The 69,853-nt window shown below is 45.3% G+C and overlaps 1 protein-coding gene and 1 non-coding gene across 2 annotated transcripts; both read left to right on the top strand.

Annotated features, from left to right (window-relative positions):
- The first annotated feature begins 9,144 nt into the window (after window positions 1-9,144).
- Window positions 9,145-49,268, top strand: LOC132396569 (coiled-coil domain-containing protein 80-like). Its single transcript, XM_059974227.1, has 7 exons — window positions 9,145-11,285; window positions 16,227-16,383; window positions 20,530-20,663; window positions 22,097-22,248; window positions 30,048-30,151; window positions 37,770-37,850; window positions 44,993-49,268. Exons 1-7 carry the CDS (start codon window positions 9,390-9,392, stop codon window positions 45,247-45,249), a joined length of 2,781 nt encoding a protein of 926 aa, XP_059830210.1. The 5' UTR covers window positions 9,145-9,389; the 3' UTR covers window positions 45,250-49,268.
- Window positions 49,269-66,528: 17,260 nt separating this feature from the next.
- trnak-uuu (transfer RNA lysine (anticodon UUU)) lies at window positions 66,529-66,601 on the top strand. The gene has a single exon. It is a non-coding gene; the product is annotated as a tRNA-Lys (tRNA).
- The last annotated feature ends 3,252 nt before the right edge of the window (window positions 66,602-69,853 follow it).

The following is a 69,853-nucleotide window of genomic DNA, read 5'->3' as shown; positions in this document are numbered from 1 at the left end:
TTATTTAAAGCCCCTGTTTAAATAGCCTATCTTAGGGTCCATGCCTTGAGAATGATTTGTCTTGTGGTATCATCACCAATGGTATTCCGATGTATAATCTCTCATTTCTGTCTCGACATCCGTTCCCCCGCACCTAGGTCCAGTCGTTGCCAGTGTACACTATGACAGTGTGCCGTTCCCCCAGACCTGGGTCCAGTCGTTGCCAGTGCTCACTGTGACAGCATGCCGGTCCTCCAGACCTGGGTCCAGTCGTCGCCAGTGCTCACTGTGACAGCGTGCCGTTCCTCCAGACCTGGGTCCAGTCGTCGCCAGTGCTCACTGTGACAGCGCGCCGTTCCTCCAGACCTGGGTCCAGTCGTTGCCAGTGCTCACTGTGACAGCGCGCCGTTCCTCCAGACCTGGGTCCAGTCGTCGCCAGTGCTCACTGTGACAGCGCGCCGTTCCTCCAGACCTGGGTCCAGTCGTTGCCAGTGCTCACTGTGACAGCATAGCGTGCCGTTCCTCCAGACCTGGGTCCAGTCGTTGCCAGTGCTCACTGTGACAGCATAGCGCGCCGTTCCTCCAGACCTGGGTCCAGTCGTCGCCAGTGCTCACTGTGACAGCGCGCCGTTCCTCCAGACCTGGGTCCAGTCGTTGCCAGTGCTCACTGTGACAGCATAGCGTGCCGTTCCGCCAGACCCGGGTCCAGTCGTTGCCAGTGCTCACTGTGACAGCATAGCGTGCCGTTCCTCCAGACCTGGGTCCAGTCGTTGCCAGTGCTCACTGTGACAATGTGCCGTTCCTCCAGACCTGGGTCCAGTCGTTGCCAGTGTACACTATGACAGTGTGCCGGTCCTCCAGACCTGGGTCCAGTCGTTGCCAGTGCTCACTGTGACAGCGCGCCGTTCCTCCAGACCTGGGTCCAGTCGTTGCCAGTGCTCACTGTGACAGCGTGCCGTTCCTCCAGACCTGGGTCCAGTCGTTGCCAGTGCTCACTGTGACAGCGCGCCGTTCCTCCAGACCTGGGTCCAGTCGTTGCCAGTGCTCACTGTGACAGCGTGCCGTTCCTCCAGACCTGGGTCCAGTCGTTGCCAGTGCTCACTGTGACAGCGCGCCGTTCCTCCAGACCTGGGTCCAGTCGTTGCCAGTGCTCACTGTGACAGCGTGCCGTTCCTCCAGACCTGGGTCCAGTCGTTGCCAGTGCTCACTGTGACAGCGTGCCGTTCCTCCAGACCTGGGTCCAGTCGTTGCCAGTGCTCACTGTGACAGCGTGCCGTTCCTCCAGACCTGGGTCCAGTCGTTGCCAGTGCTCACTGTGACAATGTGCCGTTCCTCCAGACCTGGGTCCAGTCGTTGCCAGTGTACACTATGACAGTGTGCCGGTCCTCCAGACCTGGGTCCAGTCGTTGCCAGTGTACACCGTGACAGTGTGCCGGTCCTCCAGACCTGGGTCCAGTCATTCTCCGTGCTCACTGTGACACTCCACTACCACATCTTGTGTGTGTGTGTGTGTGTGTGTGTGTTGAACTTTTCCCCCTCTCACCTTTAATGCCTGTCTGCTGGTATTAGAAATCTTCACTTCGGGATAAACAATGCTGATTGTCTACACTGTCTAGCCTCTCACAATCTTATAAACCTCTATCAGATCCCACTTCTGCTTCTGACGCTCCAGAGAAAGCCACCCAAGTTTGTTCACGTTCTCATGATAACACACGCCCTCTAATCCAGGCATCGTCCTGGTGAACCTCTTCTGCACCCTCTCCAAAGCCTTGACATCCTTTCTAAAATGGACTGATGGAACTGTGTCCAATACTCCACACACTAGAGTTTTATAAAGTTGTAACATTATTTCCTGACTTTCAAACTCAATGCCCCAACTAGTAAAGGCAAGCATGCTATTAGCTGCCTTAACTACCCTATGTTGCCACTTTCAAGGAGCAATGAACTTGGACCCCAAGATCCCTCTGCTCATCATCAACACTGTTAAAGGTCTTTCTGTTAATTGTATACTGTCCCTTTGTATTTGATCTCCCAAAGTTTGACCTCATCTTTTCTCTCGGAAAAGCAGTTCCTCCCCATCTCCATCCTAAATCTACTCCCTGAATCTTGAAGCTATATCCCCTAGATCTAGTCTCACCTACCAGTGGAAACAGCTTTCTTGCCTCTATCTTATCTATCCCTTTCATAATTTCATACGTTTCTGTAAGATCCCCTCTCATTCTTCTGAATTCCAGCGAGTACAGTCCCAGGAGGCTCAATCTCTCTTCATAGTCTAACCCCCCTCATCTCTGGAATCAACCTGGTGATCCTCCTCTGTACCGCCTCCAAAGCCAGTATATCCTTCCTCAAGTGAGGAGACCAGAACTGCACACAGTACTCCAGGTGCGGCCTCACCAGTACCCTGTACAGTTACAGCATGACCTCCCTGCTCTTGAATTCAATCTGCGTAGCAATGAAGGCCAACATTCCATTTGCCTTCTTGATAGCCTGTGGCACCTGCAAACCAACCTTTTGTAGTTCATGGACAAGCACTCCCAAGTCCCTCTGCACAGCAGCACGCTGCAATTTTTTACCATTTAAATAATAATCTGCTCTTTCATTTTTCCTTCCAAAGTAGATGACCTTATATTTAGCAACATTGTACTCCAACTGCCAGATTCTTGCCCACTCATCTAACCTATCTATATCTCTCTGCAGACTCTCCATATCTTCTGCACAATTTGCTTTTCCACTCAAGTTAGTGTCATCAGCAAACTTAGATACACTACTCTTGGTCCCCTCTTCCAGATTGTTAATGTATATTGCGAACAGTTGCAGGCCCAGCACCGGCCCCTGTGGCACACCGCTCTCCACTGATTGCCAACCAGAGTAACACCCATGTATCCCAACTCTCTGCTTTCTATCGGTTAACCAATCCTCTATCCATGCTAATACGTTACCCCAACTCTATGCATCCTTATCTTATGGATAAGTCTTTTATGCAGCACCTTATCAAATGTCTTCTGATAATCCAAGTAAATAATGCCTGTCTGTTCTCCTCTATTCACTGCACTCCTATGCAGTCTCCATTTTTCAATCAACCATGTGCCAATCCAAGATTTTCTTAAATGTCCCCAATGTATCTGCGCCTACCACCGCCCCAAAGATGGATTTTTTTTCACTCTCTACACAAAAAAAAATTTGACATCTCCTATACTTTCCTCCAATCACCTTAAAATGATACCCCCTTGTATTAGCCATTTCTGCCCTGAGAAGAGGTTGCTGGCTGACCACACAATCTATGCCTCTTATCATCTTATACACCTCTATCAAGTCACCTCTCATCCTCCTTCACTCTAAAGAATAAAGCCCGAGCTCACGCAACCTATCCTCATTAGACATGCTCTCTAATCCTCTCCACCCTCCCGAAGGCTTTCATGTCCCTCCTATACGCTTCCAAGTCTGGAGGGTGTGGGACATGGTGGTTGATGCCCTGGGATCCAAAGCCACATGAGGAAGAGTAATTTACATCTCATACAGCTGCTGGAGAGGCAGGAGGAGCTGCGATAGGAAACAATAGAATGGGGAAGAGCTTCTGCAGATGCTGGATATTCAGAGCAACACACAAAATGCTGGAGGAACTCTGCAGGTCCGGCAGCAGGGGAAGAAACAGTTGACCAGGACTGGGAAGGAAGGGTGAAGACACCCAATCAGAAGGTGGGGAGAGGGGAAGGAGAGAGGTGAAGTCAGGTGGGTGGGAAAGGTAAAGGGCTGGAGGAGAAATCTGCTGGGGGAATAGGAGAAAGGCAAGGAGGAGGGGCACCAGGCAGAAGTGAAAGGCAGGTGAGGAGAAGAGGTAAGAAACCAGAGAGGAATAGAAGAAGAGGGAAAAATTACTGGAAGGAGAAATTGGTGTTCATACTGTCAGGTTGGAGGCTACCCAGACAGAACATGAGGTGTTGCTCCCCGACCCTGAGAGTGGCCTCATCATGGCAAAAGGGGAGGCCATGGATCGACATGTCAGAACAGGAATGGGGTTTGGAATGAAAATGGGGAATGGTTGCATGGAGGTCATATAAAGAACAGTAAGAGGATGAGGACGATTAGTCCCTCCAGGGCAAATGAGTCGGCAACCATTCTGCCCTGACGTGCTGAGATTTTGTTACTTTGCAGTGCTGCCCCAAAGGAATCTCCTGAACAGGGTAAACTGCCAAGACAGCAAAACGGGAGGGCAGGAGAGATGGAGCAAGTAGCACTGCAGCTCTATAATACACCCACTCGGAGTATTGTCCAGTCCCAAACAAGAGAAAATATGCAGATGCTGGAAATCCAAGCAAAACACACACACACACCCTCCACCCCCCCCCCCCCAGTGGGATCTCCGAGTGGCCACCCATTTTAATTCCACTTCCCATTCCGATATGTCCATCCATGGCCTCGTCCACTGTCATGATGAGGCCACACTGAGGTTAGAGGAACAACACCTTATATTTGGTTTGGGTAGCCTTCACCCTGATGGCATGAACACTGATTTCTCAAACTTCCAGTAATGCCCCCATCCCTCCTCCTTCACCATTTCCCATCCCCTTTTCCCTCTCACCTTATCTCCTTGTCTGCTCATTGCTCCCCTCTGATGCTACTGCCCCTTTTTCTTTCTTCCATGACCTTCTGTCTCTTTCACCAGATTTCACCAATCCCCTCCCCTCCTTTTAAATCTGCTACTCAGCTTTTCTCGCCAGTCCTGCCGAAGGGTTTTGGCCCAAAACCTCAACCGTACTCTTTTCCTAGCTGCTGCCTGGCCTGCTGAGTTCCTCCAGCATTTTGTGTGTGTTAACCATAGAACATTACAGCACAGTACAGGCCCTTCAGCCCTCCATGTTGTGCCGATCCATATAATCCTTAAAAAAAAGTACTAAACCCATACTACCCCATAACCCTCCATTTTTCTTTCATCCATGTGCCTTAAGAGGCTCTTAAATACCCCTAATGTTTTAGCCTCCACCACCATCCCTGGCAAGTCATTCCAGGCACTCACAACCCTCTGTGTAAAACAAAACTTACCCCTGATGTCTCCCCTAAACTTCTCTCCCTTAATTTTGTACATATGCCTTCTGGTGTTTGCTATTGGTGCCCTGGGAAACAGGTACTGACTATTCACCCTATCTATGCCTCTCATAATCTTGTAGACCTCTATCAAGTCCCCTCTCATTCTTCTATGCTCCAAAGAGAAAAGTCCCAGTTCTGCTAACCTTGCTTCATATGACTTGTTCTCCAAACCAGGCAACATCCTGGTAAATCTCCTCTGCACCTTCTCCATAGCTTCCACATCCTTCCTATAATGAGCTGACCAGAATTGAACACAATACTCTAAGTGCGGTGTCACCAGAGATTTGTAGAGTTGCAACATGACCTCTCTACTCTTGAACTCAATCCCCCTGTTAATGAAGCCTAGCATCCCATAGGCCTTCTTAACTACCCTATGAACCTGTGCAGCGACCTTGAGGGATGTATGGATTTGAACCCCAAGGTCCCTTTGTTCATCCACACTCTTAAGTAACTAACCATGAACCTTGTACTCAGTCTTCTGGTTTGTCTTTCCACAATGCATTACCTCACACTTGTCTGGATTGAACTCCATCTGCCATTTTTCTGCCCAACTCTGCAGCCAGTCTATATCCTCTTGTAACCTTTGACAACCTACAGCTCCATTCACAACTCCTCCAATCTTCGTGTCATCTGCAAACTTACTCACCCATCCTTCTGCCTCTACATCCAGGTCATTTATAAAAATCACAAATAGCAGGGGTCCCAGGACAGATCCTGGAGGCACTCCACTAGTCACCGACCTCCAGGCAGAATACTTTCCTTCCACAACTACCCTCTGCTTTTTTCCTTTAAGCCAATTTTTTATCCAAACAGCCAAGGTTCCACTTATCCCATGCCTCATGACTTTCTGGATGAGTCTCTCATGAGGGGCCTTGTCAAATGCTTTGCTAAAATCCATGTAGACCACATCCACTGCACTACCCTCATCAATCTCTTTTGTTACCTCTTCAAAAAACTCTATCAGGCTCGTGAGGCATGATCTTCCCTTCACAAAGCCATGTTGACTATCCTTGAGTAGACTGTACTTCTCCAAACGCTCATAGATCCTATCCTTAAGAATCTTTTCCAGTAGTTTGCAGACCACTGACGAAAGACTCACCAGTCTATAGTTCCCAGGTGTCTCCCTATTACCTTTTTTAAACAAGGGAACTACATTTGCCATCCTCCAGTCCTCCGACACTTCCCCTGCAGCCAAAGAGGATTCAAAGATCATAGCTAATGCTCCTGTGATCTCTTCTCTCAATTCCCACAACAACCTGGGGTGTATCATATCCTGCCCTGGGGTTTTATCAATCTTGATGTTTTTAAGAAGATCCAGCACTACTTCTTCCTTAATCTCCACATTGTCCAGCAAACAGGCCCACTCTACTTCGATCTCATCCTGATCAAGATCCTTTTCCCTTGTGAATACTGAAGCAAAGTATTCATTTAGGACCTCCCCAACCTCCTCCGCCTCCAGGCACATGTTGCCCTATTTATCCTTTAGTGGTCCCACCTTCGTTCTCGTCATCCTCCTATTCTTCACATGTGCATAGAATGCCTTGGTGTTCTCCTTAATCCTACATGCCAAGGCCTTCTCACGCCCCCTTCGAGCTCTCCTAAGTCCTTTCTTTAGGGGAAGTTTGTGAGGAAGTTTTCATGGTTTTATTGTCAGAGGGGAAGAAACTTTAGAGAGGGTGCAGAGGAGATTTACTAAGATGCTGCCTGGATTAGAGAGCGTGCCTTATGAGGATTGGCTGAGTGAGCTCGGGCTTTTCTCTTTGGAGTGAAGGAGGATGAGAGGTGACTCGAGAGAGGCGTACAAGAATATGAGGCATGGATTGAGTAGACAGCCAGAGACTTTATCCCAGGGCAGAAATGGCTAATATGGGGCATTAATTTAAGGTGACTGAGGAAAGTATGGGGGGGATGCCAGAGGTAGGTTTTTACACAGAGTGGTGGGTGTGTGGAATGCCCTGGCAGGGGTGGTGTGGTGGGGCAGATACATTGGAGCTTGTGTTCTATGTTGTGCAATTGTAGACCTGTGAACTGCCCCAGTGGAGGCTTTGGGATAGTGTTAGGAAAGGGAATGACATAAGTTTGTTAATCATGAGTACAATATGGAATGGTGGAGTGGAATGGACCTGGAATGGTGGAGCAGACTTGACAGGTTGAGTGGCCTAATTCTGCTCCTATGTCTTATGGTTTTCTTTTCTTTGTACTTCAGTCTCTTTATTAATAACTGTTCCTGTATTTACTTATGATACAGGGGGCCATTTGGCCTGTCATGTCCTTGCCAGCCCTCAATCAATTCCATTCCCAAACATAAATCCATGTAACCTCACATTCCCATGAACTACCACAGATTCTGCCACTCATGTACACACTAGGGCTGGTTTCTTAACCATTTTATATGGCATGGACCCCAGGTTGGAAACCCCTGCACTGGGAGCAATTTACAAAACCCAGAAGATCCCTCTGCACATCAGCACTGTAAAGGGAAAATCTTGCCTGATGAATTCGTTGGAATTCTTTGAGGAGATTACAAGTAGGATAGATAAACGGGATGCAGTGGATGTTGTATATTTGGACTTTCTGGAGGCCTTTAACAAGGTATCACATGTGAGGCTGCTTACCAAGTTAAGAACACATAGTACTACAGGAAAGTTACTAACATAGTTAGTGCAATGGTTGATTAGTAGGAAGTAGCGAGTGGGAATAAAAGGATCCCTTTCTGATTGACTGCCAGTGACTAGTGATGTTCCACAGGGCTCGGTGTTGGGATCACTTCTTTTTATGCTGTACATCAATGATTTAGACAATGGAATAGATGGCTCCTCTCAGAAGAAACAGAGGAGATCTTGTAGAAACATATAAAATTATGAAAGGGATAGATAAGATAGAGGCAGGAAAGTTGTTTCCACTGATAGGTGAGACTTGATCTAGGGGACATAGCCTCAAGATTCAGGGAGTAGATTTAGGATGGAGATGAGGAGGAGCTGCTTTTCCGAGAGAGCAGTGAATCTGTGGAATTCTCTGCCCAGTGGAGGCTGCCTCAGTAAATATATTTAATACAAGGTTGGATAGATTTTTGCAGAGTAGGGGATTAAGGGTTCTGGGGAAAAGGCAGGTAGGTGGTGAGGAGTCCATGGTCAGATCAGCCATGATCTTATTGAATGGTGGAGCAGGCTCAATGGGCTGGATGGCTGACTCCTGCCCCTATTTCTTATGTATATCTGGGTGTGATGTGTGTGAGACATGAGTCTGTATGATGCTTGTGATGTGTGACGTGTCTGGGTGTGTATATGTGTGCCTGTGATGTGATGTATGTCTGTGTGTCTGGGTCTGTATGTGCTGTGTGTCTGTGTGCCTGGGAATGTGATGTATGTTGTCAGTGATGTGTGAAGTGTGTCTGGGTGTGTATGTCTGTGTGCCTGTGGTGTGATCTATGTCTGGGTATGTGGTGTATGTTGTCAGTGATGTGTGACTGTGTGAAGTGTGTCTGGGTCTGTATGTCTGGGACTGTGTGTGTCTGGGTATGTGATGTATGTTGTCAGTGATGTGTGACTGTGTGAAGTGTGTCTCGATGTGTCTCAGTGTGCCTGTGGTGTGATCTATGTCTGGGTCTGTGTGTGTCTGGGTATGTGATGTATGTTGTCAGTGATGTGTGACTGTGTGACGTGTGTCTCGATGTGTCTCAGTGTGCCTGTGGTGTGATCTATGTATGTCTGGGTCTGTGTGTGTCTGGGTATGTGATGTATGTTGTCAGTGATGTGTGACTGTGTGAAGTGTGTCTGGGTGTGTATGTCTCTGTGCCTGTGGTGTGATGTATGTCTGTATGTCTGTGTCTGTGTGTCTGGGTATGTGATGTATGTTGTCAGTGATATGTGACTGTGTCTGATGTTTGTCTTTTATGCCGGTTCTGACGGTAACCCGGAGAAAGGATAATTTTTTTTCCCTCTTGTTCTTTGAATTAAAGGCGTGGGGTGACTGAGAGGCCGACAGCTTGAGAGGAAGTAAAGGGACTCCCTCGGGGTTTAAAGGGCTGGCCGGCCCGTTACTGGGCTTGGATGCACACGTGGCTATATGCTCAAATGCCTCTGCCTGGCCGGGGCCGGGGGAGGGCGGTTAACTCTGCTCACTTTTGTTTAGGGTGTGCATATGTTTTTGTGACAGTGTTTACATTTGGTTTGTACACCCCTGTAGTCACACCTGGTTAACAGTAGGCGAATATGTTGCATTCCACACACACACGCACGCACATCAGCGCGGTTTGCGGCACTCTTCGCAAGCGTTCGTATCGCGACTGGAACAGAACTGTGGGCTGAGGATTTTTTTCCTGGCCGATGGGATGGGATTTCTCGCACAGGACTTTGCTCGTCAGTCGGGGCTCTGAATGCGGAGCGGTAAGGATGGCTGCCCCGCACCGGCCGCTCGCCGCTTGCGTGCTGCTGCTCTCGCTGCTCCGGCTGGCGTCTGGAGACGGTTCGCAGTCCCCGACTGATCACAAGAGCCCGCCGACGCCCGGCGCTCACCACGGCCCCCTGGCCCGGCACTTCGGCAAAGCTCGGCTGCTGGTGATCGCCGCTCCCGGTCCTCGGGACACGTCCTACCGACTGATGGAGAGGCAGGTGGACCTCAAAAACAGAGCGCTGAGGTGCGAGCTGGCGCTGAGGGATCTCCTGTTTCTGGTCCTGTTCCAGGGCAGCCGGCCGGCCCGGGGCAAGTTGCTGAGAGTGTCTCAGGAAGGTAAGGTACTGGAGGAGAGGCTGAGGCCGGAGGTGGTAAAGCAGATCAGCCAACGACTGTCCTTGGAGCCTTCTCGCTTCGGCATGGTGCTGCTCCGGAAGTCGCTGCAGGTCTACGAGAGATTCCCGTACGCGGTGAGGATGCAGGCGGTGCTGGAGACGGTGGACCAGATGCCCCTCCGGAAGGTGGAGAGTTTGACCAGGAGGGCACAGAAGCAGAAATGCATCGGGTTCCGGGCCCGGAAACCCTCATTGCAGGCCCCCGCCGGTAGGAATTTGGCCAACGGGACCTCTCCCACTGGGACCCTCCCTAACAGATCAGTAGCCAACAGCACCTCTCCCTCTGGGAGCCTCCCTAACAGATCAGTAGCCAACGGGACCTCTCCCCTTGGGAGCCTCCCTAACAGATCAGTAGCCAACGGGACCTCTCCCCTTGGGAGCCTCCCTAACAGATCAGTAGCCAACGGGACCTCTCCCCTTGGGAGCCTCCCTAACAGATCAGTAGCCAACGGGACCTCTCCCCTTGGGAGCTTCCCTAACAGATCAGTAGCCAACGGGACCTCTCCCCTTGGGAGCTTCCCTAACAGATCAGTAGCCAACGGGACCTCTCCCTCTGGGAGCCTCCCTAACAGATCAGTAGCCAACGGGACCTCTCCCACTGGGACAGTGCGCATCAGGACTGTGCCCAGAGGTTCTCAATCAAATGCCCGGCTAAGACCAGGTTTGCCCAGCTCACGGAAGCACTTTCGGTCTCCGAACGGAAGGTACCCAGAGCCGCCCCGAACACCGGCTGTGGGACGGCGGAGGCAGAAAGCTCTGAGCTCGGAACGGGGCGCCGCTAGGGCGAGGAAAGCCAAGTCACCTCGGAACCCGGCTGGCCCGGGGCAGGAGACTGTGAAACAGCTGTTGGGGCAGATCGAGAAGAAGGTGATGCTGATGAAGATGGCCAAAGCCAGGCACCCCCTCCAGACAGCGCCCAACACTGATGGGACCCCAACCGCGGCTCCTCTTCCCGACTCCCAACCCCCCGCCCCTGCGGTCCAGCGTCCGGACGGCGGCAGCCCTGAAGAGTTCACGGCTCTAGCCTTCAATCCTGATACCGCAGGATCTCACTACGGCCAACGCCAGGTCACCGAGGACCCCATCCTCCGGACCACCTCGTGGAGCCCCCTCCCCGAGCACAGCAGCCCACCGGAGCGGCGGCCAACACCGGCTTCCAGTCCCAAGCGCTCGCAGGCGGGGAGGGGGCAGAGCGAGCCTCCGCCCGACAGAGTCTCCACTCCCGGAGAGAGGAACGGGGGCCGTCCCCCGCCGACCGCTCGTGCCAAAGCCGAGAAGGTGAAGGGCAGAGACAGGGAGAACTCGGGGAAAGGGAGCAGAGGCAAAGGCCGGAAGAACAGGAGGAATCGGAAGAACAAGAAGGGGTCCAGGGGCTCGAAGCGGGGTGGCAGCCAGCATTTCCTGGAGCAGTTCCGCAACAAGAGGAGGCTGTTGGTGAGTTGGCCCGATTTATGGAGCAATAATGCACGTATTCAAGTCCTTCGGCCCAACCAGTCCGTGCCGACCATGGTGCCCACCCAGCTTGTCCCAATTTCCTTCCTGTGTTTGGTCCTGACCAAACGCTTCTAAAATGATAGTGTTGTACCTGTCTCAATCACCTCTACAGCAGGTTCCACCCTCTGGGAGTTACCTCTCAGGTCTCTTAAATCTTCCCCTACTCACCCTAAATCTATGCCCCTAATGTTAGTCTCCCTACCCTGGGAAAAATATTAGATTAACTTTATTCATCATGTAAATTGAACCAGGCAGTGAAACGCGTCGTCTGCATCAAGGATCAACACAGGGTGGGGGTGGGGGTGGGGTGAGGTATTCCTGCAAGCGTCGTCTTACTTTCTCCATCAACACAGCATGACCACAACTTCCTAACCCTGTTGGAATGTGGGAGGAAACGAGCGTCTCAAGTCCTCCCGGTCGATGGCGGCAACTGAACCGGCGCTGTACAGCGTTACACTAACCGCTGCGCTATCCATCTTAATTATATTTTTAACGTTACCGTGAGGTCGTAGTCCACCTCCTGGCCAGCAAGGAGTAAAGTCCAAGCCTGACCACCCTCGCAGGCGCTCGAGTCCTGGCAAAATCCTCAGAAATCTTCACTGTGTGCTTTCCAGTTAGTCACGTCTTTCCTATAACGGGGCCACCTAACCGTACACAGTAGCCCAAGTTCGGCCTCAGCAATGGCTTGTACAACTGTAGGGGTGGGAGAGTGGGGGTAATAAACTGGGCACTAGACCCCTTCCTATCCCCGCCCTCCCCCGCTACACTCACGCGACAGGTCCACAGATTAACTCCTGTCCCAGAACAGAACCGTTCTGCAGAGATTAAGCATTTTGCGGGGGTATGGGCTGCACCGAGTACTGCGTGCCGTTGTGCTGGCCACTGGAAGGATGCAGAGGCTCAGCAGGAAGCTGCCTGGATCAGATCGTTAAGGTACAAGGCAAGGTTGGACAAACATGCGTTGTTTTCTCTGGAACACCCGGGGCTGACTGAGGGGAGATTTGTTAGAGTCATAGAGAAGTACAGCATAGAAACAGGCCCTTCAGCCCATCTAATTCATGCCAAAACCCATTTAAACTGCCTACTCCCATCAACCTGCACCATAGCTCTCCCTATCCCTACTATCCAAACTCCGCTTAAACATTGAAATCGAGCTCACATGCACCACTTGCGTAGGCAGCTCATTCCACACTCTCACAACCCTCTGAGTGAAGAAGTTGCCCCTCATGTTCCCCTTAAACATTTCACCTTTCACCCTTAATCCATGACCTCTGGTTGTAGTCCCACCTAACCGCAGAGGAAAAAAGCCTGCTTGTATTTATCCTAGAGGTTTACAAAATTATGAGTGGTTTAGAAAGAATAATTTTACCAGGGTCGAAATGTCTAATACCAGAGGGCATGCATTTCAGGTGAGAAGGTGCAAGTTAAAAGGAGATGTGTGGGTTAAATTCCTTTTACACAGGGAGAGGAGAGTGGCCGGGGTGGTGGAGGCGTATGATAGAGACAGTTACGAAGCCTTTAGACCAACATGTGAATGTACAGACAAGAGATTTAGTTTAATTCAGCATCATGTACAGCACAGATGTGGTGGGCTGAAGGGCCTGTTCTGGTGCTGTACTGTTCTGTTTGTGTTAAACCCTTTGAGAGAGCTATCAAGAGTTAAGGCAAAGAAAGAATCAGGCAGCTCAGTGTCTGTTGGCCAAAAGTGAAACTGATTAGAACTGGATTTGAAATGGGTTTATTATTGTCACATGTACCGAGGTACAGTGAAAAGCTTCCACCAGCCAGACAGATCGTTCCGCGTGTCAGGACATCGAGGGGGTACAAAAGGAAAACAGAATGCACAAGGACGTGTTACAGACAGAGTGCAGTGCCCATTGACCGTATGTTGCAAGGACCATGATGAGGCAGATGGAAACCAAGAGTCCACTTTCAGTGTACGAGAGGTACGATCAGAGTGTTAACAGTGGGTAGAAGCTGTCCTGGAGCCTGGTGGTCCGTGCTTTCAGGCTTTTGTATCTTCTGCCCACGGGGAGAGGGGAGAGGGGAGAATGTCCGGATTGGGCGAGTGGGGTCTTTGATTATGTTGGCTGCTTTATAGAGACAGTGAGAAGTGTGGTATGTCGATTCATCTATTCCCCTGCCTAGCTCCCTCACTGTAGTACATGTGTCTCTATCCAGATACTGTCTGTCATGGGGAGGGTCCCTGTCTGCACTACCCTTTCCTCCACCCTCAAGGTGAGGAAGCCTCACTTGACCTCTCCATCCTTTCCCTTCAGTAGTCTGCTTCCTGGTCAGTGACCTCTCAGTGAGGGGAATCTGCTGCTGTCTTTTCACTTGCTATGCTTCTCATAGCATTACAGGCTGCCCTTGGGTCACAAACAGGTTCTCTTCTTACAGACATCATAAGCAAGTTTTAGAGACTAGACATGGGAGCAGAATTAGACCATTTGGCCCATTGAGTCTGCTCCTGCATTCTACCATGCCTGATTTATTATCCCCCAATCCCATTCTACTGCCTTCTCCCTGTAACCTTTGACACACTTACTAATCAGGAACTTATTAACCTCCGTTGTAAGTATACCCAATGACTTGGCTTCTATAGCCGTCTGTGGCAATGAATTCCACAGATGCAACATTCTGAGGCTGTGCCCTCTGGGCCTAGATTCTCCCACTAAAGGAAACAACCTCTTCATATCCATTCTATCTAGGCCTTTCAATATTTGATAGGTTTCAATGAGAACCCTCCTCATTCTTCTAAACTCCAGTGGATAACACCAGTTATTGTCAAAGGCCTTCTGAAAATCCAAGTATACAACATCCACTGACTCTCCTTCATCTGTCCTGCCTGTTATTTCCTCAAATAGTTCCCACAGATTTGTCAGGCAAGATTCCCATAAAGGAAACTATATTGTCTTGGCCCTTGTTATCATATGGCTCCAGGTACCCCAAAACTTCATCCTTACAATATCTTCCCAACCACTGAAGTCAGGCTAACTGGTCTATAATTTCCTTTATTTTGCCTCCATCGTCCCTTCATAAAGAGTGGAGTGACACTTGCAATATTCCAGTCCACAGGAACCATTTCAGAATCTAGTGGTTCAAGAAAGTTCATTTCTAATGCCTCCACAATCTCTTCAGCTACCTCTTTTGGAATGTTGGACCGTACACCATCTGTTTCAGGTGACTTATCTACCTTCAGATTTTCAGCTTCCCAGGCATCTTCTCCTTAGTAATAGCAACTACACTCACCTCTGCCTCCTGACACTCGAGTTTCTGGCACCCTACTCGTGCCTTCCTCATTGAAGACTGTCACAAAACATTTATCAACTTTGTCCACCATTTCATTGTCCCCTTTTATTACCCATCTAGTCCATTTTCCAAACTTAACCAAACTTGTCTTAAATGTTGAAATCGAACCTGCATCCCCCACTTCCACTGGCAAGCTCGTTCCACACTTGCACCTCCCTCTAAGTGAAGAAGTTCCCCCTCAGATTCCCCTTAAATATTTCACCTTTCATCCCTAATCTATGACCTCTGGTTCTAGTCTCACCCAACCTCATTGGAAAAAGCCTGCTTGCATTTACCCTATAAGATATCCCTCATAATTTTGTATGGCTCTATCAAATCTTCCATCAGTCTTGCAAGGAATAAAGTCCTAACCTATTCAACCTGTCCCAATAACTCAGATCCTCAAGTCCCAGCAACATCCTTGTAAATTTTCTTTGCACTTTTTCAGTGATACTGATATTTTTTCTGTAGGTAGTTGACTACTTTGTGAATACCTTGGGATGCTTTGAACAAAAAATGAAGAACAGTACAGGCCCTTAAGCCCGTGTATACCATGCTGATTTTTTAACCACTTGAAGATCAATCCAACTCTTCCCTCCTACATAGTTCTTCATTTTCCTATCATCCAGGTGCCTTGTTAAAGTGGCACTTAGGCTCAAGTTGCAGTCAAGGAGGGGATGGAGGTCATGGTGTGGTTGTACGGGTCACTGGTGAGGCTGCAGTTGGCATGTTGTGTCCAGTTTGATTGGCCTGCTACAGGACGGATGTTATTAAACTGGGAAGAGTGCAGAAAAGATTTATTATTGCCAGAACTAGAGAGAAGATGGACAGACTAGGAACTTTTCCCTGCGACCTTAGGAGATGGAGGTGACCTTATAGAAGCGAAAAAAAGTCCAGTGGGATTAGCTTGGTGAGCACCATGGTTGCTATGGACATGGGAGAGCGAGAGACTGTGAGTATGTGAGATGGTGTGTGTGTATGTGTATGAGAGAGAGAGAGAGACTGAGAGTGTGAGGGAGAGACTGTATGTGTGAGAGTGAGAGACTGAGTGAGTCTGTGTGTATGTGTGAGAGAGACTGTGTGTATATGTGTGAGAGATTGTGTGTATGTGAGATTGTGTGTGTGAGAGAGACTGTGTGACAGTGAGAGAGACTGTGTGAGAGAGATACTGTGTGTGTGAGAGAAAGACTGTATGTATGAGAGAGAAGAGAGAGACTGTGAGTATGCAAGATGGTGTGTGTGTATGTGTGAGAGTGAGAGAGACTGAGTGTGTGTACGTGTGTGACAGAGTGAGAGAGACTGTGAGAGAGACACTGTGTGTGTGAGAGAGACTATATGTGTGAGAGATTGTGTATGTGAGATTGTGTGTGTGAGAGAGACTGTGTGTGACAGAGTGAGAGATACTGTGTGAGAGAGACACTGTGTGTGAGAGAGAGACTATGTATGAGAGAGAAGAGAGAGACTGAGTATGTGAGATGGTGTGTGTGTATGTGTGAGAGTGAGAGAGACTGAGTGTGTGTATGTGTGTGATAGAGTGAGAGAGACAGACTTTGCGTGTGTGACTCTGACTCATCTCCGTGTCTCTGACAGGTGATTACTGCACCCAGCATAAACAGCCGGCTCTATATCCAGCAGAGGGATGAGTATCTGGAGCACGTGTGTCAGCTGGCTCTTCGGCGGATCAGTGTGATCATCATCCTGGGATCACTATCCAACAGCACCCTGACTGTGGAACACTACCAGACCGGTGAGTGACCTCTTCATCCCAAATCCTTCTATTCCAATCTCTCTCCCTCTGCTTTGCACCTTTCTTACTGATTCCAACCTCCCATCCCACCTCCCACTTCTCACTTCCAGCCATCCCACCTCCCACTTCTCACTTCCAGCCATCCCATCTCACTCTTCTCACTTCCAGCCATCCCATCTCACTCTTCTCACTTACAGCCATCTAACCTCCCACTTCTCACTTCCAACCATCCCATCTCACTCTTCTCACTTCCAGCCATCCCATCTCACTCTTCTCACTTCCAGCCATCCCATCTCACTCTTCTCACTTCCAACCATCCCATCTCACTCTTCTCACTTCCAGCCATCCCACCTCCCTATTCTCACTTCCAGCCATCCCACCTCCCTCTTCTCACTTCCAGCCATCCCACCTCACTTCCAGTCATCCCACCTCACTTCCAGCCATCCCACCTCCCGCTTCCAGCCATCCCACGTCCCGCTTCTCGCTTCCAGCCATCCCAACTCACTTCCAACCATCCCACCTCCCACTGCTCACTTCCAACCATCCCATCTCCCACTTCAAACTTCCAACTCTCCCCTTCCCTCTTCCAAGCTTCCCTCCTCCCACTTCCTTCCCTTCTCACTTCCCCTTCCCACTTCCAACCCACCTTTATTATTCCAGTATAAAAAGTATATACTATCAGGCTCCTGAACCGGCGTGGATAGCTTCTCTCACTACCACTCTGAATTGATCCCTGAACATAACCTATAGACTCACTTTCAAGGACTCATTCTTTGAGTATTATTTTTTATCTATCTACTTATTTGTGGAATTTATCTTCTTTTACACATTGATTGTTTGTCTTCGTGTGTAGTTTTACACTGATTCCATTGTATTTCTTTGTTGTACTGTAAATGCCTGCAGGGTGTTGAATCTCTGTGTAGTAGATGGTGTGCAGTATGTATTTTGACCCATTCCTCCATTCTAACCCTCTAATAATCCCCCTCTTCTCCAAACATCCTGTTACCCCATTCTCCAAAACACAGGAGTTTCTGCAGATGCTGGAAATCCAAGCAACACATACAAAGTGCTGGAGGAACTCAGCAGGCCAGGCAGCATCGGTGGAGAGGAATAAATAGTCAGTGATTCAGGCCGAGAGCCCTTGTGAGGAATTCAAGGAGATTCAGGGATTTTATTCAGAACAGCACAGTGCAAGAACCGGCCCTTCAGTCCACAATGTTGTGCTGAACCAATAGTAATCAAATGGCCAACTCAACTGATCTCTTCTGCCTACACAATATCCATATCCTTCCATTTCCCTCACATCCCTGTGCTGATCTAAACGTCTCTGAAATGTTCCTAGTGTTTGTGCCTCGACCACCTCCTCAGGCAGTGCTTTCCAGGCATCCAACACTCTGCGTAAAGTCAAGACTTGCTCTCCCAACTCCTTTGAAATTACCCCTCTCCCCTTCAATGCATGCCCTCGGGTATTAGACATTTCCAGCCTGGGGAAAGGGAAGTCTCTGTCAAGAGATTCAGTGCAAAGGCAGACAGACGTTTAAGTACCATAGCATGTTTTTCACTGGACACTAACAAACCAAGTTCCCAGTTCAGGATGCCAGACAGCTGAGATGGAGTGCAGAATGAAGCCAGTCGATTATTCATGCGAAAGGAAAATCTGGAACTCAGCCAGTGTGGGAATTGGGGTCAGCCAGGGGTCCCAGGACTGAGTCAGACATTTTAATTTGTATCTATCAAAAGATACAAATCAACGCAGAGAAATGTTGAAATAGGGTGGTGGAACATGGCCTGCTCGTGACCCCAATGGCTCCTTCAGGCTGTAATGGCTGGGGGTGTTGGGGACAGGCTCCCACTTCCTGGCGTTGTGCCTCAAGTAACCTCTGACAACCAAGTCCAGCTCCTGCCCTTCACGTCTGGCTCAGCTACTAAACCCAGAGGAACTGTTTCTAATGACAGAAGAAGGGGCATATGTGGGTTACTGGCACTTTAAAACCAGTCGCTCTGGGCAGATGGGGTGTTCATCGGCATGGTTGGTAGTCCATCTAGGAGAAGGTGATTTCAAAACTCCGCTGCCTTGTGGCCATACCCACTCATGGGGAAGACTTCGGGGGTAAACCCCGAGGGAAAGGTCTGGAGCTGGAGACCCTAAGGCAGTCCCACATTGAGTTCAATGCTGACTGGCAACTCCTGCGATGCTGCTGGAGCCAAACTGTATCGGTCTCTGCCGTTCCTTTGATCAGCTGTGTGGGGGAGGCCTGCTGCATGGACTGCAGCTTGCTCTCCATTTCGTACTGGCCTGGCTTGTGTATCATGTAGACAGCTAGGACACAACATCCATGGTTGACTCTGACCAGCAGAAGGCCTCATGTTACCCCAGTGATCAGACTGGCAAGTTACTCTGCCTCAAGATACTGCCACATCTTCTTCCCCACTGCCATCAGGTTCTCGAACTGACCCCCCAAAAAAAACAGATCCCCCCCCACTGCCATCAGGTTCTCGAACTGACCCCCCCAAAAAAACAGATCCCCCCCCGCCATCAAGTTCTCGAACTGACCCCCCCCCCAAAAGACCAATCCCCCACTGCCATCAGGTTCTCGAACTGACTCCCCAAAAAAAAACCGATCCCCCACTGCCATCAGCTTCTCAAACTGATCCCTAAGAAAACCATGCCCCACTGCCATCAGGTTCTTGAACTGACCCCCAAAAACTGAACCCCCCCCTGCCATCAGGTTATTGAATTGACCCCCCCCCCACTGCAATCAGGTTCTCAAACCGAGCCCCAAAAAACTGACCCCCCCCCCACTGCCATCAGGTTCTCAAACCGAGCCCCAAAAAACTGACCCCCCCCCCACTGCCATCAGGTTCTTGAACTGACCCCCCCCCCCCAAAAAAAAACCCAGACAGTATCTCGGCCTTTAGTTCTCTTTCCCAAACTACTCGGGTTCACTGTTATTTTGATTTGTAAGTCACAGTACTGTGCTAAACTCTTCAGCACATATATGTGCAGTAGTTAGGGTGCCAAAGACTTTTGCACAGTACTGTATTTATCAACGTGGAGTGGAGAATGTGTTTGTAAATCTGGCAGGAGCAAAGGATGTTGGGAATGGTGAGGGTGGAACGCCGCGGGAGGGGTTTGGGACAGGGGGCTGGTGAGACACCAGACAAGGTCATTTGATTCCAAACAATTGGTTTATTGATCATTACAGAATGTCTCTTGTGCTTCCTATTCCCTCCCCTCTTTCTTTCTCTTTTCCCCTCTCCCTGCCCCTTTCCCACTCTCAGTCCACAATAGAGACCCGTATCTAAATCAGGTTTATCATCACTCACATATGTCATGAAATTTGTTTTTTTGTGGCAGCAAGACAGTGCAACACATAAAATTACTACAGTACTGTGCAAAATCAGGCACCCTAGCACAGTAGATATAATTTATCTTAATTTATTTTATGCCTGTCATGTTTGTGATGACTGAACTACTGCTGCTAAAAGCTAATATTCATGGTTAGGTACACCCGTCCATCTGCATGCTAATGTAAATATCTAATCAGCCCATCACGCAGCAGCAACTCAATGTGGAAAAGAATGCAGACAGGGTCAAGAGGTTCAGATGTTGTTCAGACCAAACATCAGAATGGGGAAGAAATGTGATCTCAGTGACCTTGATGATTGAAATGATTGTTGGTGCCAGATGGGGTGGTTTGAGTATCTCAGAAACTGCTGATCTCCTGAATTTTCACACACAAGAACCTCTAGAGTTTACAGAGAATAGTGTGTAAAATCAAAAAACATCTAGTGAGTGGCAGTTCTGTGGGCAAAAATACCTTGTTAATAAGAGAGGTGAGAGGAGAATGGTTCAAGCTGACAGGAAGGGGACAGTAACTCAAATGACCCCGTGTCACAACAGTGGTGTGCAGAAGAATGTCTCTGAATGCAGAGCACATTGAACCTTGAAGTGGATGGGCTCCAGCAGCAGAAGACCACGAACATACACCGAGTGACCACTACAGGTCGCGTGACTATGTCAGTAAACCTGAACTTGTTGCAGGCACGTGGGTGAATGTGGAGGGCATGATGCAGGAGCTTATGGTCCTTTCAGAGTCTCTGTGGTTTCCATTTCCTTGACGTGTCTCCCTGTTTCTGTTTCAGAGAATGAAAAAGCCCTGGATGATCCCATGACTGGACCTGTCAGCGAAGAGGTGATCACAGAGCTCAGGAAAGATTTTGGCATGACTTTTGATGAATTCTTTATGGTGCTGGTGGATTACAACATGAAAGTGAAGGTGAGAGTCGACACAGTTTTGCCATTTTCATTGAGTTCACTTTGGAACAGAAGATTGGTATTTCAGATTCAGTATTTACTGAATTTGGGAACACAGCGTGGAACAGGGCCTTCCAGCTCTCTGAACAGTGCCGTCAGCATCCCGAGCCTAGACATGGGACAATTTACAATGACCAATTAACCTGTCAACCGGTACATCCTTGGACTGTGAAGACCCAGGGCACCCGAGGAAACGGCCGCCTTCCACAAGAGGACATTCAGACTCTCTCAGGGGACGCAGGATTGAACTCCGAACTCCAACAGCCCGAGCTGTAATAGCAACTATTACCGTTACGTTACCTTGGTACATGGATATAGGTCATGAATTGTGTTATGTTGTGGCAGCAGTTCAGTGCAATAATGAAATAATGAGTGTGGAATGAGCTCCCAGATGAAGTGGTAAATCTGGGCTCACTTTTGACATTTAAGAAAAACTTGAACAGGTACATGGATGAGAGGTGTATGGAGGGATATGGGTCAGGTGCAGGTCAGCGGGACTAGGCAGAAAAATGGTTCGGCACAGCCAAGAAGGGTTAAAAGGCCTGTTTCTGTGCTGTAATGTTCTATGGTTCTATGAAATAAAAATTACCATAAGTTACAATCCGTTGCTGGGACTTGTGGACCTGAGTTATAGGGAAAGGCTGAGTAGGTTAGGGCTTCAGGAAAATGAGGGGATATTTGAGAGGTATACAAAATTACCAGGAGAATACAAACTCTGATCTCAAACCTCCACAGCATGCGGCCATACCCACACATGGAGAAGGCTTCTGGAGTAAATCTGGAGGAAATATCTGGTCCTGGAGTTCCTAAAGCAGACCAATGATGAATTCAACACTGACTGGCAATTCCTGTGATGGTGCTGGTACCAAACTGTATTGGTCTCTGCTGTTCCTTTGGGTTCATCAGCTGTGAGCCTGCTACATGGGCAACAGCTTTCTCTCCATATCATACTGTCCTGGCCTGCGTACCAGCTAGGACGCAATATCGATGGTTGACCAGTTGTGGGCCTTATACAAAATTCAAAGTTCAAAGTAAATTTATTATCAAAGTACATTTATGTCACCATATACACCCCTGAGGTTCATTTCCTTGCAGGCATTCACAGTAAGTACAAAGAAACACAATAGAATCAATAAAAGGCTGCCCCCAACAGGATGGACAAACAATCAATATGCAAAAGACACCAAATTGTGCAAATGAGAAAAGGAAGGAAAAATATTTTTAAAAAGGTAATAAATATTGAAAAGATGAGGTGCAAAGTCCTTGAAAGTGAGTCCACAGGTTGTGGGAACAGTTCAGGATTGGGCTGAGTGAAGTTATCCCCTCTGGTTCAAGAGTCTGCTGATTGAGGGGTTGAGGTGTTGCCTGCTCTAAACCAACTGCTCTGTTCCACAGCAATACTTCGACGTCCCCATTCCTATCAAAGTTCTGGTGAATTACATGGACACGTTTCCCTCCAGACTACCAGAGATTGAACAGGAGAAGAAAAGTGGTGTCACCTGCCTCAAGCATGAAGGTCAGGTTAACATCAACAAATTCCTTTTCAGGTAAGATGTGTGTGGGATCTTGTGCCTCCCTGAAGTGGAACCCCAAGTAGCAGGACAGCCAAGAAGGCACATGGTATGCTTGCTTTCATTGCTGGAGGCATGGAGTCGAGTTGCAACTGTCGTGTAAAACTTTGGTTGAGCTGCAATTGGAGTCTTTTGTGTCGTTCTGGTTGCCCCCTTAACAGGACGGATGTTGAGGCTTTGGAGAGGGTGCAGAAGGATGCTGCCTGGATTAGAGGCATGTGCTGTAAGGAGAGCTTGGACAAATGGGTTATTTGCTCTGGAGGCTGAGAGGAGGCCTGATAGAGGTTTATAAGATTATGAGAGTCATAAATAGATTAGATAGTCTTTTTCTTAAAGTAGAAATGTCAAAATTATAGGGCGTATCTTTAAAGCGAACGGGGTAGGTTCAAAGAAGGTGTAGAGGGCAGGTTTTTCTTACACAGAGAGTGGTCCATTTCCTGGAATGTGTTGCCGGGGTGGTGGTGGAGGCAGATATGATAGAGGCATTGGAGAGGCTTTTAGACAGACACATGGATGTGCAGGAATGGATGGACATGGACCATATACAGCACATAGGATTAGTTATATTTGTCATCATGTTCAGCACAGCCACTGTGGGTTGAAGAGCCCAAAGCTGTCCTGTACTGTGTGAGCAAGTCTCAGTCTCTGCTTTCAACAGTATGGGTGCAGATGTCTTTTGTTACAACTTTAGAACCAGCAGGAATAGTCCACCTGGTCCTGTCATTGATCGGGATCACAGCTGATCTCTGCCTCAGCACGGTTTTCCTGCACTAACCTCATTAACACAAGACATAGGAGCAGAATTAGGCTATTCGGCCCATCGAGTCTGCTCCACCTTTCGATCATGGCTGATTTATTTTCCCTCTCAACCCCATTTTCCTGCCTTCTGCCCGTAACCTTTGACACTCTTACTAATCAAGAATCTGTCAATCTCTGCTTTAAGTATAACTGATGATAGCTGTCTGTGTCAATGAATTCCACGGATTCACCACCCTCTGGCTAAAGAAATTCCTCCTCACCTCTGTTCTAAAGAGGCGTCCTTCTGTTCTGAGGCTGTTCCCACTGGACCCAGGCTCTCCCACTATAGGAAATATCCTCTCCACATTGGAGTTCGGAGTTCAATTCCAAAGTCATCTGTAGAATGTTTGTACATTCTCCCGGTGACTGGGTGGGTGCTCTGGTTTCTTCCCACAATCCAAAGTCCTACTGGTTAGTAGGTTAATTGGTCATTGTAAATTGTCCTGTGGTTAGGTGAGGGTTAAATAGGTGGGTTGCTGGGCGGTGCATTTGTTAGCCAGAGGGTAGTGAATTGTTGCTTCATTTGATTGTATACACTATATGTTCAGTCATACAGCAGTACAGCACAGAAACAGGCCTTTTGGCCCATCTAGTCCATGCAAAAACCATTTAAACTCCCTACTCCCATCAACTTCACTGGGACCATTGCCCTCCATAGCCCTACTATCCATGTACCTATCCACACTTCTCTTAAACATTGAAATTGGACTTACATGCCCCACTTGTGCGGACAGCTTGTTCCACTCTCTCTCAACCCTCTGAGTGAAAAAGTTTCCATTCATATTCTCCTTAAACTTTTCACCTTTCACCCTTAACCCATGACCTCTAATTGTAGTCCCACCCAGCCCCAGTGGAAAAAGCCTGATTGTATATACCCTATCTATGCCCCTCATAATTTTTTGTACCTCTATCAAATCTCCCCTCAATTTTCTATATTCCAAGGAATAAAGTCCTAACCTATTCAATCTTCCCTTATAACTCAGGTCCTCCAGACCCCTTGTAACATCCTTGTAAATTTTCTCTGCACTCTTTCAACCTTATTTACAGCTTTCCTGTAGGTAGGTGACCAAAACTGCACACAGTACTCCAAATTAGGCCTCACCAATGTCTTATACAACTTCAACATAACATCCCATCTCCTATACTCAATACATTTATTTATAAAGACCAATGTACCAAAAGCTTTCTTTACAACCCTATCTATGTGTGTCCCATTTTCAATGAACTATAGACCTGTATTCCCAGATCCCTTTGTTCCATTGCACTCCTCAGTGCCGTACCATTCAGTGTGTAAGACCTACCATGGTTGGTCCTACCAAAGTGCAACACTTCAGACTTGACAGGATTAAATTCCATCTGCTATTTTTCAGCCCATTTTTCCATCTGGTCCTAATTCCACTGCAAGCCACAGTAGTCTTCCTCACTGTCCACTACACCCCCAACCTTGGTGTCATCCACAAATCTGCTGATCCAGTTAGCCACATTATCATCCAGATCGCTGATATAGATGACAAACAACAACAGAACCAACACCGATCCCTGTGGCACTCCACTAGTCACAGGCCTCCAATCAGACAGGCAACCATCTACTACCACTTTCTGGCTTCTCCCTCAAAGTCAATTTAGAAATTTACTACTTCATAGTAAATTTACTACTTCAATTTACTACTTCATATTGATTGCTGAGTGACCGAACCTTCTTGACCATCCTCCCATGTTGGACCTTGTCAAATGCATTGCTAAAGTCCATGTAGACAACATTCATAGCCTTGCCTTCATCAACATTACTGGTAAATACCTTGAAAAACTCTGTAAGATTGGCTAGACATGACCTACCATGCACAAAGCCTTGCTGACTATCCTTAATCAGTCCATGTCTATCCAAATACTCATATCTCCGATTCCTTAGAATACCTTCAAGTAACTTTCCCACTAGTGATGTCAGACTCAATGGTCTATAATTTCCTGGTTTATTTTTAGATCCTTTCTGAAACAGTGGAACAACATTGGCTATTCTCCAATATTTCAATACTTCATCTGTCACTAAGGATGATTTAAATACCTCTGCTAGAGCTCCTGCAATTCCTGCACTTGCCTCCCACAGGGTCCGAGGGAACACCTTGTCAGGCCCTGGGGATTTATCCACCCTAATTTGCCTCAAGACAGCAAACACATGCAAAAATTTCATTTAGAATCTCCCCAACTATGAAAATGGACAAGGGAGAGCCAGTGGATGTAGTGTACCTGGACTTCCAGAAAGCTTTTGATAAAGTCCCACATAGGAGATTAGTGGGCAAAATTAGGGCACATGGTATTGGGGGCAGAATACTGACATGGATTGAAAATTGGCTGGCTGACAGGAAATAGAGTAGTGAATGGCCTTTTGGAATGGCAGGCTGTGACCAGTGGGGTACCGCAAGATTTGGTGCTGGGACCACAGCTGTTTATAATATACATTAATGATTTAGATGAAGGGATTAAAAGTAACATTAGCAAATTTGCTGATGACACAAAGCTGGGTGGCAGTGTGAAATGTCAGGAGGATGTTATGAGAATGCAGGGTGACTTGGACAGGTTGGGTGAGTGGGCAAATGTATGGCAGATGCAGTTTAATGTGGATAAATGTGAGGTTATCCACTTTGGTGGCAAGAACAGGAAGGCAGATTACTATCTAAATGGAGTCAAGTTAGGAAAAGGGGAAGTACAACGAGATCTAGGTATTCTTGTACATCAGTCAATGAAAGCAAGCATGCAGGTATAGCAGGCAATGAAGAAAGCTAATGGCATGATGGCTTTTATAACAAGAGGAATTGAGTATAGGAGTAAAGAGGTCCTTCTGCAGCTTTACAGGGCCCTGGTAAGACACCACCTGGAGTATTCTGTGCAGTTTTGGTCTCCAAATTTGAGGAAGGACATTCTTGCTATTGAGGGAGTGCAGCTTAGGTTCACAAGGTTAATTCGCAGAATGGCGGGACTGTCATATGTTGAAAGATTGGAGCGACTGGGCTTGTATACACTGGAATTTAGAAGGATGAGAGGGGATCTGATTGAAACATATAAGATTATTAAGGGATTGGACACACTGGAGGCAGGAAGCATGTTCCCGCTGATGGGTAAGTCCAGAACGAGAGGCCACAGTTTAAGAATAAGGGGTAGGCCATTTAGAACAGAGATGTGGAAAAACTTTTTCACCCAGAGAGTGGTGGATATGTGGAATGCTCTGCCCCAGAAGGCAGTGGAGGCCAAGTCTCTGGATGAATTCAAGAGAGTGTTAGATAGAGCTCTTATAGATAGCGGGGTCAAGGGATATGAGGAGAGGGCAGGAACGGGGTACTAATTGTGTACGATCAGCCATGATCACAGTGAATGGCGGCGCTGGCTAGAAGGGCCGAACGGCCTACTCCTGCACCTACTGTCTATTGTCTAACCCCTTTTGGCTCCACACACAGATTACCATTCTGCTGTTCCAGAGAACCAATTTTGTCCTTTGCAATCCTTTTGCTCTTAACATATCTGTAGAATCCCTTAGGATTCTCTAGCAGACTGTCTTCTCTGCTAGCTGGTCTGCTAGAGCAACTTCATGGCTTCTTTTAGCCCTCCTGATTTCTTTCTGACATGTTCTCTTGCATTTCTTGTACTCCATAAGCACCTCATTTGTTCCTACTTGACTATATCTGCTATGCACCTCCTTTCCTTTCCTCCATACCTCCTGAAAACTGAGGTTCCCTACACCTGTTAACTTTCCTTTTATTCAGACAGGCACATACAAGCTTTGTACGCTCAACATTTCACTTTTGGAGGCCTCTCACTTACCAAGTATGCCTTTGCCGGAAAACAACCCATGCCAATCCACACTTGCCAGATCTTTTCTGATACCATCAAAATTGGTCTTTCTCCAATTTAGAATCAGATACAATAAATTTGAACTTGATCTTAAGTTAAGTCCTTGAAATTCATTGCCACAGGTGGCTGTGTATATTTAAGGCAGAGATTGATAGATTCTTGATTAGTAAGGGTGTCAGTGGTTGTGGGGAGAAGGCGGGGGTATGGGGTTGAATCGGCCATGTTGAAATGATGGAGCACACTCAATGGGCTGAATGGCCTAATCCTGCTCCTATGTCTTATGATCATATTTATTTATTATTTAGAGATACAGCATGGTAACAGGCCCTTCTGGTCCAATGTGCCTGTGCTGTCCAAATTTCATTTGCCCAATTAACATACTAACCCATGTGTCTTTGGAACGTGGGAGGAAACTGGAGCATCTGGAGGAAATCTACACAGTTACTAGGAGAATACACAAACTTCTCACAGGCAGCGACACAAACTGAACTGGGTTGCTAACTGCTGCTCTACCATGCCAGCCCAGCAGTCTGTAGTCTCACTTGTGTCCCTGTTTGAAAATGTAATCCCCCAGTGTCCCCCTCCCACTGCACCCTCACCCACTCCCCACTTCTGAGCAAGAGTTACTGACCTGAGGCATTTGCTGGTTTCTCTTTTTACTGTCTGGCTGATTTCTTACAGCTTTCCACTCTCCTATTTGTTTTCTCAGTTACAAACCCATTCCTTCTCTGTTATTGTAAGAATTTTCTAAATTTCTGTGAAATTATCAAGCGGATTCTGGCATTTTCCCATGTCCCAGATCTCCAGCTAGCTCTCCTTCCTTATATCTCCCCTCTTTCTTGAGCAGTAACCTTGTAGCTTTTGAGGTCTAGGGCAGTAGGCTAGTGTAAGACTGTCACGCCAGCAACCGGGGGTTCAATTCCCGCCGCTGTCTGAAAGGTGTTTGTATGTGTTTGTGTGAGTCTCCTCTCACATTTCAAGAATGTATGAGTCAGGGTTGCCTTCAATGCCTTACCTATTTAAATGTACATCCATTTATCTCTTAAATGTAGCAGTTACATCTGATTTCAGCACCAACCTGGGCAGCGCATTCCAGGTATCAACCACACACTGTGTAAAATAAAACCTTCCTCTCATCTTAAGCATCTCCCCTCGTGTTTTCAGTACCCTTACCAGAACATGGAACATTGAAGAGTATAGAGAGGCCCTTTGCCCACCAAGTTATGCTGAATGATTTAAACTTGTCTGCTTGCACATAAAGATTAGCTTTATTTGTCACATATTTCTAAATGTCAAAATATATAGTCAAATGCATAATTTGCGTCAACAGCCAGCACAGTCTGAAGGTGTGCTGGGGGCAGCCCACAATCAGGAAAGTTCACCAACACCCCTGCTTTTCCGAGGAGCTGGAGTGTGCACCTCTGTACCCATGTGATTCTACAGGTGAGCAGTAGAGGGCATCCTAACAAGCTGCAGCTCCGTTTGGAATGGAAACTGCACTGCGGTAGACAGGAAGGCTCTACACCAGGTAGTCAAAAATGTTCAGCGCATCACTGGCACCAGCCTATCCACCATTACGGACAATTACACAGAAAGGTTCTGGAAAAGAGTCAGTAACATTATGAAGGATCCCACCCACCCTGTTCATCGACGAATTGTCCCTCTTCCATCAGTGAGGAGGGTATGTTGCATTTCACCAGACTCAAAAGCAGTTACTTCCCCAAGCAGTAAGGTTGATCAACACCTCCACCCACTAACTCATCCCTCCATACCCCCAACCACTACTTTATCATTTCCAGTCAGTCACCTTATGTATAGACACTCCTGTGCCTAGCATCACTTTATCGACATACACTCAATCTGAATATATAAGCGATAGTGTGTATTTATATTTATTGTGTTTTCTGTGCTGCATCAGATCCGCAGTAACAATTATTTTGTTCTCCTTTACCTTTGTGAACTGGAAATGTCATTAAATAATCCTGTGTGTTGAAGTTTGGTCATACTTCTGCACCAACGTAACATACCCACAACTTTCTACCTTTACTAATGTGGTCCATATTCCTCCATTCCTCCACATCCTTGTTCCTACCTAAGAGCCTCTTAGATACCTCTATTGTATCTGCCTCCACCATCACCTCAGGCAATGCATTCCGGGCACCCACCGCTCTCTGCATAAATAAACTATTACCCCTCACATCTCTTTTGAACTTGTCCCCTCCCACTTTAAATGCATGCCCTCTAGTATTAGACATTTCAACCCTGTGAAAGAAACTCCAGCCTTTGCCTCTGTTGAGTGACCCATCAGCCTCCACTGCTCCAGGGAAAGCAAACGATAGTTCCATACATACAGTATTGTGCCTGAGATTAATTTTTTAAATCCAGTTTTATTTGAATTTAAGTTCCTTAGCTGCTGTGGTTGGACTTGAAATCTCACCTTTCTGAGCTAACTACACTCAATGGCCAGGTACACCTGTACACCTGCTCATTAATGCGAATATCTAACCAGCCAACGCAACCAGGTGGTTGCATCTCAATGCATAAAAGCATGCAGATGTGGCCAAGAGGTTCAGTTGCTGATCAGACCAAACATCAGAATGGGGAAGAGGTGACTTTGGCTATGGAATGATTGTTGGTGCCAGATGGGGAGGCTTGAGTATCTCAGAAACTGCTGATCTCCTGGGATTTTCACACACAACAACCTCTAGAGTTTACAGAGAATGGAGTGAAAAATCAAAAAACATCAATTGAGAGGCAGTTCTGCGGGCAAAGAACTCTTGTTAATGAGAGAGGTCAGACTGGTTCAAGCTGATGGGAAGGTGACAGTAACTCAAATAACTATGTGTTACAACATGGTGTGCAGAAGAGCATCTGAACACACAATACGTTGAACCTTGAAGTGGCTGGGCTACAGCAGCTGAAGACCATGAACATACACTCCATGGCCACTTTATTGGGCACAGGAAGTATCTAATAAAGTGGCTACTGAGTGTAGAACAGTGAAGCACAAGAACAGGTCTTTTAGCCTATGATGTGCATAACCATTTAAATGCATCCTTTCTGCCTACACAGGTCCGTATCCCTACATTCTCTGCATCTTCATGGGTCTGTCCATTGTCTGTTTTCTTTCTAAGGTTACAGAGGAAGCGAAGGCTGCTGATAATTTCAGCTCCTGACGAGGAAGAATGGATGTTCCAGCAGCAGATGTCAGCTGTCACTGGCCAGGACTGCCATTTAGGTAAGTTATTTAGACAGCTGTTTACACCTCAGGACCTTTAGCACACACCCTGATGATCCTGGGCCACTTCATTTCATGATCGGCACACAGGCAGGCCGCTCAACTCTCATCTCTCTCAGACAGTATCACAGGTGTGAGAGGCAGAGACTTTTAGATCATAGGACCAGAACATACAGGACAGAATTAAGCCATTCAGCTTATCAATTCTGCTCCACCATTTCATCATGGCTGATTTATTATCTCTTTCAACCCCAATCTCCTGTGTCATAACCTTTGATGGCCTGACTAATGAATAATCTATGAATCTCTGCTTTAAATATACCCAATCACTTGGCCTCCACATACCTCTGTGGCAATGATTCACCACTGAAGAAATTTTTCTGTTCTAAAGAGGTGTCCCTCTGGTCCTAGACTCCCCCACTATCGGAAACTTCCTCTTCCGATCCACACCCTCTCGGTCTTTCAATATTTGATAGCTTTCAATGAGATGGCCCAAGCATCCCCCCCCCACCCCCACCATCATCCTTCTAAACCCCAGTGAGGTTTTCCCAGAATGGGAAAAGAATTTCAGAATTTCCCCGCTAAGTTCGCAGTCCTGGACTTCCTATCCTAATTTTCCATGCTAGCCGCTCCTTTCCTGGTACAGCCCTACATTCCCTCTGCTCTTACAACTTTGATCTTTTCCTTCATTTTAATGACTGTACAAATGATGCCTACAGTTGCTAAGGCGAGTTCAGGGATGGGAGAACAAGCCTGACTTCATCCAAGCTGTGTCCAGATTAGGGGATTTAGCCCAAAACATCGACTGTCTATTTCCTCCCACAGACTGAAGAGTCAAGAGTGGTTCATGTCATTTCCAGTACACAAGTGTAAAGGGGAACAAAATAGTTGTTACTCCAGATTTGATGCAACACAAAACACACAATAAGGTAAAGAACACAATAATAATAAATACATAAGATAGCTTATATACATAAATCGATTGTGTGTCCATGAAGTGACACTAGGCACAGGAGTGTCTGTACATAAGGTGACTGACAGGAAATGATAAAGTAGTGGTGGTTGGGGGTGTGGAGGGGTGGGTTAGTAGGTGGAGGTGTTGATTAACATTACTGCTTGGGGAAGGTAACTGTCTTTGAGTCTGGTGGTCCTGGCATGGATGGTACGTATGTAGCCTCCTCCCTGATGAGAGCTGGACAAGAGATGCTGCCCAACCTGCTGTCCCACCAGCATTTTCAGTCTCTTGGGTCACATCCAGAGGGTAGAGTGCCACCAAAGTAGGCATCACATCACCCAAGGCCACTGAGAAACTTCACAAGTCGTCCCAGCATCGTTTGTGTGTTCCATGACAAAGACAGAAGTTCAAATTTAATTATCATTCAACCATATTATTGTGTGCAGTTTTGGTCACCGAATTATAGGAAGGATATTAATAAGGTTGAAAGAGTGCAGAGAAGGTTTACAAGGATGTTGCTGGGACTTGAGAAACTGAGTTACAGAGAAAGGTTGAATAGGTTAGGACTTTATTCCCTGGAGCGTAGAAGAATGAGGGGAGACTTGATAGAGGTACATAAAATTATGATGGGTAGAGATAGAGTGAATGCAAGGTGGCTTTTTCCACTGAGGCCAGGTGAGAAAAAAACCAGAGGACATGGGTTAAAGGTGAAGGGGGAAAAGTTTAAAGGGAACATGGGGGGGGGGCTTCTTCACACACAGAGTGGTGGGAGTGTGGAATGAGCTGCCAGATGAAGTGGTAAATCCGGGCTCACTTTTAACATTTAAGAAAAACTTGGACAGGTACATGGATGAGAGGTGTATGGAGGGATATGGGCCAGTTGCAGGTCAGCGGGACTAGGCAGAAAAATGGTTCGGCACAGCCAAGAAGGGCCAAAAGGCCTGTTTCTGTGCTGTAATGTTCTATGGTTCTATGGTTCATTCAGCTAAAGGAAACAACATCCTTCCAGGGCCAAAGTACAAAACACCTTACACAGTTACACACAGCATACAGCACACACAAAAACTGCAGTAACAACTGATAAGTCACACAGCCTCAGTGCAGTGAGAAGCAGTCAGTGTTTTGGGTCTGTGTAGAACAAAGGGATAACACAAATTTCCAAACCCATGAACACTACCTCGCTTTTTGCTCTTTTCTGCACTGTTCTTTTTCATATATATTTCTTGTTGTAACGTTGGGTGGCAGGCACGGTAGCATAGTGGTTAGCACAACGCTTTACAGGTGACCTGGGTTCCATTCCCACCACTGGCTGTGAGGAGTTCTCCCCTTGCCTACATGGGTGTCCTCCAGATGCTCCGGTTTCCTCCCACAGTCCAATGATGTGATGGTGGGTTAATCGGTCCATAAGACCACAAGGTATAGGAACAGAAGTAGGCCATTCAGCCCATCGAGTCTGCTTCACCATTCAATCATGGGCTGATCCAATTCTTCCAGTCATCCCCACTCCTCTGCTTGCACCCAATACCCTTTGATGCCCTGGCTAATCAACAACCTATCTATCTCTGCCTTAAATACACCCAAAGTCTTGGCCTCCACAGCTGCTCATGGCAACAAATTCCACAGATTTGCCATCTTCTGATAAAGTAATTTCTCTGCATTTCAGTTCTAAAAGGATGTCCTTCAATCCTGAAGTTGTGCCCTCTTGTCCTAGAATCCCCTACCATGGGAAATAACTTTGCCATATCTAATTTGTTCAGGCCTTTTGACATTCAGAATGTTTCTATGAGATTCCCCCCTCATTCTCCTGAACGCAGGGAATACAGCACAAAAGCTGCCAGATGTTCCTCATAAGGTAACACTCTCATTCCTGGAATCATTCGCGTGAATCTTCTCTGAACCTTTTCCAATGTCAGTATATCCTTTCTAAAATAAGGAGCCAAAAACTACACACAATACTCCAAGTACGGTCTCACAAGTGCCTTATAGAGCCTCAACCTCACATCCCAGCTGTTATATTCTATACCTCTAGAAATGAATGCCAACATTGCATTCACCTTCTTCACAACTGACTCAACCTGCAGGTTAACCTTTAGGGCAGGGGTCGGCAACGTTTACCACTAAAAGAGCCAATATGGACCCATTTCCCACAGAAAAGAAACACTGGGAGCCACAAAATGAAATAACACTGCATACAACGGGTTTTTTTTTTGCCTTTATGCTATGTATAAACAAACTATAATGTGTTGCATTTTTGAAATTGATGAACTCCTGCAGAGAAAACGAAATTACATTTCTTAGAATCTACATTTAATAATGATATAGGGCGATAAGATGTACATAAAGTAGGATCTTTATCTTTTTTAAGAATTAGAGAAATATTAGCTTCATAAAAAGATTGAGGTAATCTCTTCTTAGCAAACGCATCATTAAAAATTTCACATAACCAAGGAGAAAGCAAAGAAGAAAAAGTTTTAAAAAATTCTACTATATAACCATCAGGACCAGGAGCTTTCCCTGAATTCATTGATGAAATAGCCTCTCCTATTTCCACTAAAGAAATAGGAGCATCTAACAGACTATGATCTTCATCAGTCAGTTTAGGAATATTCAAATTGTTAAAAAAATTATCTATCATGGACTGGTCACCATCAAATTCTGAATGATATAAAGATTTATAAAAATCTTGAAAGGTGTTATTAATTTCTTTATGATCAGTAGTTAAATTACCGTCTGATTTGCGAATTTTAATAATTTGTCGCTTAGTCGAGATAGCCTTTAATTGATTAGCTAACAGTTTACCAGTACGGTCACTATGAATATAAAATTGAGCCCTGGTCCTAATTAATTGATTTTCAATTGAAGAAGATAATAGTAAACTATGTTCCATTTGAAGCTCAACTCTCTTCTTATAAAGTTCTTTGGTAGGAGTCACAGAATAAATCTTATCAATTTCCTTAATTTTATCCACCAATAAAGCAATATCTAAATATCTTTGTTTTCTTTTACCAACAGAATATGAGATAATTTGACCACGAATAAAAGCCTTAAAAGAGTCCCAAAGTATTCCTCTGTCGATTCCTTCAGTACAGTTTGTAGAAAAGAACAAGTCAATTTGCTGTTTTATATAAGTAATAAATTCTGGGTCTTGAAGCAAAGTAGTGTTAAGTCTCCAAGATCTGGTGTTATTGGAATAGTCCGAAATCTTAATAGATAACTTCAAGGGTGCATGATCCGAAATAGTAATAGAATCATATTTACAATCAATAACATCCATTAATAACCGATGATCAATAAGAAAATAGTCAATTCTAGAGTAGCTATGATATACATGTGAAAAAAAAGAAAATTCTTTATCTTTAGGATTCAAAAACCGCCATATTTCTGTAATTCCCGAGTCAACCAAAAATGAATTAATAAGTAGGGCTGATCTATTCGGAAGAGTGCGAATAGGTTTAGATCTATCCATCGAAGGATTCAAACAACAATTAAAATCTCCACCCATTATCAACATATATTCATTTAGATTAGGAAGAGAGGTAAATAAACGTCTAAAAAATTCAGGGCAATCAAAGTTTGGAGCATAAATATTAACTAGAACAACTTTCCGATGGAAAAGTAAACCAGTTATCAACAAAAATCTACCCTGTGGGTCTGAGATAATTTCATGATGTGTAAACGATATTGAGGGATCTATAAAAATAGACACACCCCTAATTTTGGCGGTACAATTCGAATGAAATTGTTGACCCTTCCAGAACCTAAAAAAACGTTGATTATCCTCCCTCCTGATATGGGTCTCCTGTGCAAAGATAATATTAGCATTCAGTCTATGGAATACTTTAAATATTTTTTTGCGTTTAATCGGATGATTTAAACCATTAGTATTCCAGGAGATAAAGTTAACAGATCTATCCATCATACCAATATTAATTGTGTGTATCATAAAAGGTTAAAAAGACACATAACCCACAATTCAGGAAGGAGGAAAATTGATTCAGGAGCAGCCGGAGAACATGACACCTCAACAATATTAGTAATTTAAAGTCGGCCCATAAACTAAAAGCAAAAAAATAAAAAGCAAAAGCGTGAAAAAAGATCCCTCCCCCCTCCCCCCACCCTTCGAAAAAAAGCCAAGCGGCAGGCGCATAATCTAATACTAATATTACCCCCATTTCAAGATGGCAGCTCTATAAAAAAAAGATTAGAAGAAAACTATATATCACCCAAATTAAAATATAGAGTTGCAAAAAAAAATATATATATCAATCAGAATAATAAAGAAAAACTAATATAATACAACAATCATTAATAAAAAAAAGGTATAAACGTCAAAATTTAAAAGTGTAGTATACCTTTAAAAAAAAATCCCATATTCAAATACAAGATGACGTTTCAAGAGCAAAGACTTATGGGAAGAAGAAACGCCATTTTGAAAAAACCATATTACTAAATACAAATGTGAGTTCAGCAATCTGTTAAAAGACAAAATAACATTTAAAAAGAAGGGGATATAGTACAGTACAGCATATATATAAAAAAAACTAAAAGTCCAAAACATTCGTCCCATATCTAACTTATCTTCATGCCGCTGAATATCCGATGCCTGCGATTGAAGCTTATTATCAAGCGATCTAACAACTCCTTCAAGTTCAGACATTTTCGTAGTAAGCTTGTTTTCCAAACTTGCCAATTTACTTTCCAAACTTGTTGCTTTACTTTCCATTTTACTTTCCAGCTTGCTTTCCAAACTTGCAAGTTTAGCATCCAGAAGATTAGAAATTGCATCGATAGATAAAGGCTCCTTAGACGATTTCTTGCTTGTAGCCATTTTAAGTTCGACAGAATTAAATCAAATATAGTTTTAGGAAAAAAAAGGGTCAATCGAAAGTATCAACTCATATGATTAAATTCGAAAAGATTTGATTAAAGGGTGATTATAGTTAAAAAAATGAAGAGCGCCTAAAAGGCAGATGTTTACGTCGCCATCTTGAAACTCCACCCCCCACGAAATTACATTTCTGCATGCAACAAAAACATTTTGAACTCCGAAAAAAAAGACGTTGGGTTGAAGGTTACTACATAGGTAGCCTACCTTGGATCGAAGAATTAAAAGAAAGCGCGCACTGGCGGGTGTCAGGCATTGGCAGTTGTGATGTATATTAATAGCGATAAAAAACACGTTGTAGCGGTGTAGCGCTACACGCAGCGCTAAAATAAAGACTGCAGTCAAAGGTAACTTTATTCGAACTAAACAGCCTTGCTTTAAAGCCTCCCTCAACCCGTCCCCGTGGGCGCGGATGCTCCAAAAGACACGTACTCACAAACCCCCGTAGGCTATCTCCCTTAGTCGGAACGGTGGCTAATTGTTCGGATGTGCCAGGAAACGGTGTCTCCGCAAAGTTTTCATATTGTACAAGATCACCATAATCTTCAAATTTCGAATTACATTTCAAAAGCTAACAAACCACGGGGAGCCGCATCACAGAGATCAAAGAGCCGCATGTGGCTCTGGAGCCGCAGGTTGCCGACCTCTGCTTTAGGGTATCTTGCACAAGGACTCCCAAGTATTGTAAATTGTCCCATGGTTAGGCTAGGGTTAAGTCGGGGGACTGCTGAGTGGCGTGGCCTATTCTGCACTTTGTCTCATGAATAAACAAATAGATAAAGAGAGCCAGACTCATAGATGCACTACAGCAGAAACAGGCCCTACAGCCCATCCAGTCTGTGCTGAACTATTATTCTGCCTAGTCCCATCAACCTGCAGCTAGACCATACCCCTCCCATCCATGTACTTAACCAAATTTCTCTTAATTGAACCCGCATCCACTACATCCACTCTCAGCTCGTTCCATTCCCCCTCAGATTCCTCTTAAATATTCACCTGCCACCTTTAACTCATCACCTTTAGTTCTAGTATCACCCAACCTCAGTGGAAAAAGCCTGCTTGCATCTACCCTATCTATATCCCTCATAATTTTAGTCAAATCCTCCCTCATTCTCCTTCGCTCCAGGAAATAAAGTCTAACCTATTCAATCTTTCCCTAAAACTCAGATCCCCAAGTCCCGGCAACATCGTTGTAAATTCTATCAGTCATATTGACATCTTTCCTGTAGGTGACCAGACCTGTACAATACTCCAAGGTAGACCTCACCAGCATCTAATACAACCACAACATAACATCACAACTCCTGAACTCAGAACTCCAATTTATGAAGGCCTCTGTGCCAAAAGCCTTCTTTACCACCCCATCTACCTGTGATGCCACTTCCAAGGAATTATGGATCTGTATTCCCAGATCCCTCTGTTCTATCGCAATGCCCCACTGTTCACTGCATAAAAAAGAGTGGTGTATAAACGGAACAGGGAAAGTGTTGGAAAACCTCAGCAGGAAAGACAACATCTGCGGAAAGATTGCAACTACGTTAAACCATTTCTCTTATCACAGACATTCCCTTTGCTCTCTTTATCCCTCCCCATTTCTAAAAAATTACCATCTCTTTCCCAGTCCTGACGAAGGATTGCGGACCTGAAAGTGTTGGCTGTTTCTCTCTCTTTCCACAGATCCTGAGTGTTTCCAGCATTTTCTGCCTTTGTTTCAGACTTGCATCTTCTGTAGCTATTATTTTCATGTATCATGTATTGAAATGTCTGTATTTGATTAGGGATTCGCCATTTTGCTCTGTTGAAGTTGACGGGAACAGGGGAAGATACCTCAGGAATGTTGGAGCTGTTTCCTCCCAATGGTAAGAATGATGTTTGATGGGTTGTGTTATCATTGCAGTATCCGTGGCTGGACTGATGGACAATTTTCCGTGGCATTGCTTTGGGACTGGGTTGTTGAATCTATCTGGATTGTCTGAGGTCTGTCTAAAGCAGGGGTTCCCAACCTGGGGTCCACGGCATAAAAAAAGATTGGGAACCCCTGTGTTTGTGTACGTGTGTTGGAGATAAAAGATTAGCTTTATTTGTCACATGTTCATGAAACATACAGGGAAATGCATTGTTTGTGGCAATGACTAATGCTGTTCGAATTTACCCTGGGGTGAGAAGTCTGCAAGTGTTGTAACTTCTCACTCAACCCCATACACCTGCCTTCTCGCCATATCCTTTGATGTCCTGACTGACCAGGAAATGATCAACTTCCGTCTTAAATATACGCACGGACTTGGCTTCCATCGGAGTCTTTGTCAGAGAATTCTACAGATTCACTACTCTCCAGTTAAAAAAAAAAAATTCCTCTTTATCTCTGTTCTAAAAGGTCACCCCTCAATGTTTGAGGCTGTGCCCTTCAGTTCTGGATACCCCCACCATAGGAAACATCCTCTCCACATCCACCCTACCTAGTCCTTTCAACTTTTGGTTTCAACGAGATCCGCACATGTTCTTCTGTATTCACTGGAATTTAGGTCCAAAGTTGCCAAACGCTCCTCATACGTTAACCCCTTCATTCCCGGAATCATCCTCATGAACCTTCTCTGGACTATCTCCAAGGACAACACATCCTTTCTGAGATATGATGCCCAAAACTGTTGACAATACTCCAAGTGTGGTCTGCTAGTGTCTTATAAAGCCTCAGCATCATCTCCTTGCTTTTATATTCTATTCCCCTGGAAATGAATGCCAGTATTGCATTTGCCTTCTTTAGCACAGACTTAACGTGTGAATTAAACTTCTGGGAGTCCTGCACAAAGACTCCTAGGTCCCTCTGCACCTCTGATATTTGAACTTACTCATTTAGATTTATAGTCCACACTGTTGTTCCTTTTGTCAAAATGCATTGTCATACACTTCCCAACACTGTATTCCATCTGCCACTTTTTTGCCCGTTCTTCCAATTTGTTTAAGTCCTGCACCAACCCCATTGCTTCCTCAGCACTATCTATCCCTCCAGCTAACTTCATATCATCTGCAAACTTTGCCACAAGGTAACTGTCCCAAGACTGACCACTGAGGAACAGCATTAATCACCAGCAGCCAACCAGAAAAGGCCCCTTTTATTCCACTCACTGCCTCCTGCCTGTCAGCCTGTCTATCCATGTCAGTATCTTTCCTGTAACACCATAGGACTTTATCTTGTTAAGCAGCTTCATGTGAGGCACCTTATCGAACGCCTTTTGAAAATCCAAGTAACTGACATCCACTCCCTCTCCTTGGTCCACCCTGCTTGTTATTTCCTTGAAGAACTCTTAACAGATTTGTCAGGCAAGATTTCCCTTTACAGAAACCATGCGGAATTTGACTTAATTTATCATTAGTTCCAAGTACTTTGAAAGCTCATCCTTAATAATGGACTCCAACACTTTCCCAACCACTGAGAGGCTAACTGGCCTATAATTTCCTTCCTCTCTTCTTAAGGAGTGGAGTGACATTTGCAATCTTGCAGTCCTCTGGGACCATGCCAGAATCAAGTGATTCTTGAAAGATCATAATCAATGCATCTGTTATCTCTTCGGCAACCTCTCTCAGGTCTCTGGGATGTAGTCCATCTGGTCCAGGTGACTTAACCACCTTCAGACCCTTGAATTTGCCTAGCAATTTTTCCTTTGTAATTGCAGTGGCACTCAGTCCTGCTCCCTGACACTCACAGCCCTCTGGCACACTGCTAGTGTCATCTACAGTGAAGACAGATGCAAAGTACCCATTATGTTTATCAGCTGTTTCTTTGTCCCCCATTACTACCTCACCAGCAACATTCTCCAGTGGTCCAATGTCAACTTTCATCTCCCTTTTACTGTTTATATAACCGAAAAAACTTTTCGTGTCCTGCTTTATATCATTGGCTAGTTTTCCCTCATATTTCTATCTTTTCTCTTCTTCAGCCTTTTGTTGGATTTTAAAAGCTTCCCAATCATCCAATTTCCCACTCACTTTTGCTACCTTATATGGCCTTTCCTTGGCTTTTATACAGTCCTTAATTTCCCTTGTCAGCCACGGTTGCCAACCCCTGCCATTTGAGAACAACTACTTCTGTGGGACATATGTGCCTTGTGAACTATTCCCAGAAACTTCAGTCATCTCTGCTCTGCCATCATCCTCACCAGTATCCTCCTCCAATCCACCTGGGCAAGCTCCTCTCTCATGCCTCTGTAATTCCCTTTATTCCATTGTGATACTGATACATGTGACATATGCTTCTCCCTCTCAAGTTGCAGTATGAATTCAGACTCAGAATCAGGTTTATTATCACCAGCATGTGTCGTGAAATCTGTTAACTTAGCAGCAACAGTTCAATGCAATACATAATCTAGAAGAAGAAGAAAAAAGAAAGAAATCAATCAAATACAGTATACGTATAATGAATAGATTAAAAATCGTGCAAAATCAGAAATAATATATATTAAGGTAATGAGGTAGTGTTCAAGGGATCAATGTCCATTTAGGAATCGGATGGCAAAGGGGAAGAAGCTGTTCCTGAATCACTGAGTGCGTGCCTTTAGGCTTCTGTACCTCTTACCTGACGGTAACAGTGAGAAAAGGGCATGCCCTGGGTGCTGGAGGTCCTTAATAATGGACGCTGCCTTTCTGAGACACCGCTCCCTGAACATGTCCTGGGTACTTTGTAGACTAGTACCCAAGATGGAGCTGACTAAGTTTACAACCTGTGGTAAACTATGTATACCTGTCTGGACATGCCCGTCTGCTGACTGCTTCTGTGGCTCCTCCCACAGGCCCCTGTATAGAGGCGATTGGGGCACTGCTCCTCCCTCAGTCTTTGAGATTTCGTTCTCCCTTTTGCTGTTATTAAAAGCCTATCGTTTACTTCCAGTCTCCGAGAGTTATTGATGGTGCATCACAACCCTGTGCAGCTTCTTTTGGTCCTGTGTAGTGGCACCCTTCCCCCATACCAGACAGTGATGTAGCCTGTCAGAATGCTCTCTACAGTACATCTATAGAAGTGATAATATTATGATCACTGCCTCTTAAGGGTTCCTTTATGTTAAGCTCCCTAATAATATCTGGTTTACTACACAACACCCAGTCTAAGATGGTCTTTCTCTGAGTAGGCTCATGCACAAGTTGCTCTAAAAAGCCATCTCGTAGGCATTCAACAAATTCCCTTTCTTGTGATCCGACACCAACCTGATTTTCCCAATCCCCTTGCACATTGAAGTCTCCCATTACAATTGTGTCAGTACCATTATTATGTGCCTTTTCCAGCTCCCTTTGCAATCTCAACCACACATCTTGGCTACTATTTGGAGACCCCTTTATGATTCTTATAATGGTTTTTTCACCCTTGCAGATTCTTAACTCCACCCACAAATTCAGCATTCTCTGACCCTACATCATCTCTTTCCAAAGATGTAATTCCATTTCTCACCAACAGAGCCACATCACACCCCTATGCCTTCCTGCCTGTCCTTTGATACTAAGTATATCCTTTGATGCTAAGCTCCCAATTATGGCCTTCTTTCAACCATGACTCAGTAATGTCCACAATGTCATACTGATTGTGCCACAGGTTCATCCATCTTAATTCAAATGCTATGCACATTTAAATACAGCACCTTCAGCCCTGCAGCCTAACAAGCTGAAGGTCATTGAGCTGCAACTCCAGTTTCCTAACACGATCTCTAGGGAGCTGAATCTCGATGTACGTATTGCAGATACTTACATCGAGGAGGCTGGGAATCTCCCGGAAATCCCACATCTGACACCCAGAGCAGAACACTGGCTCTGTAGACATATCCCCTATTCTCTCAGGATTTAAATAAGAAATAAGTAATGAACATACTTATTTACCTCCTCACTGATGATCAACACTGGTGCACCTCAGGGGTGTGTGCTTAGCCCACTACTCTACTCTCTATTCCCATGACTGTGTGGCTAGGCATAGCTCAAATACCATCTGTAAATTTGCTGATGATACCACCATTGTTGGTAGAATCTCAGGTGATGACGAGAGGGCGTACAGAGTGAGATATGCCAACTAATGGAGTGATGCCGCAGCAACAACCTTGCACTCAATGTCAGTAAGACGAAAGAGCTGACTGTGGACTTCAGGAAGGGTAAGATGAAGGAACACACACCAATCCTCATAGAGGGATCAAAAGTGGAGAGAGTGAGCAGTTTAAAGTTCCTGGGTGTAAAGATCTCTGAGGATCTGACCTGGTTCCAACACATCGATGCAGTTATAGTTTCTTAAACTTCACTAGTGTATCTGCCTCCACCACTGACTCAGGCAGTGCATTCCACGCACCAACCACTCTCTGAGTGAAAAACCTTCCTCTAATATCCCCCTTGAACTTCCCTCCCCTTTACCTTAAAGCCATGTCCTCTTGTACTAAGCAGTGTTGCCCTGGGGAAGAGGCACTGGCTGTCCACTCTGTCTATTCCTCTTAATATCTTGTACACCTCTATCATGTCTCCTCTCATCCTCCTTTTCTCCAAAGAGTAAAGCCCTAGCTCACTTAATCTCTGATCATAATCCATACTCTCTAAACCAGGCAGCATCCTGGTAAATCTCCTCTGTACCCTTTCCAATGCTTCCACATCCTTCCTATACTGAGGCGACCAGAACTGGACACAGTACTCCAAGTGTGGCCTAACTAGAGTTTTATACAGCTGCATCATTACATCGCGTCTCTTAAACTCTATCCCTTGACTTATGAAAGCTAATACCCCATAAGCTTTCTTAACTACCCTATCTACCTGTGGGGCAACTTTCAGGGATCTGTGGACATGTACCCCCAGATCGCTCTGCTCCTCCACACTACCAAGTATCCTGCCATTTACTTTGTACTCTGCCTTGGAGTTTGTCCTTCCAAAGTGTACCACCTCACATTTATCCGGGTTGAACTCCATCTGCCACTTCTCAGCCCACTTCTGCATCCTATCAATGTCTCTCTGCAATTTTCGACAATCCTCTACACTATCTACAACACCACCAACCTTTGTGTTGTCTGCAAACATGCCAACCCACCCTTCTACCCCCACATCCAGGTCGTTAATTAAAATCACAAAAAGTAGAGGTCCCAGAACAGATCCTTGTGGGACACCACTAGTCACAACCCTCCAATCTGAATGTACTCCCTCCACCACGACCCTCTGCCTTCTGCAGGCAAGCCAATTCTGAATCCACCTGGCCAAACTTCCCTGGATCCCATGCCTTCTGACTTTCTGAATAAGCCTACCATGTGGAACCTTGTCAAATGCCTTACTAAAATCCATGTAGATCACATCCACTGCACTACGCTCATCTATATGCCTGGTCACCACCTCAAAGAACTCTATCAGCCTTGTTAGACACGATCTGCCCTTCACAAAGCCATGCTGACTGTCCCTGATCAGACCATGATTCTCTAAATGCCCATAGATCCTATCTCTAAGAATCTTTTCCAACAGCTTTCCCACCACAGACGAAAGGCTCACTGGTCTATAATTACCTGGACTATCCCTACTACTTGAACAAGGGGACAACATTCGCCTCCCTCCAATCCTCCGGTACCATTCCTGTGGACAACGAGGACATAAAGATCCTAGCCAGAGGTTCAGCAATCTCTTCCCTTGCCTCATGGAACAGCCTGGGGAATATTCCGTCAGGAATATTACATTATAAAGAAGACAAGACAGCAACTATCCTTCATTAGGAGTTTGAAGAGATTTGGTATGTCAACAAATATATTCAAAAACTTCTATAGATGTACTGTGGAGAGCATTCTGACAGGCTGCATCACTGTCTGTTATGGGGGGGCTTCTGCACAGGACCAAAAGAAACTGCAAAGAATTGAAAATTTAGTTGTACTAGCCTACAAAGTACCCAGCATATCTTCAGGGAGTGGTGTCTCAGAAAGGCAGTGTCCATTATTAAGGACCCCCAGCATCCAGGACATGCCCTTTTCTCAATGTTACCATCAGGTAGGAGGTACAGAAGCCTGAAGGCTCACACTCAGCGATTCAGGAACAGCTTCTTCCCCTCTGACATCTGATTCCTAAATGAACATTGAACCGTTAGACACTACCTCACTTCTTAAATATAATTTCTGCTTTTTGCACCATTTTTAATCTATTCAATATATGTATACTGTAATTGATTTAGTTATTTATTACTATTATTATTTTATTTTGTTTTTTTTATTCTGTATTATGTATTGCATTGAACTGCTGCTGTTAAGTTAACAAATTTCATGTCACATGCCAGTGATAATAAACCTGATTCTGATTCTTAAGTATGTTGGTCAGTATACAGAATAAACTGCCCGAGGAAGTGATTGAGGCTGGTGTGTTAACAATATTTAACAGTTACTTGGAAGGGTTCATGGACAGTTAGGAAATGTATGGAGGGAATTGAAAATCCTACAAAGTGTCATGAATACAGCTCAGTCCATCATGGGGAAAACCCTCTCCACTATTGAGCTTATCTACATGAAATGCTGTCTCAGCAAAGCAGCCTCATCCTCAGGGTCCCCCTCTCTTCTCACGGCTCACTGATGAAGGAGGTATAGGGCCTCAGGACTCACATCATCAGTTTTGGGAACAGTTATTACCCCTCAACCATCAAGCACCTGAACCGGAGAGGAGGACTCACTCACCCCAGCGCTGAACTGTTCCCACAACCTATAGACTCACTTTCAAGAGCTCTTCATTTCATGTACTCACATTATTTATTTATCTATCTATCTATCTATTTATTATTATTTTGGTTTTCTTTCATTTTGCATAGTTTGCTGACTTTTGCACATTGTTTTTCTGTCCATTTTGTTGTGTGTGGTTTCTCATGTTCTACTGTGTTTTTTGTACTTACTGTGAATGCCCACAAGAAAATTAATCATATATCAGGGTTGTATATGGGGACATATATGTATCCTGCCCAGCATTGAAAAGCCTGTTTCCATACTGTGAGAGTTTATGTTTAATGTTAAACTCTTTAATGTATTTAACACAGGGAGATCCCAAGTGGAAAAGGAGAAACTTTCCTCGCTGGTGGTAAATGGCCTACGTGAACACTTCCAGGTCAGTGAGGAGCACTTTATGATGCTGCTAGTCAGCAAAGATGGCACGGTACTCTCCTGGTCCCTGTCTCCTGTATGGTCGCTGGCGACTATTTATGAGCTGGTGGACTCGATGCAGCTCAGACAGGAGGAGGTGCAGGTCCAGGAGTCGTTGGGTATCAATTGCCAGGACCACACTACTGAGGCCTGAGGCCCTCTTCGACATCCACAGCAACTGAGGTTAACGGACGAGATTCTGATCACAGTCTCGAAACAACCTGTTACAAGCTCTGTTTAATTACATCAGGAAACATGCATTGGACACTTCACCAACGTTCATCTGCACTTTGTACTTCTTAGGACGATGCCTGTGTTGTAGTAACCAGTATAACGTACTAAACTCTTCATGTTAAATGTTTTTCTGTTTTAAAGATGCAAGCCACGAAACCCAATCCTACAGTTGAAAGGGTCTTGCATCTCTCACTAGACTGTATGACACAGGAGCAGAGTTGGCTATTTGGAGTCTGCTCCACCATTACATCATGGCTGATTTATTATCCCTCTCAACCCCATAACTTTTGATGCTCTTTCTATTTAAATATCTACAAATATTTGTTTTAAATATACCAAATGTCTTGGTCTCCAGCTGTTTGCGCCAATGAATTCCACAAATTCACCACTTGCCGGCTGAAAAAAATTTCTCCTCATCTACATTCTAGAGCAGGGATTCCCAACCTTTTTATGCCATGGACCTATACCATTAAGCAAGGGGTCCGTGGACCCCAGGATGGGAAACCCTGCCTTAGAAGGATGATCCACCAGCTTTGGAGAGAATGTACATTACATTGCAAATTTGCCAGGGTTTTAAAAGATTAAATCTTGATTCCTTTCAGTTATTGAGGAATTTAATTCAAGACGTTAACAACAGCAGCAACTCACTGTTAACCGATAAACTTCTCAGATATCTTGAAAAATGAGTCTTGAAATCTGAAATTGCTTCTTTAATGAAACCAGGAAACAAGAGGTGCCAGGAATCTCAAACTCGATTCCAAATGTGATTGAAAATTTCTGGATTCTGAAAAGAGGTTTTTGTTGGGTGGCCTTGTCTAGCAAGAGGGAAGTAAGATAAACAAATGAGCTGAGATACAGTGGGGTGACAGACTCAAATGGCTGAATCCAAGACACAGGATATCCACTAATCCTATCTTTTAATGGGGGGGGGCAGGGAATGCGGAATTTGGGAAAGTTTGGGAAAGCTGCAATCATCACTAACATCAGGGAAATACAGAGCAAGAGAAGCTTGTTGGCCAGAAGCAGCTGCCTCTCACATCTCCTGTTTTCACCCATGTCTACTCTGAGAGCACAGCCTCAGCATGGAGGAATGTCCCTTTAGAACAAGGGTTTCCAACCTGGGGTCCACAGACCCTCTCCCATGGTCACTAAACACAGCAACAAACACAAAGCATTGAAGAAACTCAGTAAGTCAGACAGCAGCTATGGTGGGGAATAAACAGTTAACATTTTGGGCCAAGACCCTTCATCAGGACGAGGAAGGAAGGGAAATAACCAGGTTAAGAAGGTGTGGGGAGAGGAAGGATTACAAGGTGGCAAATATTAGACGAGGGGAAGGTGGACGAGTAACCTGCTGAGTTCCTCCAGCACACTTTTGTGCACGTTACTCAAGATTTCCAGCATCTACAGCATTTCGAGCTTTTCAGTAAACATTAGCACCCAATTAATCTCTGCGTTGGTGTGGCGAACTACATATACCTGTCTGGACACGCCCCCTGCTGACTGCTCCTGTGGCTCCTCCCACAGACCCCTGTATAAAGGCGATTGAGGCCGATATCTCGCCTCACGTCTCAGAGAGTTATTGATGGTGCATCAGGTGGATTGCTGCCTGGTGGCTCACGGCTGATCATGTAAATCCCTTATTTGGTTCTAATATCTGAAGAGGTAATTTAAGGAATTAGTGAAAGAGTACAAGTTAACACAGGGGAAAAGATGACTGCATGGCAAGTTGTGTTGATCTGGAGTACATTAAAGAGGAAGATCAGCTTTATTTGTGCATTGAAACATACAGAGAAATGTGTTGTTTGTGTCAGTGACCATCAGAGTTCGAGGATGTGCTGGTGTCAGCCCATAAGTGCCGCCATGCTCCTAACACCCACATAGCATGCTCACAACTTACTAACACTAACCTGTTCGTCTTAGTAATGTGGGGGTAACTGGAGCACCCAGAGGAAACCCATGGAGTCACAGGGAGACGTGCAAACTCCTTACTCTCAACGGTGGGAATTGAAGCTGGGTTGGTTGCTGGCACTGTAAAGCATTACGTTAACTGCTTCTCTACTGTACATTAGCCTTTGGAAAATAATTAGACAAATATCTGCAAGGGAAGCTTTCTTAATAGGCCATAGAAGGAAGAGACATTATTGGTCAGCACTTTCAAAGTGCTGGGCTGAATGACCGGAGTCAACATGTGATATTTAGCAGACACACACACATAAAACGCTGGAAGAACTTAGCAGGTCAGGCAGCATCTGGGGAGCAGACTAACCAGTCAATATCAAAATTTCAAGAGGTCAAACAAATGTGATCTGTACCAGACTACTGGCAGCACACATTATTGCCTCATTATTGACTTCCAAAGAACCTTGGATCACAAAACCATTAGCATCCAACAACAAATAAGAAAGAGGGCAGAAGCCAGAATAAGCGGAACGAGAAGCTGAGAGGGAAGGTGGATGGGTTGAAATTGCTTAAGATAACCAATAAGATAGCCCCTAGCTTAGCAGTTAGCAGTTAGTGTGATGCTATTATAGTTTGGCACATTAAGAGTTCAGAGTTCAATTCCAATGCCACCTGTAAGGAGTCTGTACATCCTTCCTGTGGAATGCCTGTGTTTACTCTTCCCACAGTCCAAAGGCTCAAAGCGCCTATTCTGTACTGTATCTCTAATTAATGCGATACCCAATGCTGAAACTAGGAATTTTCCAGAAAAATATGAAGACAACTGAAACCACTAGAAAACTCACTGAACAATTACAGGTATATGGGTGATTATATAAACATACAAACGAGCAAAAGAAAGTTAAACTCCAAGAAAAACAACAATTAGTTCAATCCACAGTTCTCTCTCTCTCCTGTGCTACTGTGAATTCCTGCAAGACAATGAATCTCAAGGTAGTATATGGTGACACACAGAGTCACAGAACAGAAACAGGCTTTTCAGCCCATCTAGTCCATGTCAAACTGTTAATCTGCCTGGTCCCATTGACCTTCACCTGGATCATAACCCTATATCCATATACCTATCCAAATTTCTCTTTAATGACGAAACCAAACCCACATCCAGCACCTCGGGCAGCTCGCTCCACACTCTCACCATCCTCTGAGTGAAGAAGTTTACCCTTAAACATTTCACCTTTCACCCTTAACCTATGACATCTAGTTTGTGTCTCACCCAACCTCAGTGGAAAAAGCCTTACATTTATCCTATCTATACCCCTCATAATTTTGTATATCAAATCCCTTCTTAATCTTCTGTGCTCTACAGAAACCCTGGCAACATCCTTGTTATATATGTGCTTTGATAATAAATTTACTTTGAACTTTGATGAAGGGTCTGGGCCCAAAACATCGACTTCTTATTCCCCTTGATAGATGCTGCCTGACTTGCTGAGTTCCTCCAGCATTTTGTGTGTGTTGATCTGGATTTCCAGCATCTGCAGGATGTCTTGTGTTTACATATCAGGCATAGAGGTTTTTGGCCATAATGTGGTTCAATTTCGTACAGAAGCCACCTTCTTGGGCAGTTCCAAATGTATTAGGCTGAAATGCCAGTTGAGCTGGGAAGTGGGTAAGATTCATTGGCCATCTGTTAAAGGTGCAGTTTTTAACATTAAACAAAGGTGCGGTGCAATGAATTGTCTTACAATATTGAACATATGTTATTTATACTGGATTTTGTTACAGATTTGTTAAGTATGGAAAAAAGTTATGTCCTGAAGAAAGATCATGGCCTGAAACATCAACCGTTTGTTCATTTCTATAGATGCTATCTGACCTGATGAGTTTCTCCAGGATTTTTTGCTTGTTGCTTTGGATTTCCAGCATTTGCAGACTTCCTTGTAGCTATGACTTATTCTGCATTGTAATATACACCTACAATGTTATTTTCTTCTATTCGCCTGGATTGTAATATGATTAAATTTACAGTTATAATGATGAACATGTCAATCATTCACACATCACCCATAGGGCTGTGCTGATGCTTGCTGGCTGCTGTGGGGACCAGTAGGGTAACTAGTGGGTTTCGCTCTGATAATGTACAAGCAAGTTATTGTCAGAAATTCTGACTGGTATACAGCATGAAAATAGGCCTTTTGGTCAGACTGAACCGTGCTGAGGTATAGGAGCCTCAGAACCCACATCACCAGGTTCAGGAACATTTATTACCTCTCAGCCATCAGGCTCTTGAACCAAGGGGATAACTTCACTCACTCCAACACTGAATTGATTTTATGACATACAGACTCACTTTCAAGGACTCTACAATTCATGTTCTCAATTATTTATTATTGTTTTGTTCCTTTTTTCATTTTTGTATCTCTATAATCTGTTGTTCTTTTGCAAATTGGTTGTTCGTCTGTCTTGTGTGTGGTTTTTCATTGATTCCTTTGTGTTTCCTTGTATTAATTGTGAGTGCTCACAGGAAAATGAATCTCAGGGTTATATGTAGTGACATATGTACTTTGATAATAAATTTACTTGGAAGATGCCCATCCAAATTAGTCCCATTTCCTAACGTTTAGCCCATAATGTCATAATGTCCTAAACCTTTTCTATGCATTGCCCCTGTCTGTCTGCTAAATGTGTCCAAGATAATTTGGCATAGACCTTTTCCTCAGGATGGAAATGGCTAATGCAAGGGGGCAGAATAAGAAGGTTGGCAGAGGGGTACAAGCTGGCAGGTGATCAGTGAGACCAGGTGAGGAGGTGGGTGGTGGAAAGAGGATGAAGTGAGAAGCCGGGAGGTAACAGGTGGAAGAGATAAAGGGCTGAAGAAGGAGTATGATAGGAAAAGACAGTGGACTATGGAAGAAAGGGAAGGAACAGGAAAACCAGGGCAGCATAGCAGTTAATGCAATGCTATTACAGCTCAGGGCTCCAGAGTTTGGAGTTCAATCCCGGCGTCATCCGTAAGTGGTCTCTGTACGTCCTCCCCATGGAATAAGTGAGTTTCCTCTTGGTGGTCCAATTTCCTCCCACAGTCCAAGAACATGCTGGATAGGTTAATCGGTCATTGGAAATTGTCCTGTGATTAGGTTAAGGTTAAATCGGTGTAGTTGGGCACCGCTCCTCGAAAGGCCTATTCCATGCTGAATCTCTCAATGATAATCCAGAGGGAGATGATGGGCAGGTGACGAAGAAGCCACCTTCTTATTCTGCCTTCGGCCCCCTCCCACTTCCTCTCCACTCCTCTCGGCCTGAAACAATGACTGTTTGCTCCCTTCCATCGATGCTCCCTGACTTGCTGAGTTACTTTTGTGTATCGTGTGTGTTGCTCAGGACCTGCAGAAGCTCTTGTATTTATAATTGGCTACAGATAACTCTGGAGCATCCTTAGCGATAGGGAACAACCTGTAAATATAAACTCTTGGAGACAAGACTAGAACAGTTCATTTTATTTCCAAGTTTATTTATTTCTTTAGAGATACACCACGGAACAGGCCCTTCCGGCACAACGGGCTGCACTGCTCATCAACACACTTATCTAACCCCAGACCAATTTACACCGATCAATTCACAGTGACTAATTAACCTAGTAACTGGTATGTCTTTGGAATGTGGGAGGAAACCCATGGGCTCAAGGAAAGGGTGTTGGAATTGAACCCGAAGCCCCGTGCTGTAATAGCGTCATGCTGAACACTATGCTATTGTGGTCCAAGTCACAATATTTAACTTTAATGCCAAAAAAAAAGCAGATTTTGCAGGTTAACAAATCAACACATACATAACTGGAACAGTCATTACCTCAGTGCCCTTCCACACTGACAGTGCCTCCAATGTGAGGAGTCTTTATGATGAGTTTTGCGATCTTTTCCCTCATTTCCTTTGTTGTAATTATATATACGAAGGGACTAACCAAAGGGTTTAGGAATACATACAGAAGGGCAGAGCTCACACCAAAGGCTGGTGAGAGGCAGCTGGCACAGAATGAAGTACTATAAAGGATCTTGAGGGGGAAGAACATCCAAATGGCAGCCACATGAGGGATGCAGGTCGACCAGACTCTTCTCCTCTCTGGCTGGGTTGTGATTCTAGCTGATTTAGCTATTTTGATGTACGAATAGACAATGATCAGCAAATTTGATGAGAGCAACAACACATTTAAAAGAATGATGAAAATTGTGACTGAGACAGTTCCTGGGCAAATCAGGCGTGTCACTGACAGTAACTCGCAAAAGGAATTATAAACTTTATTTGATCCACAGAATGGGAAAATGGAAGCCTGAACCACTGGAGGCAGAAAGCAAGTCAAACCAAGGACCCAGATCATAGCTGCCATTTTGACAAAGATATCATCCCGATTGAGGGAGAGATGACGTTGGGGGTTGCATATTGCTACTGAATGCTCGTAAGCCATCAGGGAGAGGGTCATTGTCCTTACCGCTGACATACCATGAAAAAAGTACATCTGAATAAAGCAGTTTCTCCACAGAATAACTCTGACATCCCACATGAGACCCACTAACATCGTCGGAATGACCACAGTTGCCAACACCAAGTCCACAATGCCCAGGTTAGCGGTCAGGAAATGCGTGGATCTGTGCAAGCGCTTGTCCGTGGTGACCATGTACACCACACTGCCGTTGCCTGTCAGGATTAAAAGATACAGAACCAGCAACAGGGGCCACAAGTAGGAGTGCCCATCTTGGGGTCCTGCAACTCCGACAAGAATGAATCCTGAGAGTGGGGATCGTCTTGGATCTGCGTCCGCCATTCACTGCTCGTTCCCCTATTGAAGTAAGAATCGTGAATAAGTGAAGAGGACAACTGTATCAGCCAGGTCCAGGATCAGATATTACCCTTCAACCATGGCTCCTGAACCAGTGTGGATAACTTCAATCACTTGAATGCTGAACTGACTCCAAAAGACACTAGTAGTGGCTAGTGTGACACTATTACAGCTCGGGGCATTGGAGTTTGTACATCTTTCCCATAAGTGCGTGGGTTTCCTCCAGGTGCTCTGGTTTCCTCCAAAGATGTACTGGTTAGTAGGTTAATTGGTCACTGAAAATTGTCCTGTGATTAGGCCAGGGTCAAATTGGTGGGTTGCTGGTGGCACGGCTCGTTGTCTGGTTCTGTGCAGTATCTCCAAATAAAAAGATAAACCTATAGACTCACTTTCAAGGACTCGACAACTGATGTTCCCAGTATTATTTAATCACTTTTTAAATTATTTACATAATTTGTTTGTTTTTGCACATTGGTTATTTGTCAGTCTTAGTTATGTATCGTTTTTCATATGTTCTATTGAACTTATTTTCCTATAAATGCCTGCAAAAAACTGGATCTCAAGGTAGTAATTAGTGATATATATGTACTTTGATAACAAATTTACTTTGAACCAAGTACCTGCCCAAATACAATCTGAAAAATAGTTTTACTTTTCACATGTACATCGAAACACACAGGGAAATGCGTCCCGTGGTCAGCGACCAACACAGTCTGAGGATGTATTGGGGGCAGCCCACAAGTATCTCTATGCTTCCGATGCTAACATCTTACTAACTCTTACACGTATGTCTTTGGAAAGTGGGAGGAAACCAGAGCACCAGAGGAAACCTACTTGGCCACAGAGAGAACGTACAAACTCCTTACAGACAGTGACTGGAATTGAAGCCTGATGACCGGCCGCTGTGAGGCGTTATGCTAACTGCTACAATACCATATGGCTTCTACAACTGACATGTCAGTTATGAGCTGTTTGTCAGCTCACTGGAAACAGGGTCAGGGGAGAGGATCAGAAAGCTTTGAAAACACAGGAAGGCAGGGCTCTGAATTTTGCAGCAGGAAATAAAGAGCAGCCCAATGTCAAGAGAAGTTTGGTTGAAAGTCAGACAAGGTAACGGAGTGCAGAATGCCTCATTTTATCTACTTAGAGAGACAGTGTGGAACAGGCCCTTCCAGCCCACCAAGCCATGCCATTCAACAAACCACCTATTGACCCCAGCCTAATCACCGGACAATTTACAATGACCAATTCACCTACTAACCACCACGTCTTTGGTAAGAAACCAGAGCACTCGGAGGAAACCCTTGCACTTATGGGAAGAACGTACAAACTTTCTTACAGAGATCACTGTAAATGAACTCTGAACTCCAGCGCCTTGAGCGGCAATAGAGGTGCACCAATCGCTACTACTGTGGCACCCACGTTGGCGTAGCGGTGAAACCCTGTTTTAGAAATAGTTTCTTTCCCAGTACCATCAGATTTCTGAATGGACAATGAACCAATCCATGAACAATACCTCACTATTTTTGCACTCTTTTTACACTACATATTTAATGTAATTTGTATATATATAATATATAGTTTTTTATGTATTGCACTGTACTGCTGCCACAAAACAAATTTAATGACAATGCCAGTGAAATCAAAGCTGATTCTGAGTCAGATTCTGAGACAGAGGGATACAGGCCAAACACGGGTAAACGGGACTTGCTTAGGTCAGTCAACCATCTTTGGTCTGCAGGGATGTGGTAAGACAGGAGCTGTGTCTGTGCTGTAGAACTCTGAGATCAATGGACTTTCGAGCACTGGTTTTGAGACGATGAATTCTAATACCAGAGGGTTTGCTTTTAAGGTGAGAAGGAGTAATTTCAAAGGAGATGTGAGGGGCAAGTTTTGTTTTTACACAGACAGCAGTGGGAACCCGGAATGCACTGCCTGAGGCGGCACAGGCGGATACATTAGAGATTTTTAGGAAACATTTAGAAGGAAACCACAGAGTGAGGTAAATAGAAAGATAAGGGAGCCGTGTAGGCAGAAGAGATTCGTTAGCTGTTTGATGACTAATTTAGTTGGTTCAGCATGACATTGTGGGCCGTAGGGCTGTCCCTGTGCTCTACTGTTCTGTGTTCTATGTTCTGAGAAGGTGTTGAATACACTTACTTTTGTTGGTTTGAGCAATGAGCACAAGAGTTGGGACTTCATGTTCCAACTATCTAGGGAGTTTGTAAAACTATGCTTGGAGTATTATGTGCTGTTCTGGTCACCAAACTATAGGAAGATTATGATTAAACTGGAAAGAGTACAGAATAGATTCAGAAGGACATACTGATTCAGAATGGAAAACTTGTATGGAGGGATCACTGCACAGGTTTCTGCAATGGCCACTAAATCATATGCCCTGGTACTGATCTGTGCCTCAAGTTCGATAACCTTGTTTCAAATACTACGGGCATTTAGATAAAGTGCCCTTATACACATTATCCTTTTGGAATCTAGTGACCTATGAGATTTTTGCTTTTTACTTTTATGCACTCTACTCTTACTTTTTTCTTCGCTAACTCTAGCTTTGGTCTCTGTATCACTTCACTCTTGTTTTTGGTGTGGGCTCCCCTCCCCACCATATTAGTTTAAAGCCTCCCCAACAACACTAGCAAACACTCTCCCTAGGACATTGATCCCGGCCCTGCCCAGATGTAGACCGTCCGGACGGTACTGGTCCCACCTCCCCCAGGAGTGGTTCCAATGCCTCAAGAATCTGAAACCCTCCCTCCTGCACCACCACTCAAGCCACTTATTCATTCTAGCTCCCCTGCTATTCCAACTCTGGCTAGCATGTGGCACCGGTAATAATCCTGAAATGATTACTTTTGAGGTCCTACTCTTTAGTTCATCTCCTAGCTCCCTAAATTCAGGCAGCAGAAAGGAAATTATAGACCAGTTAACCTGACCTCGGTGGTTGGGAAGATGTGGGAGTACTCTGAGATCAATGGACTTTGGAGCACTGAGGGAATTGAGATTATGGAGTACTTGGTGACACAGGACAACATAGGACAAAGTCAGCATGGTTTCCTTAAGGGACAATCTTCCTTGACCGACCTGTTGGAATCCTTTGAGGTGATTACAAGTAGGATAGATAAAGGAGAAGCTGTGGATGTTGTACATCTGGATTTTCAGACGGCCTTTAACAAGGTGCCACACATGAGGCTGTTTACCAAGTTAAGAGTCCATGAGATTACAGGAAAGCTACAGGCATGGTTAGAGCATTGGCTGATTGGTAGGGGGCAGAAAGTGGGAATAAAAGGATCCTTTTCTGGTTGACTGCCAGTGACTAGTGGTTTTCCACAGGGGTCCATGTTGGAACCACTTGGCTTTATGCTCTATCAATTATTTAGATGATGGAATAGATGGCTTTGTTGCCAAGTTTGCAGATGATACTAAGATTGGTGGAAGGGTAGGTAGTGTTGAGGAAACAGGAAGGCTGCAGAAAGACTTAGATTAGGAGAGTGAATAAGAAAGTGGAAAATGAAATATAAAGTTGGAAAATGCATTGTCATGCACTTTGGTAGAAGAAATAAATATGCAGACTATTTTCTAAATGGCGAGAAAATCCAAATATCTGAGATACAAGGGGATTTGGGAGTCTTGTGCAGAACACCCTTAAGGCTAACTTGCAGGTTGAATTGGTAGTGAGAAAGGCAAATGTCATGTTAGCATTCATTTCAAGAGGTCTAGAATACAAGAGCAGGGATGTGATGCTGAGGCTTTATAAGGCACTGGTGAGGCCTCACCCTGAGTATTGTGAACAGTTTTGGGCTCCTCATCTTAGAAAAGATGTGCTGGCATTGGAGAGGGTTCAGAGGAGGTTCACAAGAATGATTCTGTGAATGAAAGGGTTATCATACGAGGAACGTTGGATGACTGTGTGTCTGTACTCGCTGGAGTTTAGAAGGATGAGGGGGGGAATCTCATTCAAACTTTTCAAATGTTGAAAGGCCTTGAGAGAGTAGATGCGGAAAGAATGTTTCCCATGGTGAGGGAGTCTAGGACAAGAGGGCACAGCCTCAGAATAGAGGGGCACCCATTTAAAATGGAGATGTGGAAAAAATTTCTTTAGCCTGAGGGTGGTGAACTTGTGGAATTTTTTTTTTAACCACAGACAGCAGTGGGAGCCAGGTCATTGGGTGTATTTGAGGTGGAGATTGATATATACTTGATTGGTCACAGCATCAAAGGTTACAGGAAGAAGGCCAGGGAGTGGGGCTGAGGTGACTGAATGGCAGGGCAGACTTGATAGGCTAAATGAGCTAATTCTGCAATGTTTTATGGTCTTAATTTATAGTTTTTAAAATATATCTCTTTACTGGGACTGCAAAACAACACATACTTCTGTGATATTAAACCCCATTCTGATTCTGACTCTGACTGAGTGTGAGTTGCTGGGAGAGGCAACGTGTCTGATTCTTGTTCCCAATCACACAACTCCACTCATTTTACCTGCTTCATATGTTCAGCATCAGCCCTTCCCTGCATTGTTTAAAAATTCACATTTTATGGAGAGCAATAGCTTTACCAAGCACAAACCACATTTCTCAGGCAGGGTATGGTCACCAGATAGACACACATTAAATGCTGGAGAAACTCAGCATGTCAGGCAGCATCTATGCAGAGGAATAAACAGTTGACCTTTCAGGCTGAGACCCTTCATCAGGGCTGGAAAGAAAGGGGACAGAAGCCAGAAAAAGAAGTTGGGAGCGGAGTAAAGATGAGACCAGGTGAGGGAGAAAGTGAGCGGGTGGGGAATGGGGGGTATGAAGTAAGGACCTGAGAGGTGATAAGTGGAAGAGGTAAATGGCTGAAGAAGAAGCAATCTGGTAGGAAAGGAGGGTGAACCAGGGCAAAAAGGCAGGAGGAGGGGAACCAGAAGGATGTGATGACAGGGGAGGAGAAAAGAAAGCGTAAGAGGGGAGCCCGAAGGGGGAATGGAAAAAGAAAAAAGGGAGAGGGAGAAGAAATCATCCGAGATTAAGGATATCAACGTTCATGGGTACCTGAGATCTCTGTCTGCCACTCAATGGAATCGACTGTAGTTTGTCTGTCCTCTCTGCACCCAGTGGCACTGCTGGTTGACTTTAAACATCCATCTTGTGTTGATTGTCCAAAAAAATGCAGAAGCACTAAAGATCTGAAAAATAATTCAAGTGAAACTTCATTAGTCAGTACACCACCACAACAAGGTTCCCAGTAACAACAAGATTATTCCCATGCTCTCCAGTGCAAGATCCTATTGTTTAATTATTTATTTAGAGATACAGCATGGAATAGGCTCACCACTGTCCAGCAACCCACCTATTTAACCCCAGCCTGATCACAGGACAATTCACAATGACCAATGAACCTACTAACTGGTTTGTGTTTGGACCATGGGAGGAAAGCAACGTGATCATGCTGAAGATGCACAAACTCATTACAGAGGATGCTGGAATGGAACTCCAAACTCTGACACCTCAAACTGCATTAGCCTTGCATCAACCACTACGCTACTGTGGCATAAGTCACCTCGGATCAGCTACTTTCTAAATCACAGTGTGGATTCTTTCCATCTTGAAGATCATGATCCTAAAAACAGTTGGTACGGCAACTGCTCTGCCCAACACCCCAGGAAACTGCAGAACATAAGGACATAAGAAATAGGAGTGGAGTAGGCCTGCCCCGCCATTCAATAAGATCATGGCTGATCTGTCCATAAACTCAGTTCTATCTACCTGCCTTTTCCTCATAATCCTTAATTCTCTTACTATGTAAAAACCTATCTGTTTCTTAAATATATTTAGTGAGGAAGCCTCAACTGCCTCCCTGGGCAGAGAATTCCACAGATACCACTCTCTGGGAAAAACAGCTTCTCCTCATCTCTGTCCTAAATCTCCTCCCCTGAATCTTGAGGCAATTCCCCTAGTTCTAGTCTCACCTGCCAACTTGCCTACTTTTATCTTAATTATCCCTTTCAAAATTTTGTATGTTTCTATAAGATCCCCTCTCATTCTTCTGAATTCCAGAGAGTGTAGACCCAGGCAACTCAATGTCTCCTCACAAGTTAACCCTTTTCATCCCTGAAATCAACCTGGTGAGCCTCCTCTGCATTGCCTCCAAAGCCAGTATATCCTTCCTCAAGTATGGAGACCAGAACTGCACAGTACTCCAGATGTAGCCTCATCAGTACCCTGTATAGTTACAGCATGACCTCCCTGCTCTTGAATTCAATCCCTCTAGTAATGAAAGCCAACATTCCACTTGCCTTCTTAATAACATGTTGTACCTGCAAGCCAGCTTTTTGCGATTTATGAACAAGCACTCCCAAGTCCCTCTGCACAACAGCATGGTGCAATCTTTCACAACTGAAATAATAATCTGCTCTTCTATTATTCCTTCCAAAGTGGATGATCTCATATTTATCAACGTTGTATTCCATCTGCCAGACCTTGACCCACTCACTTAGCCTATCTATATCCCTCTGCAGACTCTCCACATCCTCTGTACAATTTGCTTTTCCATTCAGTTTAGTGATGTCAGCAAATTTTGCTACACTGCACTCAGTCCCCTCTTCCAAATCATCAATGTAAATGGTAAACAGCTGCAGGACCACCACCGACCCCTGCAGCACCCCACTCACCACTGACTACCAACCGGAGAAACACCCATTTATACCAACTCTCTGCCTTCTAACCAATCCACTATCCATGCCAATACACTTCCTCCAACTCATGCATCCATATCTTATTTATAAGTCTCTTGTGCAGCACCTTATCAAACACCTTCTGGAAATCCAAGTATACGACATCCACCTGTTCCCCTCTATCCACTGCACTCATTATGTCCTCAAAGAACTCTAGTAAGTTCGTCCAACAAGACCTACCCTTTCTGAATCCATGCTGCGTCTGTCTAATGGAACAACTTCTTTCTAAATGTTTCGCTATTTCTTACTTAATGACAGATTCAAGCATTTTCCCGACTACAGATGTTAAGCTAACTGGTCTACAGTTGCCTGTCTTTTGCCTACATCCTTTTTTAAAAAGTGGCATGACATTTGCCGTCTTCCAATCCGCTGGGACCTGCCCAGAGTCTAGAGAGTTTTGATAAATGATTACCAACACATCTACTATAACCTCTGCCAATTCCTTCAGCACCCCGGGATGTATCCCGTCAGGACCAGGGGACTTACCTTCCTTCAGGCCCTCCAGTTTGCTCATCACTATCTCTTTAGTGACAGTGATTTTATCGAAGTCCTCACCTCCCATTTCATCCATAACATCTTTCTTTGGCATATTAGATGTGTCCTCCACTGTGAAGACTGTCACAGAATAGTCTTTCAATGCCTCAACCATTTCCTTATCACCCAATATCAATTTCCCCTTCTCGTCTTCCAAGGGACCTATATTGAGTTTAGCCACCCTCTTCCACTTTATACATTCATAAAAACTCTTGCTATCTGTTTTTATATTTTGTGCTAATTTACTTTCATACTCTATCTTCCCTTTCCTTATTTCTTGCTTAGTTGTTCTTTGTTGCTTTTTAAAGTTTTCCCAATCCTCCAGTCTCCCACTACTCTTTGCGACTTTGTACGCACGAGCTTTTAATTTGATACTATCTTTTATTTCCTTAGTTATCCAAGGCTGGCTCTCCCCACACTTACTGTCCTTACTTTTGACTGGAATATACTTTTGTTGAGCACTGTGAAAAATCTCTGAAAGTATTCCACTGTTCCTCAACTGTCCTACCAAATAGCCTGTGCTCCCAATCCACATTAGCAAACTGCTCCCTCATCCCGTTGCAGTCTACCTTGTTGAGAGTTAAGAATGCAGATTATTCTATCAGGCACAATGCGGACCCCTCCAAGGACTCTCTCCTGACTTCCCACCACCTTGGGAAAGCAGTCAACATAATCAAAGACCCCACCCTGGACATTCTCTCTTTATCTATTTATTGAGAGACAGCACAGAATAGCCCTTCCGGCCCTTTGAGCTGTGCCACAAAGCAATCCCTGAATTTAACCCTTGTCTAATAACAGGACTGTTTACAATGACCAACTATATCATTGGACTGTGGGAGGAAACCCATACAGTCATGGGGAGAATGTACAAGCTCCTTACAGGCAGTGATGGGAATGGAACCTGGGTTGCCTGTGCTATAAAGTGTTATGCTAACCACTATACTACTGAGCAATGGATACTATAGAGAGAGTGCAGGTTTGGTTTACAAGGACGTTGCCTGGATTGGGGAGCATGCCTTTTGAGAACAGGTTGAGTGAACTCGGCCTTTTCTCCTTGGTGCGACGGAGGATGAGAGATGACCTGATAGGGGTGCATGGGGCATAATTTTAAGGTGCTTGGAAGTAGGCACAGAGGGGATGTCAGGGGTAAGTTTTTCACACAGAGAGTGGTGGGTGCGTGGAATGCACTGCCAACAAAGGTGGTAAAGGCGCATACAATAGGATCTTTTAAGAGACTCGTAGATAGGTACATGGAGCTTAGAAAAATAGAGGGCAATGCAGTAGGGAAATTCTAGGCAGTTTCTGGAGTAGGTTACATGGTCAGCACAACATTGTGGGCTGAAGGGCCTGTAATATGCTGTAGATTTCTATGTTCTATGAGCAGAAATACAAAAGCCTGAAAGAACATGCTACCAGACTTGAGGAGTTTCTGTCTCACTGTTATCAGACTCTTCAGCAAGCCTCCTGTAAAATTAACTCAATCTCCCGGTCTACCTCACTGCATTTTCTCTGTAACTATAACACCTTCTTTTCAGAACCTTGATGTTCTTAGATATGGTCCAATCTGACTGATGGCACATAGACAAAAGCTGTCTGTCCGTAGATGTGACAAATAAATACCTCAACTCCATGGAGCAGTTCCTTCATAAATCCAAGTACTGAGTACAGGAGTTGGGATGTTATGTTGAAGCTGCAGAAAATGTTGGTGAGGACTTATTTAGAGTATCGTTTTCAGCTTTGGACAGCTATCAGTTCTGGTCAGATACAGAAACTTCACTGCATGGACATCCAGACTGAAAAACACCTTTTTCCCCAGGGCTGTCGTACAACTGAACAACGTCTCATTTTAGAGTTGTTTGTTTTTAATTTAGTTGTAACTCAGATGTTAGTTTAAATGTAGTTGTCGTGTTTTGAGTAATTGAATTGCCAGAGTGATGGAGTGGCAGTGAATGGAGTAACACTGGAATTCCGTCATCTGCAGCAATGACAATGAAGCTCGAACTGACTACCTACAGAAAAGATATCACTAAGATTGAAAGTGTGCATTACAGGGAAAGGTTAAATAGGTGAGGACTTTATTCCCTGGAGTGAGGGGAGATTTGATAGAGGTGTACACAATTATGAGGGGTAAATGCAGGAAGGCCCCTCCCCCACTGAGGTCAGATGAGACTAGAACTAGAGGTCATAGGTTAAGGGTGAAGGGTAAAATATTTAAGAGGAACATGAAGGGAACTTCATGCAGAGGGTGATGAAAACGTGGAACGAGCTGTCAGCAGAAGTGGTGGATGCTGATTCGAAAGGTATGGTTCGATGGGAGTAGGCAGAACAGTTCTGCATGGACTAAAAGTTTTCTTCAGTAGTGCTCTATAATCCCAAGAACAGCACCAGCCACAAGTCCCTTTAAGAATGACAGTGCAAAAGCAGCCCCTGTGCTGAGGAGCGTTCACAATGGCCAAGCAGGTAGAGCTACAACTCCACGGAGCCAGGTTCAATCGTGATCTCTGGCGCTGTTTCTGTGGAGTTTCCATGTTCTCCCTGTGACCGAGTGGGTAGGTGGCATATCTGGCTTCTGTACCCAGTGAGGGGTAAAACCTGTGAGGCATGTGGCTAAAGGTGTGAGAAAGGTCGGGTGGGGTTTGTGTTCTGCCCTGAGGAGGGTGAGGGGAGGTGAGATTGGGCTTTGGGCTCAGCCCTGACTTGTGAGGGTGAAGGTTTGGGCTCTGTCCCAAGGGGTTGGCTGAGGGGGAGGTGAGATTGGGTTTGGATTTCTTCCCCCGCCCTCCCCGGGGGAGGAGGGAGGGCTGGGCTCTGGCCCGAGAAGGGAGACATGGAGGGTCGAAGGAGCAATTTACCTCATGTAACGCAGGAACGCCGAAGCGCATGCGCACCGAGCGCCCACGATCCCGGGTCACGTGCCTCTCCTTCGGCGCTGCGCAGGGGGCGGTCCCCGGACCTGTCAATCAAGTCCCGAGGCGGGGTAACAGTGGGCGGGCACAGCGGGCAAATTCACCAGGGAAAAGGGCAAAGGGGCACGCTAGAGGGGCAAAGGATGGGGATAGGGGCAAGAGAGGCTGGGGGAATGCAACACTGGAGGAGGGTGGAGTCCTTGGGGATTGTCTGAGTTGCAGTGATGGCTTTGGTTACTGGAGATACGAAGCCTTTAGGTCCCACACCACGACCTGCAGTTTCTTAAATCAGTGTGGATAACTTCACTCACCTCAATACTGTACTGATTCTATGACCTACAGACTCATTTTCAAGGACTCATGTACTTAGTACTTTAGTTGCACGTTTTGTCTTTTGCACACTGGTTGTCAGTCTTGTTTATGTAGAGAATTTCATTGATTCTACCGTATTAGTTTATTTTCCTGTAAATTCCTGCAAGGTAACACATACAGTACTGTGCAAAGGTCTTAGGCACATATATTATCAGCATCTAGAGTGCCTAAAGACATTTGCACAGAATTGTATTTGTCAACATGGAGTGCAAAGCGAGTTTGTAAATCTGGCAGGAGCAAAGAATATTGAGAATGGTGAGGATGGAGCACCTCAGGAGGGCGTGGGACAGGTGGCTGAGAAGGCGTGCCAGGGGTGGAGACGGTGTGGGTGCAGACACACCCAGCCCTGAGACATCGGGCAAGGTCATTTGATTCCAAACAATTGGCTTATTGATCATTGCAGAATGTCTATCGGGTGCTTCCCACTCCCTCGCACTCCCTTCTCCTTTCCCCAACAATGATACCCTTCTCCTCTCCCATTTCACAATAGAGATCCATACCAGAATCAGGTTTATCATCAGTCACGAAATTCATTTTTTGGTGACAGCAGTACATGCAATACATAAAGACACTACAGTACTGTGCGAGACTTGTACTAAGACTTGTGACTAAGACTTGTAATTCTGCTCCTTGTCTTTCGGTCTTATTTATATATTTAGAGATACAGCGGGGAACAGGCCCTTCCGGCTGAACGAGTGGCATTGCCCAGCAACACTAGCCAAATCACAGGACAATTAACCTACTAAAGCCACACGCTCACGGACAGGATGTGGTGTTATATGGTGTGGGGATTGTTTGGAATGCTGTAAATGGCTTGACATCATGAAATCACAGATTCAGATTTATTTATCATGGGTACCTCAGAACACACAGTGAAGTCGTCTTTTGCGTTAACAACCCACACAACTCAGAGATGTGCTGGGGGCCGCCCGCAAGAGTTGCCACACATTCCTGCGCCAACAGGGTACACCCACAGCGTTCAGCAGAACATTGTCCTGTTTGTGGCGCCAGGAAGCTGGGTGGCCGTGATTAACTCACACGAGAGACAGACAGGTGAGGGACAAACATGCAGCCATTTATTTAGCTTGTAAGTCATCGACCCAGAATGCACTCTCACATAACGTCATTACATTCAGTATATAACACAGGGAAACTTGACGGCAATCCATAAGGGTCAAAAGATACATGAATATAGAATGTATCCCTTCCTCCTTATTTTAAATGCCATAGACCAACTGCTGAACTGTTAACATTCAATCAACATCATCAGCTGAGGTGAATGATTGGGTGATCGTGGTCTTTCCATCATCATGACTGTTCTTGGTCATTTTTTCTACCAAACTGCTTTTCCATCGCCTCCTTCTGAGCAGCGTCTGTACAGGACGGGTGAGCCCAGCCATTGTCAATACTCTTCACAGATTGTCTGCCTGGTGTCAGTGGTCACATAACCAATACCACCATCTGTTACCTGCCCCATGGCTTCACATAACCCTGATCAGTGGGCTAAGCAGGTGTTACACCTTGCCCAAGGCTAGCAGAGGGAAGGAGCACCTTACACCTCCTTTGGTAGAGACATATCTCCACCCAGCCAGCCATTCAGTGGAGTAATCATCAAGTCAAGTCAAGTCAAGTCAACTTTTATTGTCATTTCGACCATAACTGCTGGTACAGTACACAGTAAAAATGAGACAACCTTTTTCAGGACCATGGTGTTACTTGACACAGTACAAAAACTAGACTGAACTATGTAATAAAAAAACACAGAGAAAGCTACACTAGACTACAGACCTACATTGGACTGCATAAAGTGCACAAAAACAGAACCGGCATTACAATAAATAATAAACAGGACAATAGGGCAAGGTGTCAGTCCAGGTTTCGGGTATTGAGGAGTCTGATAGCTTGGGGGATGAAACTGTTACATAGTCTGGCCGTGAGAGCCCGAATGCTTTGGTGCCTTTTCCCAGACGGCAGGAGGGAGAAGAGATTGTATGAGGGGGGCGTGAGATCCTTCATAATGCTGTTCCTTTGTGGATGCAGCGTGCAGTGTAAATGTCCGTGATGGCAGGAAGAGAGACCCCGATGATCTTCTCAGCTGACCTCACTATCTGCTGCCGGGTCTTGCGATCCGAGACGGTGCAATTTCCGAACCAGGCAGTGATGCAGCTGCTCAGGACGCTCTCAATACAACCCCTGTAGAATGTGATGAGGATGTGGGGTGGGAGATGGACTTTCCTCAGCCTTCGCAGAAAGTAGAGACGCTGCTGGGCTTTCTTTGCTATGGAGCTGGTGTTGAGGGACCAGGTAAGATTCTCTGCCAGGTGAACACCAAGAAATTTGGTGCTCTTTACCATCTCTACTGAGGAGCTGTCGATGTTCAGCGGGGAGTGGTCGCTCCGTGCCCTCCTGAAGTCAACAACCGTCTCTTGTTTTGTTCACATTAAGAGACAGGTTGTTGGTTCTGCACCAAATTCAATCAACAATTAAAAAAACACTTTTTCTAAACCAGGGAAAGAGGGTAGACTGCCTCTATTCCCTGACATTAACCCTGGGGATTATTCTGCCCCATGTGCTGAGGGTTAGGCACCAGGCAAGCCATAAAGGTCAAAATAGAAATGAATACATAATAATAACAACAGCAAAACAAGCATCTTTGTGTTCAAGGACATTTTCAATCTCTCTTTGCTAGGGTCAGAGGTTCCCAGCTGTTTCAAAGGGCAACAATGATACCAGTGCCCAAGCAGAGGAGGGTGAGTTGCCTTATCGTCTATTGCCCAGTAGTATTCACATCTATAGTGATGAAATGCTTTAAGAGACAGCTAGTCAGGCAGCATCTATGGAGGGTGAAGTTTCGAGCCAAGACCCGTCATCAGAGATACTTCATCTTGAAGTGGAGGCATTTCCTTCGTTTAAAAAGCAGCTACATAGAAAGGAAGGGGTTAGGGAAATTGGATAAACACGGGCAAACAGGACCAGCCTGGACAGACATCTGAGCTGACTCAGATCAGATGGGCCGAGTGGCCTGTGTCCATGTTGTATGAGTGTAAAAAAGTGATGAGGCTTAGAGACTTTTTCCCAGGGCAGAAATGGCTAATACAAGGGGGCATAATTTTGAGGTGATTGGAAGAAAGTATAGAGGGGGATGTCAGAGGTAGTGGAGGGAGGGGTTAATGGGCTGCTGAGTGCCTCCAGCAGAGTAGTGAGTGTGTGGAGAGGTGGGTACATGTATTACATTTGCTCTGTGCATAGTAGGTGTTTCTATGTATGTGCACCAGGTCTGTGTTTTTGAGTGTTCTTTCACCTCAACACTGAACTGATTCCACAACCTACGGACTCTACAGCTCATTTCTCAGTATTATTTATCTATCTATCTGGTTCAAGGGCCTGAAGGTTCAGGAGTAATAACTGTTCCTGAACTTGGTGATGTGGGTGCTGAGACTCCTGTACCTCCTTCCTGATGGCGGCAGCAAGAAGAAAGCATGTTTCTAGATGGTGGGGGTCCCCCCGATGACGGACGCTGCTTTCCTGCGACATTGTTTCACGTAGATGTGCTTAGTGATGTGGAGGGCTTTACCCGTGATGGACTGGGTCGTATCCACTACCTTTTGCAGGATTTTGCGAATTCTGTACGCATTTGTTGAGCCTGTGCATTGCACCTTATTAATTACGGTGCGTCTGCAGCTTCCGTCTTTGCATTGGGTGCTCTCCGGAAACAGTACAGGGAAGAATCCCCGAGCGGCTCTGCGGCTGCGCAGGCTGGCCGAGTCCCCGGGTCACATGGGGTCGCGGGGAACTCCCGATAGACACAATGTTGCGGATGGAGTGACGCACTGGCGGCATCCTGACAACATGACGTCATCACGTCAGCAGCAGAAGCGAGCGTGGCTTACAATCAGTAAAGCTCCAGCGAAACCTCCCGGCAGGGCCCGGATAGCTCAGTCGGTAGAGCATCAGACTTTTAATCTGAGGGTCCAGGGTTCAAGTCCCTGTTCGGGCGTTGCATTTTTTTCCTACTCAGTAACAGTTATTCCAGGGTATCACTATACATTCACATATAATAATAATAATAATTACTTATTTATTGAGCACTTTCCATACAAACGATGTAGTGCAAAGTTCTTTGCAATGGGATAAAGTACAAACATAAATTTTTTCTTAAAAGAACAGAATTATGTTAGTTAAAAGCAAAATAAAGCAGCCCACACAGTAATTCAGCAGGTCAGGCAGAATCAATGGAAAAGAATATTGTTGACGTTTTGGCAAAGACCCTTCGGCAGGAGTAGAGAAAAGAAGATGAGGAGACACCTTTTTCTCCAAACCTGCCAAAGGGTCTCGGCCTGAGATGTCCACTGTGCTTTTCTCCCCCCATAGATGCTGCTTGGCCTGCTGAGTTCCTCCAGCATTCTGTCTGTGTTGCTCTGGATTTCCAGCATCGGCAGATTTTCTCCTGTTCAGATAGGAGGGATTAGTTTTGGGGGTTTGGTTTTTAGCTGGTTGGGCACAACCTTGCAGCTGAAGGGCTTGTGCCTGTGCCGTACTGTTCTACGTCCCTATGTTTCAGGCGGAAACTCTTCCTCAAGACTTCAGGTTAAGTAAGTAAATTTCCAGCTGGTGTTTACAAGTGTCAAACTGAGTCTGCATCCCTTATAGTTTGAGGTATTAACTTTCACAATTTACCGTCAAAGTTCAAGAAAGCCGACCTGCTAATTATCATTTGAGGGACACCAGCAGGGAAAGACCTGAGAGTTCGAGCCAGATTTGTATTCTATTAATATGTCAATCAATATATTGTACCGACATATAATGAGATTTCCTTTCAATCCAACATAACCCATATTGATCCAACCTTTTCTTGTAGAACATGCTCTCTAATCCAGGCAGCATCTTCTGCAGCCTCTCCAAAGCCTCCACATCCTTCCTATAGCGAGGCAACCAGATCCAAAAGCAAAATTCAGACTAGAAGTATCTTCAAATCTAGAAAAAAATACATTGACAGGCCTTCACTAAAGATTTCTCAAATTATACTAGTTAAAGGAAGAGTTAAAAAAAGATGTAGGAGCGCGGTGTTACTCAAAGTTCAAAGTATATTTATTATCAAAATACATATGTGTCACCAATTACAACCCTAAGATTCATGTTCTTGCAGGCATTCACAGTAAATACAAAGAAGCACAACAGAATCAATGAAAGTACACCCCCAGCTGGACAGACAACCACTGTGCAAAAGACAATAAACTGCAAATACAATAATAGAGAAAACAAACAATAAATATCAAGAACAATAGATGAAGAGTCCTTAGGTTGTGGAAACAGTTCAGTGACGGGGCAAGTGGAGTTCAGTGAAGTTATCCCCACTGGTTGAAAAGCCAGATGGTTGAGGGGTAATAACTGCTCCTGAACCTGGTGGTGTGGGTCCCGAGGCTCCTGTACTTCCTGCCTGATGGTAGAGGGGTAATAACTGTTTCTGAACCTGGTGGTGTGGGTCCCGAGGCTCCTGTACTTCCTGCCTGATGGTAGAGGGGTAATAACTGCTCCTGAACCTGGTGGTGTGGGTCCCGAGGCTCCTGTACTTCCTGCCTGATGGTAGAGGGGTAATAACTGTTTCTGAACCTGTTGGTGTGGGTCCCGAGGCTCCTGTACTTCCTGCCTGATGGTAGAGGGGTAATAACTGTTTCTGAACCTGGTGGTGTGGATCCTGAGGCTCCTTTATCTCCTCCCTGATGGCAGCAGCGAGAAGAGAGCATGACCTAGGTGGTGGAGGTCCCCGATGATGGTTGCCGCTTTACTGTGACTTATAACTTGATGTGTTGGGATTGTGGGGATAGGGTTGAGCTGAGTGGAGTTCAGAGGAAACCGGATGATATCTCTGGACTTCCATTAGAGACTCATTGAAATGGGTTGTCCAAAACAGTTCTGAGAGGTTGGAGGTAGAAACCTGAAGGTTGGAACCTAGAGCTGACAGGTCCGGAGATCGAGCCTGAAGGTCAAAACCCCTGGGTCGGCTTGTCCAGAGGGTGGAGGCCTGATGGCTGTGGGTTTGAGAGTCTGGGGCCAAGGACTGGAGGCCTGGGGGGTGGCCTGACTGGGTGTGTGTGGGAAAGGGGCTGTTTATCTTTTGCTGTTGCTGCTTGTGTTGTTCTGCTGAACACGGTGGACACGCGATGTTGGTACCGGAATGTGTTGTGACACTTTCGAGCTGCCCCCAGCACATCCCTCAGTTGTGTTGGTTGTTGACGCATTTCGCTGTATGTTGCATTGCACATGTGATTGGATTTCCTGGATTGGGGAGCATGCCTTATGAGGATAGGTTGAGTGAACTCGGCCTTTCCTCCTTGGAGTGACAGAGGATGAGAGATGACCTGATAGAGGTGTATAAGAGGATGAAAGGATTTGATCGTGTGGATAGTCAGAGGCTTTTCCCCAGGGCTAGCATGAGAGGGCAGAGTTTTAAGGTGCTTGGAAATAGTTACCGAGAGGGTATCAGGGGTGAGTTTTACACAGAGAGTGGTGGGTGGGTGGGTGGAATGCCCTGCCAGTGGCAGCAGTGGAAGTGGATACAATAGGGTCTTTACAGAGACTCTTAGGTAGGTACATGGAGCTTAGAACCAGAATCAGGTTTATTATCACCGGCATGTGTCGTGAAATTTGATAACTTAGCAGCAGCAGTTCAATACAATACAGCAGTATGATGTAATATAGAAGAAAGAAAAAAAATCAGTATGTCAATGACGGTATACGTATATCAAACAGATTAAAAGTTGTGCAAAAAACAGAAATAATATATATTAGAAAAGTGACATTCTGTCCAAGGGTTCAATGTCCATTTAGGAATCGGATGGCAGTTTCAAGAAGCTGTTCCTGAAACGCTGAGTGTGTCCCTTCAAGCTTCTTGATGCACCATCAATAACTCTTGGAGACGGGAGGCGAACGATAGGCTTTTATTAGCAGCAAAACGGAGCACAGCATCTTGGAGACTGAGCGGGGGAGCAGTGCCTCCAATCGCCTTTATACAGGGGTCTGTGGGAGGAGCCACAGGAGCAGTCAGTAGAGGGGTGTGTCCAGACAGGTATACACATGGTTTACCACACTTCTGTACCTCCTACCTGATGATAACAGTGAGAAAAGGACATGCCCTGGGTGCTGGGGATCCTTAATAATGGATGCTGCCTTTCTGAGACACCACTCCCTGAAGATGTCCTGGGTACTTTGTAGGCTCGTACCCAAGATGGAGCTGACTGGCTTTACAACC

The sequence above is a fragment of the Hypanus sabinus genome, chromosome 7 (genome assembly GCF_030144855.1).
Source record: "Hypanus sabinus isolate sHypSab1 chromosome 7, sHypSab1.hap1, whole genome shotgun sequence".
NCBI lineage: Eukaryota > Metazoa > Chordata > Chondrichthyes > Myliobatiformes > Dasyatidae > Hypanus > Hypanus sabinus.
This window is presented reverse-complemented; position numbering and strand designations above follow the sequence as displayed.

Coding starts and splice junctions, on each gene's coding strand:
- LOC132396569 (XM_059974227.1), top strand. CDS start 9,390: ATGGGATGGGATTTCTCGCACAGGACTTTGCTCGTCAGTCGGGGCTCT. Junction 30,152..37,769: donor TGGCCAGGACTGCCATTTAG/GTAAGTTATTTA, acceptor GTATTTGATTAG/GGATTCGCCATTTTGCTCTG. Junction 37,851..44,992: donor GGAGCTGTTTCCTCCCAATG/GTAAGAATGATG, acceptor TATTTAACACAG/GGAGATCCCAAGTGGAAAAG.